We start from the raw sequence: 72,089 nt of genomic DNA, 5'->3' as shown, positions 1-72,089 counted from the left end.
TGGCCGTGGCCTGTGGTCATTGTCACTGAACGGGCTCTGTGGCCGTGGCCTGTGATCATCGTCACTGAACGGGCTCTGTGACTATGGCCTGTGGTCATCGTCACTGAACGGGCTCCGTGGCCGTGGCCTGTGGTCATCGGCACTCCCCTCAGCACTGAACGGGCTCCGTGGCCGTGGCCTGTGGTCATCGTCACTGAACGGGCTCCGTGGCCGTGGCCTGCGGTCACTGGGCTCCTCAATGGGGTTCACTTGCCTCATTGTTGAACTGGCTCTCTAGCTCTGAGCTCATGTCTGATTCTCTGCGGTTCAGGTTCTGTATGTTATTTGTTCACCTTTCAATTATTTGCACAATTAGCTCTCTTGTTTGCACATTGGATGTTTGTTTGTTGTTGTGTGGGTTTTTTAATGGCCTCTATTGTGTTTCTTTTTTTTGTGGCTGCCTGCAGGAAGACAACCTCAGGTTGTTTATAGTATGCATACTTCAAAGATAAATCTACTTTGAACTTTGAAGCAGAATGTAGTGCTACATTTGCAGAAAAGTACAGAGCAAATATTCAGTAAGGTGCAATCGGCCATGAGGTCAAGAGTTCATCTTCATTATACAAGACAGATCCTGTCCTTCGCCTCGGTGGTGTGAGTGTGTTTTTAAGGTATCATCTGCCCGGTGGTAGGGGGGAGAAAAGAGAATGTCCATGCTGGGAGAGGACTGTGATTATCTGCTTTCCCGAGTCGGCAGGAAGTGTAGACAGAGCCCATTACTGTCCCGTAAACTGGAATAGACCCGGTTTGCTTTTCAATGCTATTAATGCAATATGCTTTAGAAGGTCCTGAGGTCACAAGAGACTGGGTATCAATGAAGTATTGAGGAACTTGAAGGATGAGAAAGCTAGAGGTCATTGAGATAAGATCATTGAGCTGAAGTTCTCCGGGGAGCTGTGAAGACCATTTTTCCACAAACTGATAAAATGTTAAAATGAAGAAAATGTTTTGTTACAGTTACTCTGGCAAGACTACATCTGGGTTACTGTGTACAGTTTTGGGCTTTAAAAGCTTGGCAAGAAAGATGGAGCAGTGGGGGTTCACCAGGCTGATTCCAGGGATAAGAGATTTGCCTGTGGAAATGTACTCCACAATGTTTCTAGGAATGACGAGTGATTTCACCGAAGCGTAGAAGATCAGGAATGGTCTTGATGGCACTGATGATAAAGTGAGGATGTTTCCCTGATGGAAGGTGTCTAGAATTTGGGTCATAGTTTACAAAAAGTGGCTGGCCATCTGAGACCGAGGTGAAGAGAACCTTATTGAGAAGGTTGTGAACCTTCAGAGATCTTTACATTGAAAGCATATTTAATAAATGGTTAAAGATCTTTAAAGATTAGCTTTATTTGTCATGTGTAAGTTGAAACATATAGTGAAACGTGCTGTTTACAACAACTGACACAGTCCGGGAGCAACCCACAAGTGTCACCACACTTCCAGCATCAACATAGCTCCACTAACCCTAACCATACGGCTTTGGAATGTGAGTAGAAACAGGAATACCTGGAGGTAACCCACACGGTCATACAAAATGCATACAAACTCCTTGTAGACAACTGCGAAAATCGAGCCCTGATCACTGATCGCCGGTGCAGTAAAGCGAATCGCACTATTGGCTACGCTATCGGCCACCCTACTGGAATAGATACATTATTAGACTATCAGAGAAATTGAGTGGGAAAAGGGAATTATTAGATCCACCATAGTCTCGCTGAATGTTGTTCCTGGGGGCAGCACAGTTACTTCCACAAAAATAAAGAAGTAATGAAATTAAAAATCAGAAAAAGCTGGGAACATTCAGCAATCAGGCAGCATCTGTGAGAAGAGAAACAGTTTGGATTTCATATCTATGACCTTTTGCTGGAGTTTATCACACAGATGCTGCTAGATCTGTTGAGATATTCCAGCATATTCATGTGGCTCTTTTGTTTCACTAATGCAGAAATAATATTGAAAGTAACTCAGGCAGAAACACGAGAATGATCATGAATGAACAAACAAGGCTTAGAGACCAAGTTCTCTTCACATTTAGGCAAAAGTGGAAGCTGACATGGCCCTGCCCACGTACTGTGAATTTCAATATATACAAGACTTTTTTAAATTACAGAGTAAAACCTAATTTCAATCCCTGAGCCAAGTGCAAAGTTCTCAATTTTTGTACAAAATCCTTTGCAATTGAAATAATTTTCCAACATTTCAGAAATCAGAGGAGTTTCCTTTCAAAGATTCCAAATGGGAATAACTCAACAGAAGATAGTACTGCAACTCTTAAAAAGATCAGCATTGCATTAATACTCTGTGAAAGAATCAAAAGAACAATCAAAAGTTACAATAAACACAAGAGATTCTGCAGATGTAGGAAATCCAGAATAGCGTGCACACACATACACAAACCAAATGCTGGAGGAACTCAGCAGATCAGGTAGCGTCACTGGAGAAGAATAAACAGTCGACATTTCGCCATCGACCCTTCACCAGGACAATTAAAATTTGCTAATCCCAAGCATTACTTTAGCTAAACAATCATAATGGCTTTCAAGATTTAAATTCAGTTTTGTTTAATTCTTGATTAGATTGGATGTGCTAAAGACAAGCTCCAGTATATCATGTATCAAAATAAGAGATCATACACCCAGCTGACTTCCTCGATTTCTCATGATCAATGTTTGTTAGTGGAATATCACCTTTCAGTAGGATGCTTGCTTGATGCCTGGATGGTCAGGTTTAAATCAACTATGGAATAAATCTTCAGCTAGTTTATTCAGTTGATTCACCATTTGGACAATAGGCCAATTCTTGAAGGACAGAGACAAACTGTAGAAACTAATAGGCAACAATTAACACCAAGCACTTACCCACATGCCAACAAAGACATTAAGGATAAAATAAGCCACGATTACTATAACATCTGAGATGCTGAAGGTCTGGGCAGCAAGGTAGTAGCTGCTGGTCTCGTTCATTTCCATTGTTCCTCTTGAGTCTGAGAGGGATGAACCAAATCAATTCTCTATGAACTTTGATTGCCAATGATGTAACTGATTAACGTAGGAAATCTAACATTAATCAAATGTCTCATCTCAACCCAATGAACCAAATGTGGTAGCAGCTCGTTTGTCTCTTAAATTAAAAAAGCAAAGCTCTTAATCACCCTGTCAGGCATCCTAATACACGTACTGAAATGTACAGCACGCCATAACCATATGGTGTAAGATGTTGTTTTCATTACTTAATGCATCAGCTTTCATGGGGCTGGTATTAACGATTAACCAGAGAAGACTTTCTAAGTGTTATGTTCTTCTCCTTGGAACATTTTACAAGAAGAGGACATTTTCTTTTGCCAATTCAACAAAGGCTTTCGACATCAAGAAAGCTAAATCTGTTCAGGTGGGATCCATCTGTTGTGTGTTGTCAGTAGGTTTAGTCCTTAACTCAAATTTCTAGCGTTAGCAGTTTTCAATACTTGCAAGATAATTAGTTCAATTATTACTTTACTGTTTAACAGAAACATAACACATCACATTATAACCTGCCATTACGAGACAATTAGAGAATCCCTCATAGCATTCTACAATCTGTCCTTGTAAATGAAAACAAGGGTTTATTAAGACCATAAAACATAGGAGCAGAACTAGGCCATTCAGCCTAGTTTGCTCCACCATTCAATCATGGCTGATTCACAATCCTGCTCGGTCCTATTCTCCTGCCTTAATCTGTGACACACTAAGTGATCTCTCAAGCAGCTGGCAGGGCAAATAAAAAGAAGCAAGGCATAAGTAGAATGGACATTGTTGGAGCGGCTAGAGTTGGAGTGGTCAGTGTTGGAGAGAACAGACTTGGGCAAGAACAAGCATAGGCTAGAGCTTAAGTTTGAGAAGCTGGAGGCATGACAAGTGCAGGCAGGATGGTAGTTCAGGCTCCTCCTGTGAGATGTGGGATTTCAGGGCACCTGACAGCCTCCCTCATGACTACATACGCAGGAAGTGCACCTAATTTCAGCTACTGACTGACCAGGTACAGGAACTGAAGATAGAATTGGATCCACTCAGGACCTTTCCAGAGGATGAATTCTCTGAGGTGGTCACACCCAGAGTGCAGGCTTCAGCCAGTAGATGGTAACCACCACAAGGGGTAGGGGAGTAAGCGGTCAGTTCAGGGATCCCTTGAATCTATTCCCCTCGGCAACAAATATACCCCTTTAAATACTTCAGGGCAGTGGTGTTGAGCAATCAGGGCACAACAGAAGCAACCTGGCCAGTGGCACTGTGGCTGGCTCTGGGGCTCATCAGAGAAGGTTAAAGTCAGGCAGTCAGCAGGGTTTCAGATTTCTGGATCATTGGGATCTCTCCTAGTGAATGGTTGACCTGTCCAAAAAGGATGGGTTACACTTGAACCTGGAAGCGACTAATATCCCTGTAGGGAGGCTTGCTAGAGCTGTTGCAGAGGATTAAAACTAATCTGGCCTGGGGACATGAACCAGAGTGATAGGGCAGCTGAGGCTGAGGCAGATGGTATACAAGTCGATGCATTGTGCAGGGGGACTGTGAGCAAGGATAGGCAGATGATAGGGTAAAATTGGAGTCAGTGGGCTAAGCCGAGGTGTAGCATGGGGACAAAATCGAAAAGGGTGCTGAATACAGGACCGCAGTTAGAGATTGGCAGCTATGATGTTGTGGGCATCACTGAGTCATGGCTGAAAGAAGATCAGGGTTAACATTCAAGGATACACCTTGCATCAAAATGACAGGCAGGTAAACATAGGCGGTGGGTTGGCGCAGTTGTTAAAAAATGAATCAAATCCTCAGAAAGAGGTGACGTAAAATCAGAAGATACAGAATCCTTGTAGGTAAAGTTAAGAAGCTGCAAGATAAAAAGACCCAATGGATATTATATATAGACATTCAAACAATAGAAAGGATGTGGGCTAAACATTACAATAGGAGATAGAAAAGGCATGTCAAAAGGACAATGTTATGATAGTCATGGGGCATTTCAATATGCAGGTAGATTGGGAAAAGCAGATTGGTGCTGGATCCGAAGAGAGGGAATTTGCAGAATGGATATGAGATGGTGTTTTAGAGCAGCTTATGGTTGTGCCCGCTAGGGGATAGGCAATTCTGGATTGGGTACCGTGTAACAAACCAGATTTGATTAGGGAACTTAAGGTAAAGGAACCTTAGGAGGCAAGGATCATAATATGATAGAGTTCAGCCTGCAGTTTGAGAGAGAAAATAAAGCCAAATGCACTGTACAGTATAGTGTTATAGTGGAGTAAGGGGAATTACAGAGATATGAGAGAGGAGCTGGCCAAAGTTGATTGAAAAGGGGACACAAGCAGGGATGATGGCAGAACAGCAATGGCTGCAGTTCCTGGGGGCAATTCAGAAGATACAGGATAGATACATCCCAAAGATGAGGAAGTACTCTGAAGTATTCTAAAGGGAGGATGAGGCAACCATGGCTGACAAGAGAAGTCAAAGACAGCATAAGGGCAAACAATAGAGTAAAAGTTAGGGGGAAGTTAGAGGATAGGGAAGCTTTTAAAAACCAACATAAGGAAAATAAAGGAGAGAAAAGATGAAATATGAAGGTGTGGTAGCCAATGATATAAAAGAGGATACAAAAGTTTTACAGATGTACTGTATAAAGAGTATAAAAGAGGCTAAAATTGCTATCAGACTGCTGGAAAGTGATGCTGGAGAAGTAGAAATGGGGAACAAACAATGGCAGAAAAAAGTAATTTGTGTCAATCTTCACTGTGGAAGACACTAGCAGTACGCCAGAGATTTGAGAGTGTCAGGATGTGGAAGTGAGTGTTGTTGCTATTACTAAGGAAAAGGTGCTTGGGAAGCTGAAAGGTCTGAAGATAGATAAGTTACCTGGGTTAGATATACTAGACTCCAGGATTCTGAAAGAAGTGTCTAAAGAGATTGTGGAGGCATTAGTAATGATCTTTCAAGAATCACTAGATTCTGCAATGTTCCCAGAAGAATGCAAAACTGCAAAACTGCAAATGTCACTCCACTCTTCAAGAAGAGAGGGAGGCAGAAGAAAGGAAATTTTAGGATATTTGGCTGGACCTCAATGGTTGGGAAGATGTTGGAGTCCATAATTAAGTTAAAGATTTCGCAGTACTTGGAGGCACATGATAATGCAGGCCAAAATCATCATAGTTTCCTTAAGAGGAAATCTTGCCTAAGAAACCTGTTGGAATTCTTTGAAGAAATAACAGGCAGGATAGACAAAGGAGAGCCAATGGATGTTATTAACATGGATTTCCAGAAGGCCTTTGAGAAGGTGCCACCCATGAAGCTGATTAAGAAGATAAGAGCTCATGGTATTACAGGAGATATACCAGCATGGATACAAGATTGGCTAATTGGCAGGAGAAAAAGAATAAAAATAAAGGGGACCGATTCTGGTTGGCTGCCGATGACTAGGAGGTGTTTTGCAGGGGCTGTTATTGGGATTGCTTCTTTTTTGCAATAGATGTCAATGATTTGGATGACAGAATTGATAGCTTTGTGGGCAAGATTGTAGATGATACAAAGATAGGTGGAAGGCAGGTGGATGGTCATATGAGCAGCGGGTGCATATCACAGGTCCTGGTTCCATGCAGTCAATCTCCTAAGGTTCCAGGCAGGCAATCTCTGAAGAATATTGATTATGGCTAGGGTCACCTGTCTTTACACTGCCCAGAAGAAGGCAATGGCAAACCACTTCTGTAGAATTTGCCTAGAACTATCATGGTCATGAGACCATGATCATCCACAGCATACGGCATGGCTTGTAACGATGGTGATGATATTATAAGATGAGTGTAAATGGTGGTGATGGTCAGTGCAGAAATGATGGGCCAAGGAGCCTATTCCATGTTGTATGTGTCAATGATTTCATAACTTTAGATTGCAGGTGGAACTCACAGTTATAGACATTTAACATGGCATGATAGGCCATGGTATTAGAATGAGAATCAGGAAAGAAGACGGGGTCGCAGCCTGAAAGGTCGACTCTTTATTCACTAGAGGTAATTTACAGTGGCCAATTAACAAAATATCAACTGATTATTCCACTCCAAAGATGCTGCCTGACCTGCTGAGTTCCTCCAGCATTTTGTGTGTGTTACTAACAAAGCAGTGTTCGTTGTTAAAGATTCAGTTCACTAAACAAAAAAAAATCATTTTTTAATCCTTGTTTTTTTTGTTATCAAGCAGATGTTTAGACTAGGATCTAAAAGAGGACAACAGACCAATACACCTGTCAGTCGTCTAGGCTTCAATTTAGCGTAAATGGGATAACTAAGTGAGTGGGTCCATTTGCAAAACAGTTTGCCAGCTGGTGACTATGCAACATCAGCCAAGATTAATGAGACACAGATACTGAATTATGCTCAGCTAAGCTCAAAGACACTCTGTTGTGTTACATTTTTATCACTAAGATGTTCAAACACCAGCAAAGCACAACATAATAAATTTGTCAAATGAGAAAACAAGGACTTCTCATCTGTTATATTATGCTTTTGACCAAATGACATTAATTGGTAATTTTGAGGATTTCTCACAATTTCTCTCTAGGTTGGAGTTCATTCTAGGATTGCTGCTTGGAGTTAAGTAACAAATAACATTTTGTTATTTACCTAGAACCTGTTTTCTCATACTTCGTAGATTTTTTTGAGTTTTACCTCAACAAGTAATGCCTCATTGGAATGGAAGGTACTGCTTACAGATTGTCCATTTAGTTCAATGGCAGGTTATTCACTTCTAAATATGTCAGCGGGAATATAAAGTTAATCAAATAACAACATTATATTTAACTGGTGTTTAGTCCCTTGATTACCAGTTTCACTTGAGTTGACATTCTAGAGCAGGATTCCTCAACCTGGAGTCCATGGACCCCTCAGTTATTGGTAAAGCTGCAAGGTATTAAAAAGGGGTTGGGAACCCCTATTGTAGAGCAGCAAGGCACAGACACAGGCCCTTCAGCCCATCTAGTCCATGCAGAACTATAGTCATGGAGCACTACAGCGCAGAAACAGGATTCTTTTAATCTCACTGTTCTACTAATAGTGAGGTTGCAATACTGATTAAACGCTTCTCTTGGTCTTTGGCCCCATGTTGATGATCAAACACCCATTTCCACTAACCCTACACTAGTACTATTTTATTCACCACACATTCCCAAAATCACCCCTCCCACCACCCCATACTCCTCCTCCCCTATACACAGGGGGTAATTTACAGTGGCCAATTAACCTGCCAACCTGCAGGTCTTTGGGACATGGGAGGAAACTGGAGCACCCAAAGGAACCCATGCTGTCACAGGGGGAGCATGCAAATTCCACCTCGGCAGCCGCTGAGGTCAGGATTGAACCCAGGTTTCTAGAGGCGTGAGGCAGCCACTCTGCCGTGTCTCTGTGCTGCCGTTATCAACCTCGTTCATAAACACGTCTTTATTTCCAATTGTAATCATCGATTCCAGTCTGATGACGGAAATGAAAATTCACAATAAATTATCAGGACGCCCACCATCCAGGCCAAGTTCTCTTCTCGCTGCTACCATCAGGAAAGAGGTACAGGAGCCTCAGGACCCACGTCAGGTTCAGGAACAGCTATTACTCTTCAACCATCAAGTTCCTGAACCATCTCAACACTACTATTACACAGCTTATGGACTCATTTTCAAAGACTCATGTTCTCAATATTAGTTATTACTTATTTGTTTTTTTTCTGTATTTGCACAGTTTTCCTTCTTTACACTGTTGTGACTGTGGACACTGTCACTGGAGAGGCACTGAAGCTGGTGATATGAAGCTCTCTATTCAGTGCACTAACAGGCATCCTACTGGAGACAGTCTTGGAAGAAGAGGCTTCCTGTTCCAATATTACATCACATTTTATATGTTAAAGAACAAGGGGAACAACAGGACAATTTCTATGGTTACAGTACTTCCTTTGAGTTGCACATAATTTAAAAACAGTTCAACAAAGGGTCAAAGGTTCAAAGGTTCATTTATTATCAAAGGATGTATCCGTAAACAAGTCCAAAATATGTATTTCTCCTGACTGCCAAAAAACAAAGGAAGAACATGAAAGTCATTCAGAGAGAAACATCAACACCCCCATACAAAAAACTAACAGAATACTAATGGAACATCAACCCCCAAAACCCCCCTCCTCCCACACAACAAAATGGAAAAGGAATAGGCGATTAAAAAAGAGAATATTAAAACCATAAGTCTAAACAAGTCCACAGTCTGTAAACGCAATCGTCCAATTCATAAACTCAGAACCGCGATACCATCCTACGGCATCACCGACATTCATCGAAAGAGAGGGACACCACACGAGGCAGAGGGGCCTACCCGCCTGCCACAGCGATAATTCCTTCTCCGGCAGCAATCAAAAGGAAGGCAGTTGGTGCTAAAACTCTTGCTCGCCTTCTGCATTTGCCTCGATGTCTCAGTCTTACGCGACACTTTAATCCGTGATTAATGGACGCTTTAGGTGGCCAAGCAAAATCAAGCATCAGCTCACGCCCCATCTTGAAGTTCCTTCGCATCAAGGCCGTCTGAGAACGTGCTCTCTTCCCGGAATCTTCTCGGAGCCAGCAAGAGCTAGATCATTCAGATGATCTCCAAGCTGTAAATCATAGGCTCCAACAGTCCCAGAAACACGTTTAAGGTGAAAAACAGATGTAAAAAATCCATTTTCATTTGCTACCTGGAAGATGTCAACCGAGGGAACTTTGTATGCTGGTGCCATTTTGATTCTTCATCTCATGTTCCCGATAATTATTATTTTCTTTTCTTTTTTGTATTTGCATTAATTGTTGTCTTTTGCACTCTGGTTGTGAATTCAGTTAGCTCCATCATGGGTGCTAGCCTTGCCAGCATCCAGGACATCTTCAAGGAGCGATGCCTCAAAAAGGCGGCATCCATCAAAATGAAAATGCCCTATCTCGTCTGATCGCGGAATTTCAAACACCTAAATCTTCACACCAGCACACCCAGAGTGAGTGCTAATCACCTCTGTCTCTGTTGCTGGCATATGCAGACAGCTCAGATAAATGGATGTTTCCTGGTTTGCAATCAACCCCAGTCTACAGCTCTGAGCTGCATTTTAAACTCAATCTGCAATCCACATTCAGATCTGAAGACTGGTTGCTGTTGAAATCAGTATTTGCTATGTTCCATAACTCCAGAATACGGCCTAACATGCCCATTGGTTGTTCAGCCATCTTTGTTTCTGTGTATTTTTTTTTATTGATTCTATTGTGTTTCTTTGTGTCTACTGTGAATGCCCACAAGAAAATGAATCTCAGGGTAGTATATGGTGATATATACCTACTTAGATGACAAATTGCCTATGAATTTTCAACTCAAAGTTCAAAGTTAGGGGCAGGGAATCCCAGGCAATGTCCACTTAAAGGAGTGAGAAAATATCCAATTACTCTCCACCAAAAAGATCTATTGAGGCCCAGGTCAACAGAAAATGTCAAACCTTGAATGAGCTTTTGATAGAGAAAGTAGAGCTCAAAGTCAACATCAACCCTATTGTCATCTATGTATCTATGTCTATGTATTCACAGGTGCAATGAAAAAACTCACTTACAGCAGCATCACAGACATATTGCATCAGATCAGCAGCGCTCGCAAGCCATAGGTTAAACATACGGTATATTATATAAGTTTTTACAAGAAAGAAAACAATTCTTTCTTTCTTTTTAAATCTTTTTATTAATTTTAAGAAAAACATAAATGAAATATGAATACAAAATGTTTGAGAGTACATAATTAATAGTTTAAATAGACAATCAGATATGTAATAATCAATATATAAGGCCTCCCAAACTCATAGTATTAATGTAAAAGAATCAAAAAAGAGGGAAAAAAACCCCCAAAAGAAAACTAAAAGAAAACTTTTTAAAAAACTAACCAACATGGGCAATTGCATAATGTTAAATACATACAGTAATGCCGATAACTCCGAACCTCCATCCAAATAATTAAGGATAATAACAGTAAGGTTTAGGATCAGACCATTTAACTCATATGAAAATGTTGAATAAATGGTCTCCAAGTTTCCTCAAATTTAACTGAAAGATATTGGAAAGATATTTTTAATATTATTTCAAGAGCTTTAAATATCAATTTCCAATCGCATCCTTTTACTGCAATTTTTGGTTTACCAATGATAGATAATAATCGTCTATCCGCTTCATCTCAACGATTGATTGCATTTGTTACATTAATGGCTAGAAGATCTATTTTACTGAATTGGAAAGAAATTAACCCTCCAACTGTATTTCAGTGGTTTTCTCAAACTATTTCTTGTCTGAGTTTAGAAAAAATTAGAAGAAAGAAAACAATTAGAACAAAAAAAAATACAAAATTGCATTTTGTAGTGCAAAGCGATAACAGAGGACACGGTGTTACTATACCGAGGTAGTGATTTGGCTTATGCAGTTTGGTTCAAGAACCAAATAGTTGAAGAGAAGAATTCCTTTATTGTTGGCTCAGACGAGAAGAGTGTCAATGTCGGTGTCAGAGCACAACGGAAGTCAGGAGAGAGAGGATAAGAGGAGCAGATTCAGGCAAGGCTGGTCTTTTTGGGCTGTGCAGACGTGGAGCGTGTTGGTAACAGAGACCAACCGAAGATTGGAATGCGAGTTTAAAAAGAGCAGACTTGGGTAAAGCTGGTCGCTGTTCAGCGGCGCAGGTGACAGAAGCGTGTCGGTGTCAGAGCCCTGTGAAAGTCAGGAGAGAAGGGATAAGAGGAGCAGATTTGGGCAAGGCCAATCCTTTTGGGCTGAGCAGGCACAGAAGTATCAGAGGCCTAAACTCAGCTGCAGATTAAAGGAGGGTAGGCTCACTGATGGAGTGGTCATTGTTTGAGTGTATCTGTGCTAGAGTGTGATGGCTTTGACCTGAACAGGCGAAGGCACAATTAAGAGGAGGCAATCCTTTTTCTTTTTTAGGATAGAGCAATCAGGACAGAATGCTCTTTCTGCGGGATGTGGGAATTCAGGATACCTGACGGTTTCCCTGACGTCTGTATCTGCACCCAACTTCAACACCTGACTGACCAGGTCAAGGAGTTGGAGCTGGAGTTAGACATACTCCATAGAACCATAGAACATTACAGCACGGAAACAGGCCCTTTGGCCCTTCTTGGCTGTGCTGAACCATTTTTCTGCCTCGTCCCACTGACCTGCACCTGGACCATATCCCTCCATACACCTCTCATCCATGTACCTGTCCAAGTTTTTCTTAAATGTTAAAAGTGAGCCTGAATTCACCACTTCATCTGGCAGCTCATTCCACACTCCCACCACTCTCTGCGTGAAGAAGCCCCCCAACTAATGTTCCCTTTAAACATTTCCCCCTTCACCCTTAACCCATGTCCTCTGTTTTTTTTTCTCCCCTAGCCTCAGTGAAAAAAGCCTGCTTGCATTCACTCTGTGTATACCCATCATAATTCTATGTATCTCTATCAAATCTCCCCTCATTCTTCTACGTTCCAGGGAATAAAGTCCTAACCTCAGGGTCATTCAGGCAAGGAGGACGGGTTGCACCTGAATTGCAGGGGAAATCAATATCCTGGCTGGGAGGTTTGCTGATGCTACTCAGGAGAGTTTAAACTAGTTTTGCAGGGGGCTGGGAACCGAGGTGCTAGGTCAGCAAGTGAAGGATCAGACTGGAAAGTAGTTGTCAGGGAAAGTATTGAAAGGCAAAATCAGAATGAAAGGTATGACGGGTCAGATAAATTGAAGTGTGTATATTTTATTGGAGTATTATCAGTAAGGGTGATGAACTTAGAGCATGGGTCAGTACATGGAACTATGATGTTGTAGCCATCACTGAAACTTGGTTAAGAGAGGGGCAGGAACGGATGATTAACGTACCAGGTTTTCGAAGTTTTGTGGAAGAGTATTAAACTGGAGTAGGGCAAATTACGAGGGCATTTGGCAGGAGCTAAGAAATATTAATTTGGAACACCTTTCCTTTGGCAAGTCCACATCAGACCTGTGGAAGGTGCTTAAAGATCAATTGCGCAGTTTGCAGGAAAGGTATGTTCCTGTTAGAAGGAAGGATGGGGATGGAAAGATAGAAGAACCTTGGATGCCCAGAGAGGTGATGAATTTAGTCAAGAGGAAAAAGGAAAAGTATGTAAAGCTTCAGAAGTTAAGATCAAATGAGGCACATGAGGAGTATAAAGAAGCCAGAAAAGAACTGAAGAAGGGAATTAAGAAAGCCCGGAGGGGCTATGAGAAGTCCTTGGGAAGTAGGATTAAGGTGAATCCCAAGGCATCCTATACATACATCAAAAACAAGAGAATAACAAGGGAGAGGGTGGGATCACTCAAGGATAAAGGGGGGTGGGGGGGAAACGGACATTTGCTTGGATGCAGAGAATGTGAGTGAGGTATTTAATGAATACAGTGCTTCAGTATTTACCAAGGAAAAGGACATGCAGGACCAGAAGATCAGTGCTGAGCATTTAAATACATTAGGGTGTTTAGAGGTCAAAGAGGAGGAAATGTTGGGTTTCCTAATGTGTGTTAAGGTGGTTAAGTCCGCAGGGCCTGATAGGACTTACCCCAAGTTATAGGAGGAGGCAAGAGACGAGATTGCTGGGCCCTTGACCAATATCTTTGTGTCCACTCTAGCTTCAGGCAAGGTCCCAAAGGACTGCCAAGTGGCTAATGTTGTAACTCTATTTAAGGCAGGAACAGGGAAAAGGCCTGGGAACTACAGACAGGTGAGTCTCACATCAGTTGTAGGGAAATTGCTGAAGAAAATTCAAAGGGATAGGATACATGAGCATTAGGAAACCCATGGCATAATTAGAGAGAGCCAGCAAGGCTTTATGTGTGGCAGGTCGTGATTGAGTTTTTCGACAAGGAGACAAGAGAGATGGATGAGTGCAGGACAGTGGATGTTGTCTACATGGATTTTCGTAAGGTGCTGGACGAAGTCCCTCATGGGAGGCTAATACAGAAGATTTCAATGCATGGGGTCCACAGCAAATTGGCTGTTTGCATTAAGAACTGGTTTGTGCATTGAAGACAGGGGAGTAGTTCAAGGGACTTATTTGAGCTGGAGTTCCACAGGGATCTGTGGTGGGACCTCTGCTGTTTGTGATCAATATAAAGGACCTGGATGAAAATATAGATGGGCAGGTTAGCAAATTTGCAGATTGTACAAAGACTGATGGAGTTGTGCATAGTGTAGAAGACTGGCAGAGAGTACAGCGTGATATAGGTCAGTTACAGATATGGGCTGAGCAATCAAAATGGAGTTTAACCCAGATGAATGTGAGGTGTTGCACCTCAATAGGGCAAATGCAAAGGGACAGTACTTGTTAAGGGCAAGATTTTTAACAATGTTGCTGAGCAGAGAGATCTTGGGAACCAAATTTCTAGCTCCTTGAAACTGGCTGCACAGGTCAATAATGTGATTAAAAAGGCTCATGGAATGCTTGCTTTTATTAGTCGAGGCATTGAGTTCAAAAGTCAGGAGGTTATGTTGTAACTTTATAAAATTCTGGTTAGGCCACATCTGGACTATTGCATAGAGATCTGGTCACTTCACTATAGGAAGGAAGTTGAGGCTTTGGAGTGGGTGCGGGAGAGGTTTACCAGGATGCTGCCTGGTTTAGAGGGCACGTGCTATCACGAGAGGCCTGATAAACTTGGGTTGTCTTCTCTGGAAAGCCAGAGGCTGAGGGGAGATCTGATAGACGTTTACAAGTTTATGAGAGGCATAGATAGAGGAGATAGGGAGTATCTGTTTCCCAGGTTGAAATGTCTAACACCAGAGGGTATGCATCTAAGGTGAGAGGGGTAGATTCAAGGGGGATGTGAAGGTGACTTTTTTACTCAGAGTGGTGATGCCTGGGATGTGCTGCCTGTTAAGGTGGTAGAGGCAAACACATTAGAGGCTTTTGAGAGACATTTGGATAGGCACATGGGTGTAAATCAGATGGAGGGATATTGATATAGCGTAGGCCGAATAGCCTGTTCCTGTGCTGTACTGGTCAATGTTCTAGAAGGCACTGATTTTGAACCTTGTGGTGTGGGACTTTGGGCTTCTGTACCCTTCTGCTCAATAGTAGTTGTGAGAAGGTGGCATGATGGGGATCTTTGATGATGGGCGTTGCCTTCTTGAGGCAGTGGCCCATGTGGATACCACCCATGGTGGCGAGGGATGTGACAATGATGTAGTGGGCAGAATTCACTGCTCTCTGCTGCCTCTTTTCATCATGCACATTCAAGTTGCTGTACCAGACCATGCCACCATGAGTCAGTATCACACTCCTAATAATATATTCCTGCCTAGGAAAAATCCTAGCACCATTCTGAAACCCTTTGCAAAACTGACCAGGAATTGGAGCTGAGACCTTAATCATCAGTTAGCTCAGTATCACAGATTAAGTTGCTGATCAGCTCTCATGCTATGAATATCATTAGATGATTGAGAATTAATTCCTAAACTAGGCAGAACAACCTTCTTTCATTTTTCTTCATTAATTTTAGGATCTAGACCAGGGGTCGCTAACCTAGGGCCCTTGGATAATGGTATGAAAAATGTTGGGAATCCCTGATCTGGTCATATTCAAGGCCAGCATTTATCGCTCATACCTAATTACTCTTGCAGAGGTGGCAAACCTTCTTCTCACTAGTATGCAGTCCTTTCAGTGATAGGATAGGATTTGTTGGATAGGGGCTCCCAGGGTTTAGGCCCTGTGACAGTGAACAATGCATTCGACAAAGGCGTGCAACAAGTTTGCATCTGCTGACCTTGTCTTTCAGAAGTTTGTGGGTTTGGGAGATACCACTGGACTAAACTGAATGAATCACCACAGTACGGTTTGTAAAACTTTGCAAGACTGCGGTGATATGAACGATTTGGACAAATGAAGAAAATTAAACTGTCACTTCCATGCATTTAAAAAAATTTTTGATTATTTATTAACTTACACTAATTGTCTTCTGCACATTGGTTGTTTGTCAGTCTTTATGTATAGTTTTTCATAAATTCTATTGTATTTATTTTATTTTCCAATAAATACCTGCAAGAAAATGCATTTCACAGTGGTATATGGTGATAAATATGTACTTTGATTAAACAGAGGTTGATAGGTTCTCAATTAGTAAGAATATCAAAGGTTACAGGGAGGAAGGAGGCTGCAGAATGGGGTTGAGAGGGATAATAAACCAGCCGTGGTGGAATGGAGGAGGCTTGATGTGTTGAATGGCCTAATTCTGCTCCATTGTCTTGTGGTCTTATTCTGAATATTCAGCTCGGTTCTTGTTATCATACTCTCGGAAAGATTAAGTTAAATCACATGCAGAACTGATTTACAAGAATGTTACTGGGACTGAAGGACTTGAATTGTAAGGAGAGACTGCATAAGCTGGGACTGCTTTCTCCAGATCAAACAAAGCTGAGGCATGACCTGATAAGAGTTTATAATCATGAAGGGCGTAGATAAGATTACAGTCTATTTTCCCAGGCTATGAGAGTGGAAAATTAGAAAGGGTAAGTTTAAGGAAGCAGGGAATGGTTTAAAATGGTCCTGAGGTGTACATTTTTCACTCAGAGGGTAGTGAGTATGTGGAACAAGCTACCAGAAGAAGTGGTAGAGGTGGGTACATTTCCAACATTTACAAGACACTTGGACGTTTTCATGGTTTGGAGGGGTATGGGCTAAATGAGACTTGGTCAGCATTGTCGAGATGGGCCAAAGGGCATATAACTCCAGGAATTTATGACACTAAATCCCACTGCTTATGCTTGTTGGAACCAGAGGACAAAAGCTGGCGGTCTAACACTGCAATATCTAGCCCCCTCTCTGTTTTGGTTCTTATCTATATGCAGTTACCAGTCTCAGTTAAACTGAGAACCAAGCTTCCCTCTGTCACTCTCTGAATAGGCAGGTTTATTATTGACCTCTCCCCTGTCTTATGACCCTAATACCAGAGGAAACTGGAAAGGGAATCCTCCATTTAAATTAACACACACAAAATGCTGGAGGAGCTCAGCAGGTCAGGCAGCATCTATGGAAAAGAGTAAACTGTCGGCGTTTCAGGCCGCGGCCCTTCTTCAGGATTGAGAGGGAAGGGGAAGAGAAGATGCCTGAATCAAACGGTGGGTGGAGGGGAAAAGGCTAGCTGGAGGGTGATAGGTGAAGCCAAGTGGGCGGGAAAGGTCAAGGGCTAGAGAAGAAGAAATCTGATAGGAGAGGAGAGTGCACCAGAGGAGAAAGGGAAGGAGGAGGGGATCCAGGGGAAGCAATGGGCAGTTGAGAAGAAGCGAAAGATCAGAGTGGGGAATAGAGGAAGGGAAGCACTATGAAACATTGTTAAGTTTGGCATGAATATCAATTTCTCCTACAGCTGAACAAATACCTCAAACCCCTTTACACTTTTCCATAGATGCTGCAAGACCTGCTGAGTTCATCCAGCATTTTGTGTGTTGCTTTGGATTTCCAGCATCTGCATCCTTCCTCATGTTTCTATTCTAATTCTAGTTTCACCCAACTTCAGTGTAAAAAGCCTGCTTTCATTTACCCTATCGATATCCCTTATAATTTTGTATACCTCTATTAAATCTCCCTTCAATCTTCTATATTCTAGGGAATTAAGTCTAACTTATTCAGCCTTTCCTTATAACTCAGGTCCTCCAGTCCCGGTATCATCCTTATCAATGTTCTCTGTATTCCTTCAAACTTATTTCCATCTTTCCTGTAAGTAGGTGATGAAAACTGCACACGATACTCCAAATTGGGCCCTAACAGTGTCTTATGCACCATCATTCACTACAATTCTTTCATTTTATTGAATATATATCCCAGCACCACCTGTAATTAAAATGGTGGCATAGCAACATAGGGTAGCACTGTAGTGTAGTGGTTAGCATAACACAATTACAGTGCCAGCAAATCTTGTCCAGAGTTCAATTCCCACAGCTCTCTGTAAGGTGTTTGTATGCTCTCCCCGTGACTCTATGTTTCCTTCCATATTCAAAGGTTTTACAGGTTAGTGTTAATAAGTTATGCTATGTTGGTGTTAAAGGCTTGTAGGGCTGGCCCAGCACATATTTGGACTGCGTTGGCCGTTGACATAAATGACGCATTTCACTGTATGTTTTGAAGTACATTAGTGACAAAGCAAGCTAATATTTACATACAATGTATACTGTATCCAGTCACGAATGAAACCATTAAATATTTTATTATTACTAGCTTGATAAATGTCTTCAAAAATGTACAGGACAATTGGCTGTGGTTCCAGAGGCTCCTGTACCTTCTTCCTGATGGCAGCGGTGAGAAGAGAGTCTGTCATGGATGGTGGGGATTGTAGATGATGGATGCTGCTTTCCTACAACTTCACTCTGTGTAGATGTGCTCAATGGTGGGAAGGCTTCATTCATGGTGGACTGGGCTGTATCTACTACTTTTGGTAGGATTGTCCACTCAAGGGCACTGGTGCTTCCATATCAGGCTGTGATGCATTCAGTCAGGATACTCTCCACTACACATCTATAGAAGCTTGTCAAGGTTTTAGATGACATACCAAATCTTCCCAAACTTCTAAAAAGAGGAAAGCCATTTCTTCATAATGGTTCTTATGTTCTGGACACAGACAGGTCCTCTGAAATGATAACACTGAGGAATTTAAAGTTGCTGACCCTCTCCACTTCTGATCCCCCAAGCGAGGAGAGGAGGGGACTAAGCTTCCAGCCTTGTTGTGCACTTACACTGTTGGAGATTGTGGAGGTGATGTTGTTGCCAATCTGGACTGGGGTCTGCAAGTGAGGAAATCCAGGATCCAATTGTACAGGGATACCCTTCAAGGATACAAGAATTGAGGCCAGTATCTTCAAGCTTATTAGTTTTGAGGGGATGGTAATATTGAATGCCGAGCCATAGTCAATATGCATCTTTGCTGTCCAGATGTCCTAGGGTTAAGTGAAGAGCCAATGAGATGGCATCTGCTGTGGACCTGTTGCATCAGTAAGCAAACTGGAGCTGATCCAAATGACTTCTCATGCAGCTATTAGTATGCTTCATCATCAACCTCTCAAAACACCACTCTGGGCAATAGTTATTGAGGCAAGTTACCACATTCTCCTTAGGCACCAGTATAAGTGAAGCCTGCTTGAAGCAGCTGGGTATTTCAGACTGCCAAAGTGAGAGGTTAAAGATCTCAGTGAACACTGTGGCCAGTTGATCAGTGCAGGTCTTTAATACTTGGCCAGGTACCCATCTGTGCTGTTCGCTTTTCACCCTCCTGAAGGATGCTTACACATTGGCCTCACAGACTGAAATCACAGGATCATCAGGGCTGTAATAGTTCATGATAGTTTCTGCATATTTTGACAGTTAACGTGACCGTAGAAGGCATTGAGCTCATCTGGAAGCAAAGCCCTGTTGTTGCCCATATCACTTGATTTTACTTTCTATGTGGTGATAGCATTCAAGCCCTGTCACAACTGCCCAGCATCCTTCATTGATTCAAGTTTAGTCTGGAATTGCTACTGCCTGTGAGATGGCTGTATAATTTTCTTAGTCACCAGACTTGAATGCCTATGATCTGGACCTCAGAAGATTGCAGATCTCATGGCTCATCCAGGCTGCTGTTTGTGGAAGAATCTGAATGATTTTGTAGTGACACATTCATCTACAATTGTTATGATAATAGAGTTTTGCAGGACAAGTTTTATTCACCCCCCCCCCCACCCCTATACAGAATGGTGTGTGCCTGGAATGTTTTACATGTGGTGGGGTGGAAGTTTCTTATCAAGTGCTCTCAATTCAATTGCATGCAACCCCCAAACCCCAATTTTTTTTTCATAAATGAACGATATAAACTCCTCCCCTTTTTATTGTCCAAGTGCCTAGATTATTCTGTAAGTCTAGTTCATTATACACCATACTTTTCACTAAATGTTGCTTGGAGAACAGTAGAGGATCAGCCTCCAGGGAAAGAAATTTTGGACAATGCTGGCTCACCAGGAAACAGGTTTTGACAAATGCATGCTTAACTTACTATAAACATTACTTCATCAGTTATCCTTAAGTTTCCATTTGTCATAAACCATAAATTCTAATGCTGACTTCCTTCCTAACTCATACACAGTTCTATTCTCCATGACTTTTTTCAGTGACGTAAATTGTCTCCAAGTTTCTCATCTAAGCTTTGACCGTCTCCATTACATTGCATTGTGTCATGTCTCTAATCTTCTCTGGGTTTATTTCATTGAGGTAGCTACATGCTCCAGTTCTAGTTCCAAGTGCATCTACAATTTTGAATTCTTCTTACATGGGGGAATAGTTCCACACTCCAGATTTATATCTAGGAATGGGAAGCACATCATACATCCAGAAGAGGTGCTCCTATCAACCAAGGTCCAGTACTGGTGTTTGTGGCTGTATGGGGTTCTGGTTTCCTCCCACATCATGAAGATGTGTGGCGCTGGAAGGCTAATTACTTACTTAAGTCCATCCATCGCCCCTACAGGACCATAAATCACTGACAGCAGCTCGCTAGGGTCCCCTGTCCAAGGTCAGTCTTTCAAGTTGTTCCCAGGTGTCATCTATCTTTTTGGTACATTCTTCCCTTTTCAGGGATGAGGTCTGGGGAGCTTCTGTAGCTCCAGGATTTTACAGGATGGGGTTGCTAGCCCTATAACCAACCCATCTTTTGTAGCTGGGCTTGGGATCATCCATCGATAAATAGATAAATACTTCGGTGATTCCAAAGGAAACTAGTGTCACAGTAGTATTACAAGTGCACAGATATACAAATATTCAAAGAGAAGTAGAAAGAGTAAAAAATAAATTACCTCAAGCAGCCTAACAGGGGGGGGGGGGGGGTGTGTCATCACTTCCCCAGCTATAGGTTAACTCATTATATGGCTGAGGGTAAGGAAGACCTCATATAGCACTCTTTGGAGCAGTGCAGTTTTCTTAGTCTATTACTAAGAGTGCTCCTCTCTTCAGCCAAGGTGGTATGCAGAGGGTGAGAACCATCGTCCAGAATTGCCAGGAATTTTCGTAGGGTCGTTTGTTCTACCACAGCCTCCAGTGTGTCCAGTTTGACTCCATAACCAGGCCAGCTTCTCCAATTATGTTATTGATCCTGTTGGCATCACCCATGTTGATGCCATTGCTCCAGCACACCACTGCATAAAGATTGTACTGATGACAATAGACTGGCAGAACATGTGAAGAACGAGTCCTGCATACTCCAAATGACCTCAGTCTCTTCGGGAGGTAGATGACGACTCTGGCTCTTCTTGTGCATAGCCTCTGTGTTGGTTCTCCGCTCGTCTGTCATCCAGGTGCACTCCCAGGTACTTGTAGGTCCTCACCGTTAATAGTAAAAGGGAACAGTTCAGGTTTAGTCTTCCTAAAGTCCACCACTATCTCCTTTGTCTTACTGATTCTGAGCTGCAGATGATTCAGCTTGCACCATTTGATAAAGTCCTCCACCAGGGCCCTGTGTTCATCCAGCTGTCCTCCTTTTATACACCCAGCTATTGCTGAGTCGTCAGAATTTCTACAGATGACATGACTTAGTGTTGTTGTATCTAAAGTCTGAAGCATACAGGGTACACAGGAAAGGGAGCCAATACAGTCCCCTGTGGGGCCTCAGTGCTGCTTATAGCCATGTCTGACACACAGCTCTGAAGCTGCACAAACTGGTCTGCTACTCAAGTAGTCCATTATCCACAATAGAAGTGCCAGCCTCCATGCCAGAGTTGGTAAGTTAATTGGCCACTGTAAGCTGTGTCAAATGTACAGCCATGGAGGTTACTGGTACTATCTACTGGGGAATACAGAGAATAAAGTAATAAATTGGGAAAAGTTTAGAATAAGTGTAAATGACTGCTTGGTCAGTGCTACAATGGTGCTAGGAAGTTTGAGAACCCTGTAGAATTTGCAGTTATTTGATATTAGGACGTAATATGAAGCACTTTCTGCATTGAGATGCACAATTTGTCCTTTAATAAAGGAATTCAATTTACAGTCTCAATTGTGCCTTCAATCTTCCTTTCCAGAAAGGGCAATTACATTCATTTCAATGGACAATTGATGAAGTGAAGGGCCAACATGCAGACTGATGGAAATTAGGTCAATCTGCACCTGATAAACATGATGCCTGAAGACTGACAAATCACTGATTGCTGGAGAGAGGAAAATGCTTTTGCTATGTTCTACTGGAAAACCTTTTGTCTTTAACTGTTTGAGGGCTTTGGAGAATGCAACCATATTTTTGGCCCCATCTACGTTTCAATAACGAGGAAATGGATTCTTGGTGGACATTCCTTTTACAGCAATGAAGAGTATACTAGAAAGTTTGTGAACCCTGTAGAATTTTCTCTGTCAAGACCTTCATGCAAATCCTAAACCTAGATAAAGAGAACCCAATTAAATAACACAAAAACATTATACATGTTCATTTATTTACTGAAAAAAATGATTCATTACATGTATTTGTTGGAAAAAGTATGCGAGCCTCTGGGGTAATGCTATTTAGAGTCAGATGCTCAAATCAACAAATGAGATTGGAGGTGTGGGTTGTAGAGGTGCCCTGCCCTATAAAAGACACACAAAGTTAGATTACTGACTGAGCCTGCTCTTCTCAAGTTCTGTTTGTGTGCACCGTGCCTTTCAGACCTTAGAAGAATCATAGAGATGCTTGAAGCTGGAAAAGGCTACAATAACATTTCTAAAGACCCGGGTGTTCATCAGTCCACAGTAAGAGATACTGTCTACAAATGGAGGAAACTCAGTTGCTACTCTCCCTAGGAGTGGGCACCCTGCAAAGATCACACCAAGAGCACAATGTGCGCTGTTGAAGGAGGTGGAAAAAGAACCCAAGGTTAACAGTAAAAGACCTGCAGAGATCTTGCTAAAGTCTCTGCTCATATGTCCACTATCAGAAAAACATGAACAACAATAGTACTCATGGAAGGACACCACGGAGGAAACCACTGCTCTCCAACAAAACAAAAATGCTGCACTTTTCAAGTTTGCAAAAGACCACCTTTTGGTTTTACAATGCTTCTGGAACAATGATCTGTGGACAGATTTACCAGAAGTTGAACTTTTTAAACATAAATACACAATGCTATGTTTGGAGGCAAAAAGGTACTGCAAACCAAAACCTCATCCCAACACTGAAGCATAGTGGAAAGAGCATCATGATTTGGGGCTGCTTTGCCAACTCAGAGCCTGGACAGCTCGCAATCATTGAAGGAATAATGAATTCAAAATTATATCACAACATTTTTCAGGAGAATACCAGAGCAGCAGTCTGTCACTTGAAGCTTAATAGAAATTGGATAATGCATCAAGACAATGAAATGAAAGACTTAAGTAAATCAGCAGTAGAATGATTTAAAAAGAAGAAAATCTGTGCTTTGGAATGGCTGAGTCAAAGTCCCGACTTTAATACTATAGGAGTGTTGTGGAAGGACCTGAAGTAAGTAGTTTTGTAAGGAGGAATGGCCTAAAATTCCTCCAAGCTGATGTGCAGAACGGATCAACAGATACTGGAAATGTTTAGTTGACGTTATTGCTCTGCAAGGGGGTCACACCAGTTACTGAAAGCAAACGTTCACATTCTTTTTCCAACACATACATGTAATATTGGAACAATTTTCTCAATAAATAAATTAACAAGTATAATGTTTTTGTGTTATTTAATTGGGTTATCCTTATTTAGTTTTAGGACTTAAGCAAAGATCTGATCATATTTTAGGCCATAATTATGCAGAAATAGATTAAATTCTACAGGGTTCACAAAATTTCTAGCACCACGGTAAGTCGATGCCTGCTCCAATGCTGTCTGAGTACAAGCATGCTTTCGCCCTCTCCATCCTCCTTTAACACCTTCAAAGCTACCTTTAAGCACACATTTGGTTATCCTAATGTCTGCATCATGGGGCCAAATCTCATCTTATGTCAACATTGTTTGAATTCAAGTTCTTTTGCCAATGTTACCTCTAGCTTAATTGAGATAACAAGAAACCAGTTTCTCTTGGTGACTGAAGTTACTACAGCAAGTATCTTCCTTTCAAGAGAATCAAATGAAGTTTTATTTTGAATGGATGAGGGCTCCATGTCCTCAACCTAACTGGACTCTTAGGAGAGAACTGCCAATTTGACACAGACTATTAGCAATATAGAATAGTTAGAAACATAGTAAACCTACAGCACAATACAGGCCTTTCGGCCCACAAAGTCATGCCGAACATGTCCCTACCTTATAAATTACTAGGTTTACCTATAGCCCTCTATTATACTAAGCTCCACGTACCTATCTAAAAGCCTCTTAAAATACCCCATCATATCCGCCTCCACCACCGTTGCTGGCAGCCCACTCCACTCACCACACTGAGTGAAAAAAACTTAACCCTAACATTTCTGTACCTACTCCCCAGCACCTTAAACCTATGTCCTCTTGTGGCAACCATTTCAGCCCAGGAAAAAGCCTCTATCCACACAATCAATGCCTCTCATCATCTTGTACACCTTTATCATGTCACCTCTCATCCTCCGTCATTCCAAGGAGAAAAGGCCGAGTTCACTCAACCAATTCTTATAAGGCATGCTCCCCAATCCAGGCAACATCCTTATAAATCTCCTCTGCATCCTTTCTATGGCTTCCACATCTTTCCTGTAGTGAGGCGACCAAAACTGAGCACAGTACTCCAAGTGAAGTCTGACCAGGGCCCTGTATAGCTGCAACATTACCTCTCAGCTCCTAAATTCAATTCCACGACTGATGAAGGCCAATACACCATACACCTTCCTAACCAGTCAACCTGCGCAGCTGCTTTGAGCAGCCTATGGACTCGAACCCCAAGATCCCTCTGATCCTCCACACTGCCAAGAGTCTTACCATTAATACTATATTCTGCCATCATATTTGACCTACCAAAATGAACCACTTCACACTTAACTGGGTTGAACTCCATCTGCCACTTCACAGCCCAGTTTTGCATCCTATCAATGTCCCGCTGTAACCTCTCACAGCCCTCCATACTATCCACAACATGTCCAACCTTTGTGTCATCAGCAAACTTACTAACCCATCCCTCCACTTCCTCATCTGGGTCATTTATAAAAATCATGAAGAGTAAGGGTCCCAGAACAGATCCCTGAGGCACTCCACTAGTCACTGACCTCCATGCAGAATATGACCCATCTACAACCACTCTTTGCCTTCTGTGGGCAAGCCACTTCTGGATCCACAAAGCAATGTCCCCTTGGATCCCATGCCTCCTTACTTTCTCAATAAGCCTTGCATGGGGTGCCTTATCAAATGCCTTGCTGAAATCCACATACACTACATCTACTGCTCTTCCTTCGTCAATGTGTTTAGACACATCCTCAAATAAATTCAATCAGGCTTGTAAAGGCACAACCTGCCTTTTACAAAGCCATGCTGACTACTCCTGATCATATTATACCTCTCCAAACGCTCATAAATCCTGCCTTTCAGGATCTTCTCCATCAACTTACCAACCACTGAGGTCAGACTCACTGGTCTATAATTTCCTGGGCTATCTCTACTCCCTTTCTTGAATAAAGGAACAACATCCACAACCTTCCAATCCTCTGGAACCCATCCTATCCCCATTGATGATGCAAAGATCATCACCAGAGGCTCAGCAATCTCCTCCCTCACCTCCCACAGTAGCCTGGGGTACATCTCATCTGGTCCTGGTGACTTATCCAACTTGATGCTTTCCAAAAGCTCCAGCACATCATCACTACAATCACTAAGGTCCTTTTCCATAGTGAATACTGAAGTATTCTTTAAGTACCTCTGCTATTTCCTCTGGTTCAACACACACTTCCCCACTGTCACACTTGATAGGTTCTATTCTTTCATGTCTTATCCTCTTGCTCTTCACATACTTGTAGAATGCCTTGGGGTTTTCCTTAATTCTGCCCGCCAAGGCCTTCTCATGACCCCTTCAGGCTCTCCTAACTTCCTTAAGCTCTGTCCTAGTAGCCTTATAATCTTCTAGATCTCTAACATTACCTAGCTCTCTAATCCTTTTATAAGCTTTTCTTTTCTTCTTGACTACATTTATTATAGCCTTTGTACACCACGGTTCCTGTACCCTACCATAACTTCCTTGTCTCATTGGAACATACCTATACAGAGCTCTACACAAATATCCCCTGAATATTTGCCACATTTCTTCCATACTTTTCCGTGAGAACATCTGTTTCCAATTTCCTGCCTGATAGTTTCCTAATTCCCATTACTCCAATTAAATGCCTTTATTACTTGTTTTCCTTTAAGAAGCATCTTTATTGGAAGAAATTCGTGTGTGAATGCATTATCAATTAACTCAAGCAGCATAACTTCAGGATACAGTTCTCAAACAATATACAGGGCAAAGGAATTGGAAAGAAATGTATTTACTTTCATACGATGAAGAAATGAAATCATGGAACTGCAAGTTACAATGAGATTCATTACATTGTGGATACACAATTCTGATGCAGAATATGACAATTTTACAATTTGTCATGATGTCTAAGGCAACTGAATTATTCTAAAAATTGAAAATTAATGCCAGAGTTCTCACTCAGCCAATTGTTTTGGTGACAATTGTATTTAAACAAACTAACTTGCAATTCTAGCCATTAAGGCTTTCAAAATAAAAAAAATATATAGTTCTAAAGGAAACAAAAGGACATTGCAATTTAGCAATTTTAAACATTTAATTATTTTAAATTCAGAAAAAGAACAAAACTCAGTACCTTTCGTGAAGCAACAGATTGACAAGTCCACAAAGCCTTTCGCAGCTATCTCAAATGGCACTACAATCACTTATGATGCTAAGTATTTGTTTATAAATATACAAACATTGTTTGTGAACACACATCAAAATCTAAAAAAATAAATTACAGCACACATATTTTTGGATTTTGTCATAATGTTTTGGCGAGAGACGGAGGATTATGTATGTTAGATCACCGTCCTTATACATCTGGAACCATGGCGATGATTTTGCACAAAGGCAAAATCTCTCTTCAGGCGGATCTTATCAGTCCTAATAAAAAGAATATGAAGAACCTCAATTTGTTTTTCAGCAGAGTCCCATTGCAAATTGTCATTGAAAATAAAACATTCAACAAGTCATTTCTCAAATCTTATATTTTGATTTTTAACATTAAAAAACCTGTAGCAATTACATTGGCGAAATTGTCTGGGAATGCATAAAGTTAGTTTGTGCAGTTAAAATGAAACTTCAAAACCCTTGAATTCACCAATGGTATTACTGCAGTAATGGTTCTGGATGAACAGTACTAACATAATTCAAACTTGCTCAAGGTTAAAGAAAGTGAAATGAAAACTAGTTCAATGTTGACACATTTTGATCCAATCTGATAATAAATTTAAACATTGAATAAAAAAACCCACTTTGGCCCTAGAACATCATGCCTCCCAATTATTAATTAAAACAGTTCAATTAAAAATGTGGTGTCAAATGTGGAGAGTGTGGAGGGTCAGCAGTTAGTGCTGCTGTCCATTGAGCAAAGACCTGGGCTCGATCCTGACTTCAGACACTTCTTATATGGATTGTTCATTCTCCATAGGGTAGTAAGTTTTCTCCCACATTCCAACAGCATGCTGGTAAGTGAAATGGTTAAATATTACACCTTTGGCTAGGTTAATGGCAAAATGAATCGAGGGGAATTGATGGACATACCTGAGAGAAAATAAATTGTAGGGGTACAGTGAAATGAGGGGGCAAATGGGAAGCTGGTACAGACATCATGAACTTAATCTTTGTCATATGATAAAGTTCTAGGAATGCTTCCCAAGTGTATTGTGTACAATTATATTAAAAAAATTCAAGTTTCCTCAGATTCAATATATCAACTACTGTCCAGTATTTCTAAGGATCACAACAATATAATCACAAGACAGTTCTCTCAAGAATGCTTGATAAGCATCTGACATACAGCCATCTGAAGCTGGTCAACACAAACAGGATAGATATAGAACTGGATCAGGACACAGCTGATGGTATTCTTATTCAATTGAAGGCCCAAAGGAGATATCTGGGTTTGGGATTCTCCAGTGAACAGTAGAGGCAGCTTTGGCACAATGACTGGAGTCCACTCTTCAGCACTGTTAGAAGATGTGTACACTAAAAGTTTACCTGCCTTAATGGTCACTTGACCATTCATCCGGAAACCATGCGGTTTATATAATAAATTACAATTTCAAATGATAGCAGATCAATTATTGTTTAACCATTGTTACATTACCCGTTGCACTAACATGTAAAATTGAACCTCTTAACATTTACTTTAATGCAGTACATGCAGCCCAGTTTCTTGAAACTTGAAAATTTCCTATGCTGATGCAAATTTGGGCTGCATCCAGAATTCTCAAAACCTAAAAACACAAATAAATTAAACAACCTTGCTACTCATGGTATAGACTGAAACAAAGACGAAGTATTTCAAGGGAAAACTAATTTACAAATAAAACATCTTTTCAGTGACTAACACCTAATATTAAGGTAATCTCCTCCAAATACAAGGCAAACTGGAAAATAATTCTTCCAGTTTTAAGTTATAAAACGTTGCAGTAATTATTGGGTTTAATATTCTTTTCAATATTAATGAACTCTATGTGCACCAATATGTCTCTTAAGAGTAAGAGACCTATACATTTTTACCTTTACATGAAGAAACAGATTTTTATTCCAAAATAAAACTCTTATCAGGCAAGAAACCTGATAAACAACAGAAAGTAAATGCAAGAACAAATGCTACAAAACTGAATGACCAAAGTAGTCGGTATTCCCCGCTTTAAAAGTCAGAGGCTTAAATTCGAAGTACCAGCTAAAGCAACATTTTGATTTTGATATAAATGACAATTTTATTAATTTGCATTATGAATAAAGATACAAAATTTTAAAGTACAATTTAATTAAAATGTATTTCCTTAGCTTTTGACTCTGGAAACTAGACCAGTGTGTTAACCACTGTTTAACCAAACCCTCATAACACCGATCAAGATGAGAGAGAATGGCTTGAACACTTTCTCATTCAAGAGAAAGTTCCACTTGAAAGGCAGAAATTTTCATCGAGGTTAATTCCTCTTGAGAATATCTTGAAGTCAAACCAGAGGGTTAAACCTTTTGTTTAAACTTAAGGATGCAGCTGGATGAAAGTTGTTAGCTTCTTCCATGGCCAGCAATTCCCATAAGACACTACCTTTTTTGTTTGGTTCTTTAATTTCGTTTTTAAGACATTTTTTGGGTAGTCCCTCAGGTTCGAGGATGACTTTGATTCCACTCCAGTTGAGAGGTAGAAGCTGTGTGTGTGCAAATTCTTTAACTTTCAGTTGACATGGCACAAGATACTACATAGATGTACAGCAAGATCATAGTTCTGAGACAAGGCAAATGAGACACACATTTATCACAAACGTTTCCTTGCAATTTGGAACCATAACTGCTAATGTTAAGTTCTACAAATGATGGTGCTGTTACCTCATTAACAATGGAACAAGAATTCCAAACAACTATCTTCTTCCAGAAATTGTGTGTAATCTCTCAGCCTTTGACAGCAGGGCCACAAGAGAATTCTTTTAAAAAAGTATGGATGTATCTACTCACTGAAAGAACATATCTTTGATTTCAAATTTCATGTCTTCCATCCTAAAATTAACTCAGGAGAATGTCAGAACATTCTAGGACTTCTCAGCTTTAAATGACAGCAGGAGTTAGTAAGAACTCATTCAGTAAATGAGTATACCTTAAGCGAATCCTTTGTTTTTCTTTCTAGGACACGTGCCTTTTAGCAACAATATGTAATGCTGTGGCATATCATGTGATGAGGTTCGATGGACAGTATTTTACCTTTGATAAAATCTCTCTGTAATACAAATCGCACAAGAAAGCAGCATCCAAGAACCACTCCATTCCTGTTTTGGGGGTTCTCATCTTCCAGCTGCCATCGGGAAGGTGGTACAGGAGCCCTAGGTCCCACACCAAAGTTCAGGAGTAGTTATTATCCCTTAACCATCAGGCTCCTTAACTAGAATGAACAACTTCACTCACCTCAACACTGAATTGACTCCACTCTCAAGGTTTCTACAACCCATGTCCTCAATATTACTTATTACTTGTTATTATGTTTGTACTTGCGGTTTGTTTTCTTTTGCACATTTTCTGTTTGCCCAATCTGTTTGTGTAGGTTTTCATTAATTACATATTTCTTTGTATCTACTGTGAAAACCCACAAAAAAATGAATCTCAGGGTTATATGGTGACATATACGTGTTTTGATAAGAAATTTTCTTTGAATTTTGAACACCAGTCCTTACTACGGTCTAAACAGCAACATTCTTTCCAAACGAAACAGTTAACAGTTAAATCCTAATAAATTGAAATGTAGATTGTGGAAACTAGGGTAGCACTCCATGGAATTTGAATGACTCTGATTAGATTGAGGGCTATAGTGAAGTGATAGAAGAGACAAATTATTTTCATCAACTGGAATGTCCAGCACACATATATGTGCATGCAGTCCACATGAAGAGGGTGATGACAATTTGGAATTCCACAGGCTATTATGGATATTGGGTCAATTGTTAATTTTAAACCCAAGTTTGCTAAGTTGCTAGCCAAAAGATATCATGATAATCTGGAATTAGGTCATAGATCAAACATGAGATTATTGGTGGTACAAGCTTACGGTCATAATGACCTTCTGCCTGCCCATCGCCTTGTCCAAAGGCAATATCATTTAAGTATTTTTTTTAAAACTGGAGGCTGGTAAGTTCTTGATTGGTAAGGGCTAGGAAGGTTACGGAGAAGGCAAGAGAATGGAATTGAAAAGGAAAAATAAATCAGCCATGATCAAACAGCGGAGCAGATTTGAGAAGCTAAAAGACCTAATTCTGCTCCCGTGTCATATTATGTAAACATGTACTTTATACAATGGCATTTAGACAAGGTTTTTCAATTTAAACAAAAAATCCAGGCTATTGGTTAAATATATGACCATATACAAAGCTGTAACTAGGCTCCTCATAAAAGTAAAGTTAAGCATTTATGTGAATTTAATTAATATATGCAAATTACTATCTATTAATACCACTCATAAAAGCTGTGATTTTTTTTAAAGTTAGCATCCACACGTCAGGCACCAGTTGCTACTTGACACTGAGATATTCCAATGAAGAGTGAACTGTAAATTTGTACCAATAGATTTCAGTTACTCGATCTCTCAATCAAGTATAGCCAAGGATAAATCAAAATTCTCAACTGTAGAGTAAGCATGCCTTTAATTAAACACGTGGCATTAATATCCTGCTTTGACTGATTTAATTAGTAAATGGTGCCCCAATGCAGCACACAAACATTGGCTCAATATCAAACCAGCAGAGGATCCACAGTACCTAGTCTCTTCTCATGAAGTACCAATTCTTCTCTCTACTGAGGCTTAGACAATGAATACAACCTGCATTACTATTATGAATTTGGGATGGTTGATTCAGGAAAGGCAAGGGTGAGGGTGTTGCAAAAGAGAAAGAAACAATCCCCTCTGGTACTATTGTGGACAGTCCACTGAAGTTGACTTTTAAACTTGGCTTGCAAGCTGTCATTAAACAATCAGACTACATTGCAGAAAACCACAAACACTCTTTTGTTGCAACTTTACTAATGATTGCTCCTTTAAAGTTACGAAAATTTTGAAACTTACTTTTCATCCTACAAGGTTACATACAGTATGTTAAGGCATTACTGTACCCTGGTGCTCAGGCAAATCAAAGGCATTTTTGTACACCATGAATGACAGCAGGAGTTACAGCTTGAATCACAGTGCATATAGAAGTTCCTTTCCAACATATGATCTTCAAAAACATGCCACCATGACCAAAGTACAGTCAGTGGCCACTTTACTTAGAACATCTGTACACCTGCTCATTAATGCTAATATCTAATCAGCCAATCATGTGGCAGCAGCTCAATGCATTAAAGCATACAGGCATGGTCAAGAGATTCAGTTGTTGTTTAGACCAAATATCAGAATGGGGAAGAAATGTGATCTAAGTGACTTTGATCGTGGAGTGATTTGCTAGTGCCTGATAGGGTGATTTGAGCATCTCTGAAAATTAACTGGACTTTCACACACAACAATCTGTAATTTACAGAGAATGGCGCAAAAAGCACCCAGCGGCTGTTCTGTGGGCAAAAATGTCTTGCTACTGAGAGATCAGAGGAGAATGGCCAGACTGGTTCAAGGGTGTCAAAATCACTCAAATAACCACATGTTTAAACAGTGGTGTGCAGAAGAGCATCTTTGAATGCACAACACATTGAACCTTGAAGCAGATGGGCTACAGCAGCAGAAGACCACATACACACTCAGTGGCTACTTTATTAAATACAGGAGGTACCCAATAAAGTGGCTACTGAGTGTATTCTTTTAATGCTGACAGTATATTCAGCACCTTCTTCTATAATTAATAGCATTGGATGGACAACGAATTTGACTGGTAACCATTCACCAAAACTGTCCAGCTCAAATCACAATTGTAACAAACTACCTTTCTTATTTTGTCACCCTTGCTTGCATCCTCACAGAGAAGGTTGGCCAATTAATCATAGAGCTGTCATGAAGCAAAGAAACAGTAATCCAATATCAAAAAGAATCAAACACATGCTATTATTGTCTTTGCTCCCAAGATAAGATGCGAATTAGGGCTTTTAATTAAAAAGAAAGAGAAAATTCATAGCTTGGGGTGGTTTCTTGTTTGTAGGGTTTGGCAAGCCTAGAGGTTAAGTCGCAAACATTTTATTGACAGTCTAGGTGACATCATCAGTGCGCAATTGCATGTTGTTTCTGCCGAGTGCTTTCATTTATATCGGTCTGATTCATTGTTCTGATTGGTTGGCTGTCGAGCTGGTCGCTAGTCTCTGTTGGGTCCCAGCCAACCAGATAGCTGAGTGATCTCCAACTGGTCTGTATCCCTGGTTATCAGCCCTTATGAGCATTGGTTCCTCGGTTTCTGCAGCTCACCCTTCGGCCCCAATCCCACAGACTCATAGGTTTGTAAATTGCGTCCACTTCAATACGAGACCTTAAGATATAGGTGTAGAATCAGGCTATTCGGGCCATCAATTTGCTCCACTATTTCATTATGGCTGATCCAATTTTCCTCTCATTCCCAGTCTTTTGTCTTCTCCTTGTATCCCTTCATGCCCTGACCAATCAAGAATCTGCTTGCTAATAAGTCTTCCACTGAGAAACAAGCTTCCAAGAATTCTCTTGATTTCTTGTTTTGTGCTTCTGTCAGGATTTGTAGTTTCCCAGATGAACCTGTGTCCTTCTTGGTGTTCATGTACTGAGATGAGCAACAGAAGATCATGTCTGGCCGTAAGAAGACATGATCCTCTTTTGCTCATCTCAGTACGGGGAGCACTCAATTGTGCAGTGATGATGTCACCTCAACTGGTGACGAAATGGTTGCCATCTATCCTTCAGGCTTGGCGAAGCCTACAAACAAGGATGGATGGAGGGAGGGAGGGAGGAAGGGAGGGAGGGAGGAAGGGAGGGAGGGAGGAAGGGAGGAAGGGAGGAAGGAAGGAAGGAAGGAGCACACACACAAAAAAGTTTTCTCAGGTCTCAATCACAACCCAGGTTGCTCTTACTTGATGGCCTTACAGATCTTACACACTGAGAAATCCTAAAGTACACCACTGATGCTGCCTTTTCTATGTATCACTTGCATTGGATTCTTCACCAACTCCAGTTTGAATTTCCATTTTTTTTTGCTTTTCCATAAGCAAAACTTCTGTTAGAACAAAAATGAAAGAGCTTTCAAAGTTACCAAGTAATGCCCAAAGATGTTGTGGATTTCTACAATGCCAATCAATAAGCATGCAGTTTTATCACATTAGTATGAATAACACATTATGATCTTTCTCAGTGTTCTTGGACTATGCAAGGGAAGCTGAAATTACAAGTCTGTTTCTCAGTGGTTACTATTCAATGTATTTACAATGTATGGTAACCAAATGATCACAGGATCTGAAACTGATGCTGTCCAAGCCTGAACAATTAGTGGCAGGAGGATAATGCTCCTTCACAATAAACACAATGGGAATTACAAATCAACAATCTCAGGGGAATGTTTTATTAAAATAGCCTTTAAATTAGATTTTTTAAATGGGGTAAAAGCCACATGGAACATTCCAATTTTATTCCTTGTACAGAAAATAAATACCAAATGATTCAAATGATTCAACTACTTCACTTTGTAACAGTGATATGTTAACTTAAATTCAGCTTTTAAACATTAGAAAGAACTTGCATTCATTCATATAACATCTCCGAATATCTCAAGATATTCCAAAGCACTTTAAAGCCAAAGAACTTTCAAAGTGTAGACACTAAAGCATAGTAGGAAACCAGCACAATTCAGGTTGGCCATTTCAGATGCTTTTGTTTGATATTCTTTACTGAGCTGCCATGTTAGCTTGGAGAGGATTATCTTCAAGAGAAAATTTAAGACTGATATGAAAATCATAGTACAATACTCCTAAACACAAAAGCAACTAAAACAATGAGAGAATTTGATCATACTTAGCATTTACAAAACAATGTATTTCAGTATCTCTTTGCTAAGTAGTCTCTATGTTCAGCTTAATTTCCTAAAAATTCACTTTACAAAGTTGACCTCTTTTGGTAGAAAATTAAGATTTTGTACCAGTGAATCACGATACTTTTCCAGCAAGTAAAAGGACACCAAGTTGCCCTTCATTCAATCATCCATACCAATATTTCGGAATAGATAAGACATTGATTCACCATTGTGGATCCTTCGAATGGCCTCAGACAAGATCATGCTGATATCAACCGTCTTTATTTTATGGCACTGAAGTTTTTGTATTTCATGTGGGATTGTATTGGTTACTACCACCTGTGGAAGAGGAATGTCCATGATCAATAGGAAAACACAAGTACCAGATTTCTGTCAATAATTCACAAGTCAACATTAAAAATTACCAGTTAGGAATGGCTTTTATTCTCCTCCAAGCAAATAGAATTACTATAGTACTTAAATATTTATAAATAATTAAGTTGACATAGTGAATTACTAAACAGGTTACCTCATCAATTGATGATTCTTCTATTAACCTAGGTGCATCTGAAGACAAAAGACCATGGGTTGCCATCACATAGATTTTGTAAGCTCCCCTTTCCTTCAATGTATCAGCAGCCGCTAAAAAGCTGTCAACGTCATCAATTATGTCATCCTGTTAAACAGAAGACAATTCCTTTAGATTCCTTGACAATTAAATTTTTATAAAAATATCTAACCTTAGGAGATATGGAAATAAGTCAGCTTTATGGTGCAGAACAATGACTTTGGAAGCGCAGCACCACGACAACATCAGCAACCTGGGTTCAATTCCTGCTGCTGTATGTGAGGAGTTTGCACGTGCTCTCCATGACTGTATGGGTTTTCTCCCAGTGCTCTGGTTTCCTCCCATATTCCAAAGACAGACAGGTCTGTAGGTTAAGTGGTCACAAGGGTGTAACTGGGCAACACAGACTTGTTGAGTCAGAACAGCTTGTTACCGTACAGTATATCTAAATTAAAAATTCATTTAAAGTCCTGCATCTGGAGAAGGAGCAAAGCAACAGGAGTTATGTAAGATAGTTTGCATTTCCAATGACCCAGTAAACAAACCTAATAAAGATCCAGTTTACTGCAACTTTCTGTCTCTTATTCAATATTAAAATGACAAGACACCACTAAAGCTACCTGGTTCAAAGATCTGAAAACTGGAAGTGAACAACTTCACCTAAACACATGCCAGAAACATTTCAGTATGCACAATCATTCATTGTTCTGAGTTTCCAAATAAACAGTGGGTATATCACACTAAAATTGAGGCTAATAGGAAGTACTCTTCCAAATGAAATTAAACTATGAATTTGAGTTTCTAACCTGATAATGATCCAGCACATCTTTGCTCTAGATTTAAGTACAAACTGAATATAAGATTACTGTATTATTGTTCAGAAGTACCAATGGCTGGGCATCTGACTTCTTGAGCCCTGGTTTCTGCAACCTTTAAACTTAGTACGTGCAATAAAAATTTATTACACAAGAATCAGCCTAAATGGTCCATGGCAATTCCATTATCCAATCTCATTATCTGTCTGGCTCGTAACTTCCAAGCTCCCTCCCACTTCCATGTACTTACCCAAATGCCTCATGTAACATAGATAGATTCCATTCATTTTGAAAGTGTTAATTTATAAGATTTAGGATTAGAAATATAATTAAGACCAAATGCACATAAAAGTTAGTTTGTTTTCTGGAAGGCAATTTATTAAAAAACTGGCAAAGTAGATAAAGGCTTAAAAAGACCCAATTTATCAATTTTATCCTGTCAGTGCAATTATATGCAAGTTTTTCTATCCCATTATTTAACTCTCAAAGGCATCACTAAAAAAAGTTAAAACATTAGAATTTGCAATGTACGTGTTGTTAAGAATGGGCTTTAGAAGGAATTAATAACTGATTTGTTAATATTAATTTATATCACTGAACATTATTCATCATTTATACCAGTCTTAAATTTTGTATGTTGAGAAACACTCTACAAATGTTTTTTAAAAAATGCACCTTGTTTAGAAATTCCAATTCTTATTCCAGAAATTTATACTGTCTGCATTACATCCAAATAATTCCCAAATTAAATTACAGGCAGTATACAGGCAGTCCCTGGGTTACGAACAAGCTCCGTTCCTGAGTCCGTCTTTAAGGCGGATTTGTACGCAAGTCGGAACAAGTACATCCGGTATTATTTAGCGTCAGTTAGTCAAATGTTGTCTTAGTATATAGTATATATTTTACCTTTCTATGTATATAAAACACTTAAGAAACATATGTATTCCAATAATTAAACCACTGCTTTGCTTAGTAATAATCGTAGCTTTCATCGGGGCAGGGCATTTCACATGCTCCATTATTCTCACTTTATCCTTTAAAATTGTTCCGATCATTGACCGACTGTAGCCTAACGCTTTTTCAATGACTGATGGTGTTTCACCTCTTTCCAAACACTTTATTATTTCCACTTTATTTTCAATCGCAATCGCTTCCCATCAACGGAACAGAAACACTGCGGGTAGTGGGTCCCGATCTCTGCCGGGTCCTAAGGACCACTGCACTGAATTCCCGGGTCCTAAAGTCCACCGCACTGCAACAGGTTAAATGGGACAAGTGGGGACTGTGCTGGGTTTGGGTATTTGATCCTCCACAATATTCCACGTGGGAATTTAAACTGGAGGTGGCAGTGTTTTTTTTACGAGGTCGAGTTGTGAGCTTGACATCAACCCGGCACGGGAGCAGTCTGTCACTGGATAGAACTTGGGAACCTCCGTTCTTGAGCCCGACGCTGATCTCACTGCGCCACAAGCTGACCGGAACAGTGGGGGGTGGGTCAGGGTAAATCTTGCTAAGAAAAATTTAAGCCAAATACAAAGTTACACACTCAACACAGTGTCATCGGTAATGACTTAAAATGACAGACAGCGTCGCGATCTGACTTAAAATGGCGGATGGCGTTCTCCTTCCTCGGTTCGTAAGTACAAGTTGTCCCTAAGTTGGACGTTCGTAATTCGGGGACTACCTGTATTTTCATTACTTATTTTATGTGTATGTAAAAATTACAAGTATTGAGGTTGTTTTAACTACAATAAAGCTCTGATAATCTGCTACCCTAGTTGCAATCATTCAGCATTTGGCTTAGCAGGAGGTGGCACAGTAGTGCGGTGGTTAGCACAATGCTTTACAGTACAGGCAACTTGCATACAATTCCCACTGCTGCCTGTAAGGAGTTTACATGTTCTCCCTGTGGGTTTCCTCCCACAGTCCAAAGACATACCGGTTGGTAGGTTAACATGCCATTGTAAACTGTCTCATGTTAGGCAGGATTAAATCATGGTATTGCTGGACAATGTGGCTCAAAGGGCCTATTCCACGCTGTATCTTAAATAAAAGAGGCCTGGCTCCTCAGCTCCCTTAGAGTCAACAAGTTCAGTGAAAAATTTATTATACTACTGTGCAACACATTAAAAAAAAGTACAGTATAGTGTGGGGGACAAGCAAAGCATCAGGAATGATGCAAGATGCATTTCTGGTGACCCCGTAAACAGATTTACAAACCTAATACTGATCCAGTTTACTGTATCCAAAATCCAATAGTCTAGAAAATCAACTGGAACTTCACATCCAAAATCAGAACGTACTGGATTATCTGCGTTTTACTATATACAGTTTATTCATTTGTACTACTTTGCAGTTCCAGCAACGGAGAATAGCTTGTGAAAAACTGAAATAAAATTTTCTTTACCAGTATTGCCCAGAACATTGTAGAAATGCAACCCACAGAGATACTCTTGAAAGATGTAGGAAGAAGCAACTTACCACAATAATAGCTATTCTTCCTCCTACATCTCCAACAACTGTGATTGGGGGTTTTTCCTTTGGAATTGACACTGAAAGGGATAAAGTCAATAATTATGAGCACTCTAGTATATGAGCTAGCTCCACAAACATGTGTAGTCTTTTCATACTAAAGGAACTCTCATTGCCAGTGACTGGAAAGATCTGCATTTAAAATGAAGACGCCTTCTTATGTGCAATTATAAGTAAGAACACAAAAACTATTCATTGCCCTTGTTACATCCAATGAGCTCCACTGTACAGTAGAAAATTAGAACAGGGACTCCTACAAAATTTTAAAAGTCCAATTTAGAACAATCATGAAAACAGAACATTATTTACATTAGATATTGGCTTAATTTAGATAAATATCTCCCCTGAATATGCCTTAACCAAAGAATCCAGTAAACCTACTAGGAATCTCCAGACTGGGATGTATGGCTGCTGCATTTTTCACTGTTGGCGGTGAATGCCGGCCATCTACCAAATCCGATTCTGCATCTTGCACTTCACCATGTATCACTGCGATCCCTAGACGCAACCGCTCAGCAAAAGACTGAGCTCTGAAACAATGCAAAAGAGTATTAAAAGGACAGAATTACAATATATCTTTTGTAATGTTACACTGCCTTAAGCACAATACAGTGGATTCTGATTAACTGGGACACATCCGAACAATTACACTTTGGCTCAATTAAACAGTTCTTCCAATTAACTGAAATTTCATGGAAATAGTAAATAAAAAGGTATAAAAGAGACAAATTACTGTTTACCTGATTAACAAATTATTAAATTAAATATAGAACAAATTACAACACTACTGATACTACTAGTTATATGAAACTATCTATTGATTCCTAACAGTTAATGGAGGAATTTATCCAGAGTACGCTGCAATGTTCTTTTAACTGACTGTAAATTAACAAAATCAGTGCAGACACCTAGTGCAGATAATGGACTGCTTTCATATAATGCGTTCAATGACTGCATCCTCCAAAGCTTCATTTTCATTGTACCATTCAAAATGACTGCTGATACCTTCAAATGCTTCATAATTCCCAACTTGAAGTAGTCCACTTATTTTCACTCCTGGCCATTTCTGGCATCTTCAAGAATGAATGCTTGAAACCACGGTGAGCAAAATATTCTAAATGTCTTACTGCTTATTTCTCGCCAACTAACAGTGACAAAAATTATTGCTTTTTGAACACAAACACATGCAACCATCGCTATTTAAAAACTGCTCACTTTAAGAACGGTGTAGCATCTAACGGTCACAAAAGTGTGCGTAACTGAGGCGAGTTAGAAACTGTTCGGTAACAATCTCCTGTCCCAATTAAACGAAGGGAATCCCAGCTATTTTTTCAATTTAATTTTTATCCTTTTAGAGTTATCCCAAATAAGTTGCACCCATGAACTGAAATCCACTGCATATGGAAGATCAAAAGATAATCCAAGCAGACCTTTTGGCAGATGCTGGTGACTTTGCAACAATCACTGCATTCCTGTAGTCAGGGATCTGCATAAAAAAGTGGAGAGAATAATCAGATACATATTCCTCAACAATCCCTAATGCATAGTATTTGATGCACTTTTACCAAACTACGATTGCTTACAATCAGCAACTCTTAAAAATACTTTTCACCTTCTTGCATGTGCAATTATCAAAAATGAAACCTTATCTGTTAATGTCTAAAATAAGCACATTAATTCTTTATATTTCTATTGTACTATGTCAATTTGAAATGGAGCAGCATTCTGTTATTAAGCAATACCAATATGAAGCTTTAGCACTCAAATTATTGCTCTGCATGACAGATTTCTAAATTCACACTATAATCCAATAATGTTAATTGGTTTCATACCAAAAATTATTTCATAAATCACACTGTTTTTGTAGTTGGATCACCTTACCAGGAAGCTCTCTCATTCCCACTAAGTCAAAATGCCAAAACTTGTCAGTCTGAGTTAAACATATCTCAGTATTAAATTTTACTGGATACAAGTACACACAAATATAACCCACCCCAACTCTTATTTTAAATTAGTGGTTAGAACAATAGTGAGTCTTAGAAATAAGTTCAAAAGTTGTAGTAGTCTCCGAGCAATAAGTTATAACCGAACAATGCTACAAACTAAACAAAAAAACTTTAAAATCAGCACCATTCCTGAAATAACTTCAGTCATCACTCTAGAGTGATTTGATACATTACAGATTAACTCATATTCCATTCCCTTAAGTTCTTATCAGTAAGCAACGTTGAAGAACAATAATGCATAAAGTTAAAACAAATTAGGATGCCTCCACATTTTTTGATGAATCAAAAATTGAGGCAAATAAAGGAAATCCAGTACTGATATATAGATATTTTTGTCGGCAGCTAATAGTGGTTGTTTCTTGTCCCTGTAAACAGTGCATTATGAGTCAGTAACTCCATTAACCTCACCTCTTCCTGAATGTATTGTAACAGGAATGGGGACGCTCGCAGATTATCAACTGGAATATTGAAAAATCCCTGGATTTCTTTCTGATGCAAATCCATTGTAATCAGGTGAGTCAAGCCTGAGGAGAGTGTGGAAATGAATACAAATCTGCAACAGCAGCTTAAGTATTTATGCACTTAGTGACCTAGCAGCAGCAATCAAACCACACAAGGAAATGAAAGATACTAAACCAGGACATTCACACATTTTTTTCCATATGCCTTTGCTTTCTGAATGCATTTCATTCTTTAAGGCATAATGAATCCTTCATGAAGAATAGAAAACGCCTGTGCATTATTGCACTCATAATGAGTTTAGATTATTAAGGTTATTAATGAATTTAAATGATTCAAAGATCACTGGTAACATCAAACAGACTTCACTCAGCACCAAAAAGACATGGGGTATCCAAGCAAGTGTTTGTAGAATAATTGAGCTATGATCACAAAGTCTGCAAAACCCCAATCTACTGGCATTCCACAAATTATATGTTAAAAGCCACCTAGAAAGTATCACCACCATAATGCAAACCCTATGAAGATTTGTTAAGGTGGAAACTCTCAAAAATTTGATTTGATAACACTCATACAAATTAGGCATTTGCTTGTTCAGGCTCCAGATTTTAATCATATTACTTTGGAAAAGGTGCTATCATGTTTCATATTACTGGACTGTACATTTCCAAGGACTGAATTCCAGATCTGAAAACAAGAGCTCAATACTACCCAAAGCACATGCACTTGATTCACTGAGGTCTGGGATTTAAAAAAAATCTTGTGATAGTGATCATGAAAACAAACAGTCCCTCTTAAAAACCCATGTAATTCACTGACACCCTCAGGGGAGGAATCTTACTGGCTGACCTATTTATGACTTCAGCCACACATCAGTAGAATCACTCAGTTCCAGTGCAATCAATATTGCTCCTACCAACATGCAGGGAAAAATACATTTTTCCTAACTGCTGAACTATAATCAAACACAAATGTCAAATGTAGGCAAAGAAATCTCTGTACTGGAAGAGATGGTACCAGATGTTTAATTATGAGGTTTTATTTCTGCAAAGGTGTCAGCCTTTCTTCAATTTACAATATTCCATAGCTAATCTGATGAAAGTTCACATGCACAGCAATCTTCATCCAGTTCACTTCTGTTAACATTGCTCTTTTAATTGAGCTGGAACATCAATCATATTGCTACTCTTCCCTTTTACACCACATTCTGACATTTGCAAGTCCAACAGCCCTCACAGAACTGAACACATAATAAAAATATTTGTAAATTTTGCACTTAAAGCAATTTACATTGAAGATGTTCCTTGAGCATTTCACACTTTGAAATGCAAGCTGCACTTTGACTAGCCTAGAAAGGCTAGGAATAAGATGCAGAAAAATGAAACGCTGCATATTTCTTCAACCTGCAGAAATTTGCTCAAAGAATAATTTCTATACCCATTCCTGCCTTCTCCCCATATCCCTTGACTCCGCTATCTTTAAGAGCTCTATCACAAAAAAAAATTTAAAATTTAAAAAAAGTTTTTAAAAAAAGAAAAAAAAAGAATAATTTCTAAGCAGGGTATGTGGGAGAGTGAGACCCTCAAGAATGTCCTACAAGATATATTTTATATAGTAAAAACATGTGTCAGAAACTTCAAGGTTAAAATAAAGGCTTGAAAGTTGCTCACATGACTACATTGTCTATGCAGCTTACAATCAAGAGTGGAGAAGCTCACGTGGTAAATCGGTAAACTGGTTTCGTACTGGGGTACGGGGAAAAACTTGTTTTGCAGGCCAACCATACATCAGCACATTGAAGAATAAAGCGTTACGAATTTAACTGCCAGTATTAGACTAATATATTGTCGATTATAGTTTTAAGTAAAGCATTATGGCCCCATAAATAAATTCTAGTGCCTATACCAGGAAAAATTCACACAAGTTTGGAACCTTTAATCAACACACGATCTGCAAGAAATATTAGATCAGTTTAGGGCAAAGACAAAAAACACACTCAAGTATAATGAGAACACTTAATATAATGTCGAAGGTTCTACCAGTGACTAAAATGCAACCAATCACGAATTATTTGAGTTTATCTAAATTACGAGATGACAGAGCAATAAAGTGGGCACAACTATTCATTTGCAAACTGGGAGACATGACCCAAGGCATTTCCAATTTTCCATGTGCTGCAAACAAACCCAGTAGAGGGGTAAAGAACATCTCAGAGGATTCTAAAGGGCACCCAGTCAAAAATTGTGATACACATTAGCTTGACAGAAAGGGCAAGAACGAGGCTCTACAGTCAAACTTTCAGAAGCTGGAAAGAAAAGCGAAAGTAGTAAAAGATACTACTGGAAGAGTTCAAGCGGCCTCTGTGGAGGCAAAGGGAAAGTTGATGACTGAGGTGGACACACAATATCAGGAATGAGATTGAGAAGGTATGATGGCCACTATAAGTGAGAGAGTGAGTCCCACACAATAGGCTGGTTAATAACGTTTGAGTGTGTAGAATTAAAAGGTGAATGGCATACCCAGTTAACAGAATCATTGTAAAAGGAGGCTTCCCAGAAAGTAGGTTGGTAGACTGTGATTCTCCCTGGTACCGAGATCATTTTAATTTACTATATTATTGACCAACATGACTGCACAGAATAAATATTTCAAATATCTCGATGACAGAATGCTGAAGATGTTCTATAGGTCAGTTGTGGAGAGCGCCCTCTTCTTTGTGGTGGCGTGTTGGGGAGGAAGCATTAAGAAGAGGGATGCCTCACGTCTTAATAAGCTGGTAAGGAAGGCGGGCTCTGTCGTGGGCAAAGTACTGGAGAGTTTAACATCGGTAGCTGAGCGAAGGGCGCTGAGTAAGCTACGGTCAATTATGGATAACTCTGAACATCCTCTACATAGCACCATCCTGAGACAGAGAAGCAGTTTCAGCGACAGGTTACTATCGATGCAATGCTCCTCAGACAGGATGAAGAGGTCAATACTCCCCAATGCCATTAGGCTTTACAATTCTACCGCCAGGACTTAAGAACTTTTTAAAAGCTATTATTAATGCTTTTTGAGATAGTGATTTAGATGCATATCATATTTTTTTTTACTGAGTTAAGTATTGTATGTAATTAGTTTTGCTACAACAAGTGTATGGGACATTGGAAAAAAGTTGAATTTCCCCATGGGGATGAATAAAGTATCTATCTATCAGTGCTTGTGATTGTGGGAATCAGCCAAGAGGATGGTACAGACTGCAAGATGACAAAGATGAATTAATAGGTTAAGAGTGAAAGGTAAAATATTTGAGAAGAAACTTCTTCACTTAAAGGGCAGTTAGAGTGTTGAATAAGTTCCCAACTGAAGAGGCACATGCAGTTTCAAATTCAACATTTAAGGGAAATTTTGATAAATACATGGATGGGAAGGGCATGGAGGGCTATGGTCTAGGTGCAGGTCAATGGGACTACGCAGAGTATCAGTTCTGCATGGACTAGATGGGCTGAAGGATCTGTTTGTGTTGTAGTGCTTTAGGTCTGAAGGGGTAGACAAGCACGTAAAATTTAATTCAGCAGCAAAGTAGTCTTTTAGAAAGAACACAGATTGAGAATACAGGTGAACTGGCACAGTTCTAGAAGATAGTGATGAAGTAACCTGGTTTGTACTGGAACCTGACCTAACATGGAGTAATCCCATACACAGATACTTGCAAACACTAGGATGTTGCAACCAGCAGGATCTGTGTATAGAGAGAGTGTTAACTTTTCAGGTCAATACCTTATGATCAAAAATGGGAAAGTTAAGAAATAAAACAAGCTTTTGTAAACAAGGACAGGAGGAGATAAACCAGAGAAAAGCAAAGTTCTGTGACAGCACAAATAATAAATCACATGGTGGAATAACTAGTGTGACATTCAGAAAAATTAAAAGCTTAATCAGTCTTTCAACTTGGCTCTCTTCAATTCTTTCTATGTAATTTAAAAAAATTCATTTCTAAATTTACTAAACAAAGGTCACTGAGATCAAATATCAGGAAGTTATGCTATAACTTTATAAAACACTAGCTAGGCCGCATTTGGAGTATCGCATACAGTTCTGTTCACCCCATTATAGGAAGGATGTTGAGGCTTTGTAGAGGGGGCAGAAGGTGTTTACCAGGATGCTGCTTGGATTATGTGTTTTAACGAGAAGTTGGACAAACTTTTTTTCCTCTAAATTGGCAGAGGATGAGGGGAGATCTTACAGAGGTTTATAAGATTATGAGAGGCATAGAATAGATGGACAATATCTTTTCCACAGATGTAAAATACCTAATTCCAGAGGACGTGCACTTAAGGTGAGGGGAAATTTTCAAAAGGAGATCTGCTGTTGTTTTTTTAAAAAACACACAGAGTGGTGGGGGTACAGGGGGCTCTGGACAGAGGTAGTACCTTTGATGTCTGCCATGCTGCTCCCTACCAGACAGGGTGATTGGGCATCACTGGTCCTCATCCATCTCCTGAACAGAAACATAGAAAACCTACAGCACAAGACAGGCCCTTCGGCCCACAAAGTTGTGCCGAGCATGTCCCTACCTTAGAAATTACTAGGCTTACCTATACCCCTCTATTTTTCTAAGCTCCATGTAACTATCCAAAAGTCTCTTAAAAGACCCTATCGTATCCACCTCCACCACCGTTGCCGGCAGCCCATTCCACGCATTCAACACTCTCTGAGTAAAAACCTTACCCCTGACATCTCCACTGTACCTACTCCCCAGCACCTTAAACCTGTGGCAACCATTTCAGCCCAGGAAAAAACCTCTGACTATCCACACAATCAATGCCTCTCATCATCTTATACACCTCTATCAGGTCACCTCTCATCCTCCGTCGCTCCAAGGAGAAAAGGCCGAGTTCACTCAACCTATTCTCATAAGGCATGCTCCCCAATCCAGGCAATATCCTTGTAAATCTCCTCTGCATCCTTTCTATGGCTTCCACATCCTTCCTGCAGTGAGGCGACCAGAACTGAGCACAGTACTCCAAGTGGGGTCTGACCAGGGTCCTAAATAGCCGCAACATTACCTCACAGCTCCTAAATTCAATTCCACGATTGATGAAGGCCAATACACCATACGCCTTCTTAACCACAGAGTCAACGTGCTTCCATACTTTTCCCCAAGAACTTCTGTTTCCAATTGAAGCTTCCAATTTCCTGCCTGATAGACTCATAATTCCCCTTACTCCAATTAAACACTTTTCTAACTTGTCTGTTCACATCTCTGTCCAATGTTATTGTAAAGGAGATAGAATTATGATCACTATCTCCAAAATGCTCTCCCACTGAGAGATCTGACACCTGACCAGGTTTATTTCCCAATACCAAATCAAGTACAGCCTCTCCTCTTGTAGGCTTATCTACATATTGTATCAAGAAACCCTCCTGAGCACACCAAACAAACTCCACCCCATCTAAACCCCTTGCTCTAGGGAGATGCCAATCGATATTTGGGAAATTAAAATCTCCCATCATGCCAACTCTGTTATTATTACACCTTTCCAGGATCTGTTTCCCGATCTGCTTCTTGATATTCCTGTTACTATTAGATGGCCTATAAAAACACCCAGTAAAGTTATTGACCCCTTCCTGTTTCTAACCTCCACCCACAGAGACTCCGTAGATAATCCCTCCATGACATCCACCTTTTCTGCAGCCATGACACTATCTCTGATCAACAGTGCCATGCCCCCACCTCTTTTGCCTCCCTCCCTGTCCTTTCTGAAACATCTAAAACCCGGCACTTGAAGTAACCATTCCTGTCCCTGAGCCATCCAAGTCTCTGTAATGGCCACCAGGTCATAGCTCCAAGTACTGATCCAGGTTCTAAGCTCATCCACTTTGTTCACAATACTCCTTGCATTAAAATAAACACATCTCAAACCTTCGGTCTGAGTGTGTCCCTTCTCTATCACCTGCCGATCCTCCCTCTCACACTGTCTACAAGTTTTCTCTATTTGTGAGCCAACCTCCTCTTCCCCATTCTCTGCAGTTTGGTTCCCACTCCCCAACAATTCAAGTTTAAACTCTCCCCAGCAGCCTTAGCAAACCTCCCCACCAGGATATTGGTCCCCTTGGGATTCAAGTGCAACCCATCCTTTTTGTACAGATCACACCTGCCCCAAAGAGGTCCCAATGATCCAGAAATCTGAATTGCTGCCCCCATTCCAATCCCTCAGCCAAGCATTTATCCTCCACCTCATCCTATTCCTATTCTCACTGTCGCGTGGCACAGGCAGTAATCCCGAGATTATTACCTTTGTGGTCCTGCTTCTCAACTTCATTCCTAACTCCCTGTAGTCCTTTTTCAGGACCTCTTCCCCTTTTCCTACATATGTCATTGTTACCAATACATACCATGACCTCTGGCTGTTCTCCCTCCCACTGCAGGATATCTTGGACGCGATCTGAAACATCCCAGACTCTGGCACCTGGGAGGCAAACTACCATCCGAGTTTCTTTCCTGCGTCCACAGAATTGCCTGTCTGAGCCCCTATCTATAGAGTCCCCTATCACTATTGGCTTCCTCTTCCTTTCCCTACCCTTCTGAGCCACAGGGCCAGACTCTGTGCCAGAGGCACGGCCACTATCGTTTCCCCCAGATAGGCTGTCCCCCCCAACAGTACTCAAACAGGAGTATGTATTGTCAAGGGATACAGCCACAGGGGTACTCTCTAGTACCTGACTCTTCCCCTTCCCCCTCCTGACTGTGACCCACTTGACTGTTTGCTGTGGCCCTGGTGTGACCACTTGCCTATAACTCCTTGCTATCACCTCCTCACTCTCCCTGACCAGTCAAAGTTCATCAAGCTGCATCTCCAGTTCCCTAACTCGGTCCCTTAGGAGCTGCAGTTAGACACACCTGGTGCAGATATGGCCTTCCGGGAGGCTGGGAGACTCCAGGACCTCCCACATCGGACACCGAGCACAGAACACCGGCCTCACACACATATTACTTCCTTTCCACAAATTACACAGATAGACATACCTCGCCTCGTCCCATTACTGCCTAAGCCCATTGAGCCAAAGCCCTATCACTCTGCTGCCTTTCACTCCGCAGCCCGCTCTGAACATCTGCTGGATGTGGCTGTCTTCTTTTTAAACATTTCGCGCTCTGCTGGCTGACGTCACGCGCCTGCACAGTCTTGCCTCTCTTTTACCCCGAGTAGTAAAACTGCCTTCGCTCCTGAAATCAGCGTTCACTCGCAGCCCTTTTGCTCCGAATCTCTAACGTGTTAGCTCCAAGCGCCATAGCCTGGTAAACGGCTTCAGCTGGCGGGCTAAACCACGTGAGGGAGTGGTGTTAACACGGCACCACTGGGCGAATGACTTCCATGATGAAGTCACCAGCCGGGGCAGAAAGGTTCACAGATGAACTATAATGCCACGTGTTCACGACCAAGGCGAGCCGCCTAGTTGGAGGAAATTGGCTGTGGTCAAACCTGGAGAGGGATGGGCTCTTCCAGGTTTCAGATGCCCAAGACACGCTGCATGATGAGCACACCAAACTGGTGCAAAGCTTGTCATGACAGCGCCCCGACAACTCCACCAGGAGATAAGGGTGCAAGAAGTAGTAGTAGTAGTAGTAGTAGTGGTGGGTGCTTGGAATGCATTTACTAGAGTGGTGATAGAGACAGATACATTAGTGACTTTTAAGAGAAGTGATTGTGAGGAGAATAGAAGGACATGGACATTATGTAGGCAGAAGGGATTATTTTAGTTGGCCATCTGATTACTAATTTAATTAGTCTGGCACAACATTGTGGGCAAAGGGCCTGTTCCTGTGCTGTACCGTCATGTGTTCGTCTCTCCACAGATGTTGCCAAACATGTTATTCAGCATTTTTGGTTACTATTTTAGTTTTCTATTAAACACAGTACTTTGCTTTTGGAAGGCAACTTAACCCTATACAAATCAGATTATATCTTTATTGGTTTATATCCAATGCTGTTTAGCAAACTTCAGATGGACATGAAGGTGCTAGTGTGTAGAAAAGATTGAACAGAATGGTTTGAGGGAAGAAGGATCTGCTACAAAATTAGAAAAGAAAGATTATGTGATCCATAGTCAAGGAGGTTGATCAAAAGATTTGAGAACTGTACACAACATTAAGATTTTGAGTTGTATAAATAGAAATAATTTGCCCCATCGATGAACAAATAGCCCAGACCATTAATTCACTGTTTGGAACAAGTATTGGGAATTTAATTAACGTTGTTAGAAGAGAATTAAGAAGATGAGAAGGAATAATCTGAAGGAAGAGCAATGGGATTTAGATCATAACTAATTTTATAAATAAGGTTTTAAAAAGGTCAACCACATACAGCATATACAAAACTAATTAACCACATTACTGCCCACTGCAAGCCAACTACTGTATATAGAGATTTTGTAATTTTCAATACTTGTTCATAAAGAGATTAAACATAAGAAATTACGAGGGACAACTTTAGTGTTTCTGATCTTCCACTGTAAGCCTTGCATTTCCAGAACCTATGTTGCAAGCGCAACAGTAATTAAACTATCAAGTGTAAATACGAAGTAGCTATTATAAAATATTTAAAGAAACCAACTAAAGGAAAGAAATAAATCTGCAGATGCTGGAGTCAGAAATAGAAATGCTGGACGAACTCATCCAGTCAAGTGGTATCTGTGGAAAGAGAAAGCAGTCAACATTTCAGGTCAACACCCTTCTGAAATAGGGCAGGGGAGAATGGAGGATTTACAGCTTTCAAAGGAGAACTTGGGTGAAGGCAGATGCCAGGGCAAGGTTTAACACAATAACTTATTTGGTGATAGGCTAGGACAGATCAGGTGATTAAACCAGTGAAAATATTATTTTGGATCTTGTCTAGTGCAAAGAGAGTTAATGGACAAACTAATTTGACCTTATTGGAAAACCACTTTTCCTTAAAGAATTTTTTTTCCAGCATGAACTCGGTGGGCCTGCTTCTGTGATGTACTTCTCTATGAGTTTAAATAGATTAGCCAAACAAGTAGAAAAATGGGTAACATATAGATTCTTGGTAAGAGTGTACCTGAACTACACTCTTAACTTCTTCTTGGGTTAGGACTACAGTGTTTTGCTCTCTTAACCCAAGAAATGATTTGCTTGCCATAAAGGGAGAGTAGTTAAGATTCAGACTAGTTCCAGGTAAGGCAGGTTTGCCATATGAAGGAAATTTGTGTTTGGAAATATATACACTGGAAAAAGGTTCTAATGTTTTCCCGTACATGACAAATAAACACTTCTGAGTTTCCAGCCGGATGCAAGTATTGATTATAATCCATGTTCTGATGACAAACTGCTATCTTCATCAGGGATGATGCTTGGGCATGTCTAGTACCAATAGGTGCAATTAGGATTTTTACCAAAGCTAGCATGGGGAATAAAGTTTCAGAACAAGGATGATTCAAAAAGATAACTTGATTGGGCATGAAGGAAATCAAGGAATATGGGGACGATGCCAAAATAAAAGCATTGACATAGCTGATCTTAATGAATGCAGTGCAGGCACGAAGGGCCAGCTGACTACTTCTGTTCCTATTTATAACATTCATATGTTCAAAATAGATTCACACTGCAGAATAAAGTGGCTTGACTCAGCCCACTGATTCTACTTGCTTCTTGCAACTGGTCATCCAGACTCAACACATAGCCTTTAATACTTCGTTCAAGCAACAATTGAAGAATTTACCGCTGCAAAAACTCATGGCACCAAATTCTAATATATACCACTAACCAAACTCCTCTAGTCTTTAAAATTGCCAAGAAGGCCCAGTCTTAAAAGCAGCCTCCATTTAAAAAAAATAGAAATTTTTAGAATTAGAAAAAGGCAGCAATTATTTGTGACTCCCTTTCCTCCCAAAGCACATTGTTTTTAACTGGGCGGGCCTGACAACAGAATTCCCCAAGTGGGGAGCTACAGACAACTTCATCCCATGGGATAAACACTGCTACCGAAGGATAGAATTCATCACAACAGGTGATTCACAAGGGAAAACAATTAAAGGTTGGAACAAAGATTATTTCAATGTAGATGTGTCTTACACAGGAACTCCAATGCATATCCAACATCAGCTGCTTCAGGTCAGTGCTAGTTTCCACAATTAGAAATGTGGGCAGTCATGCACCTTCTTATGATGTGAACACAATCTTGACTTACACAAAGAGAACTATCTTGTGAGAGGTGCCATTAGGTAGATCTGAATCCATACCCAGTCTACAGGCTTCAATTGAGGGAAGAGGCCCCACAAAAATATCTGAATTGGTATTTTGCTCAACTTTCATTTCTCAATCACTGCTATGGATTTCCTCTTATTTGCCTACCTAACAGTCACTATCCTTCAGTAGCAATTTGTTGGTTATTAATTAGTATGGGATCTCACGAGGATGTGAAAAGTGGTGGGGATAGCCAGGTTAATTCCGAAATAAATATCTTCTCCGCAAAACACCAGAGACAGATTTGATAAAAAGGACAGAAACGAATGGTTCAAGCACAACTCACCAGCTTTACACATCATTGATGCCAGAAGTTTGGACACAATAGAACCTCGTTTCCTCATCTTACATTGCTTGCTGTATGGAAAGTAAGGGATTACACCAATGATGTTCTTGGCACAAGAGGTCTTAGAGGCATAGATCATAATAAGGAGCTCCATAATGGTGGTGTTGACATCCCTGTTGTACAAGAATAAAAACATTCTTAAACATAAGGACAAGATTAAGCACTGACATTTTCAAGTCCCTAGCTTTCAGCTTTCAAATCACACGCTCCTTTAAAAATAAAAACAAACTCAACTAAAGTGACTACCTACACATAACAACTTTCTTTGATAAACATGAGGAAATGCAATAGCCCATTTAGCAGTACTGAATTAAAAACAAGTTTAATATTATTCATTATCAATGAATATCAAAAATATATGTGGCTTAAAATTAGGACACAAACTCTTATTCAGTGAAGCAACAAAATTCCCTACTATAACAACTAGGAATTTTATGGCAAGATTACATTCTCTACAAGGCCCAGGTAAAACAAAAGCAAAAAAAAACTATCACCTGATAAGTTAGCTTCATTTACTAAGGGACTGTCTTTAAATCACTGCTGGAAATAGTTTTATGCAGCACCTGGAACTTTGTTTAATGCAGCTGGTTTAAACCAGATCATTCCTAAACAAACACTAATATTTGCAAATTTATCAACAAAGTTAATACATCATTACTTCTTAAAAATGGTATCGGATTTCAGCACATACTGTAACTGTGGACAGATATCAGAACAGATGCAATAACCTGGCTAGTACCTTTTGGCAAAAAAAAACATCAACACAGGGAAAATAATCACTAAATCATAACTGCTTTATGTGTTAACATTTTCCCCCTGGTGATTTTATTCTAAATAGAATATTTAGATACTGCTTAAGAGTTTTGACTTTTAAATGCATGTGCAATACCTGCAAAAGAAATGAACATCACTTTTATGGTCTACAATCAAACTGGACAAATTTACTCCTTCAGAGGTATACAATTCAGCAAATCAGCTTCATCATGAAATCAAGAAAGGCTGAAGTTCCTCTTGATATCCTAATTTAAAATCTAAGCATGAAGATTTCACTACACCACAAACTTACTTTGAAACAGTCTGAATAATAAACACATCTTTTCCTCTGACAGATTCTTGAATTTGTACTCTTGTTTCTATCAAAAAACAGAAAAAACACCATAAAATGTACTTCAGTTCAAACTACATTGCTAATCTGTAATTTATCATCAATCTAAACAAGTTACACACGAAAAGCAAAAGTGTTGATACAGAACAATGAAAAAGTTACCTAGAAAAGATTTTCCATATGATTAGAAAGTACAGATTTTTATTCTGAGCAGATTTCCAAATGGATTATTTGAATTAAAACAGAATGAAGAATAAAAATTACCAGAAAACAATAGCCAGCTGTTCCAAAGAGCTTACTAAAACCAGCAATAGCCCAGTTTCAGCTGGAGACATTTGTCTAACACTAGCATTTCCCATCCTTGCTCAGACAATATTGCAACAAGTCTCTCAAAAAAAGGCTTGAAGCCACACTAATTCAACCTAATTCACCAGTTATTCCAGTGACCCAGACACACTGCAATTATTGTATCAAAGCCTTTATCATTTGTTCTGCCTTCCTTGTTTGGGCACTGGCTGTAGGCTCAAGAAACTCTTAAGAGACCACAAAAACACCACAAAGATGGGCAGGAGCAGCAATGCAAAGAACTTCAAGCATGGGTTACAGGTGAACAGTAAGCTCAACATTGAAAGGGGAGAAGTCAGCAGAGAAAGAGGCAGGAAGACGAGGACAGACAACTGCAACAAGGGATGCAAATTAAACACCTAGATTTGACTTCCTTGAGTGAAAGCTCAAGGGTGGGAAGAATTCTATGGTTTGCTTCACTGTCTACTCTCCTACCTCTTGTCTGGGCAGCACTGGGTTAGGGACAGTTACCCCAGCACCAGAAAAGTTGCATTTTAATTTCATATGCACAGACCTGCATCCAATCTGGTATTGATTGAGGCAGTGCAGTATAGTTCAACTACATGTGAAATGGGAGGGAGGGGTGATTGGTTGATTGGCAAGAAATAGTTGAATAATACTTGCAATTCTTAATCAGAAAAATATCTATTCTTAGTCTTCAAACTTCACCACAAATGTAATAAAAATCTATCTGATAATAGCCTACTCAGGCAACTTCAACGGGGCATTAAAAATCTAGGGTTGTCTGAGACCAAGTTGGAGAATCATACATTGGAGGATTGCAATAATATGGTTACGAAATAGCCTAAGCCCAGAAAGGTATGAATAAAAATTTAAGTTAAGGTTCAAGGACAGGCCATTGACATTGGAAATGTAAAAATAACATTTATGTTGAGTTATATTTGGATATGTAAATAGAGCACTAAAAATATATATTCTAACCTTCAAAGATTAAACTCAGAAAAAGTGAAGAAAAGCAGAAAATCATCTTTTGATTTAAATATTCCATTGCTAAAGGGATATGAGGCTAGAACCAACTTCAATATATGAATGATCTATTACTTTACCAAATAAGGTGACAAGCATTTAATAGTGTCATAAAAATCATCAAAAGTGAAAATAGGCTTCTATAGCCTTAAATGTCTCAGTCTCAGAACAGAATACACAAAGATTCATAACGCCTCATCTGAATTCAAAATGACTCACTTATCTCAAAAGTTTATAGCTTATAGATTCCCCAACCAAGGCAAATGGCAGCACATGGTAGAAATACATAATGCCGTGTCTCTAGTTTTACTTTGCTCTCGCACTAAACACTACAGTAAACTTGCCATGGTAGATTTTACAGCAAGCTTTCACTCATACTAATGCCCATTACACACCATATTTGTGTTCTCAATGGTTGGCAAAACAGTAAATTTCTTGAACTGCTCATTCAGTATTCACTGTGCATTCCAATTTAGAACAGGATGAAGGTCAAAAGGGAACAAGTTAAACTTGTTTTGCCCAGAAAAATACCCTGGAGCAGAAATAAGTGACTGTATATGTTAGTTGCACAACAATGGCAGTCTCACAGAAGCATTTATTCTGAAGGTGTTTAAAAGCAGATACAGTCGGCCCTCCTTATCCGCGGGGGATTGGTTCCAGGACCCCCTGCGGATACCAAAACACACGGATGCTCAAGTCCCTTATTTAACCTGTTTCAATGCAGTGGACTTTAGGACCCAACGGAACCCCAGACCTTATTTAACCTGTCTTAGTGCAGTGGTCTTTAGGACCCGGTGCAGCTCTAAATCCGCAGTGTTTCTGTTCACGAAAATAATCATGATCAAGATTGAAAATAAAGTGGAAGTAATAAAGCGTTTGGAAAGAGGTGAAATGTCATTAGTCATTGGAAAAGCGTTAGGCTACAGTCGGTCAACGATCGGAACAATTTTAATGGATAATGTGAAAGGCCCTGCCCCGATGAAAGCTACAATTATTACTAAGCAACGCAGTGGTTTGATTATTGAATATTGAAATACATACGTTCCTTAAGTGTTTTATATGCATAGAAAGGTAAAATATATACTATATACTAAGACAAACGTTTGACTAACTGACACTAAATAATACCGATGTACCTGTTCCGACTTCAAATCCGTTTTAAAGACGAACTCAGGAATGGAACTACTTCATAACCCGGGGACTGCCTGTACTTTTAAATCATCTCTAGATTACTTATAATACCTAATACAATGTAAATGCTATGTAAATAGTTGTTATACTGTATTGCTTAGGGAATAATGACAAGAAAAAAATCCGTACATGCTAAAACGAGTGCTGGAGAGAGAACTTCCAGGTTTTCCTGATCCGCGGTTGGTTGAATCCGTGCATGGATAAGGAGGGCCGACTATATACTGATTACCAATGCAGTCTGAAAGAAAAACTATTGGTTCAGTTCTTACAGAATATTATTATGCCTGTGAAGAATTGCACAGCTATGCAATTCTTAAAAGGCATAATAATCAAGTGAAATTTGATGACAGAATATGACCAACTCAATCAACAGGCATCCAACCTTTTGCAACTTAATAATATTGAACAGGGGCTCCCTGGTTTATGAATGAAATGACTTACTAAAATCTGACTTTATACAAATTCTCCCTCACATTAAAACATTTCTCTAGCTGGTAATAATGCTTCTCAAAATTCATTGATAACTGGATAATTAATCATTTTAGTTATAGATGGTACTAGGGCAAGTGAAATTAAATTATAGCTAGAATATATAAAACAGATTTTATAGATAGCTAGAGAAAATAGATGTTTAGAGAAATTATCTTATAGACTGTTCTCAGGAATTAAACTCTATAGAATCCACAGGCTGTATGTACTTGAAAAGCACACACACACCTGGAAATACTTTCACTTTAATTATTTAGAAATATAGCATGGAATGTGCCCTTTTGGCCCTTTGAGTCATGTAACAGCAACCCCGATTGAACCTAACCTAATCACCGGACAATTTACAGTGACCAATACATCTTTGGACTGGGAGGATATGGGAACACCCAAGGAAAACCCTCACATTCCACAGGGAGCATGTACAGAGACTCCACTCTGGAATACTCCAAACTGTAATAGCATCTTCTGTAATTCCCCCAAGTTTCAATTTTTCCTATTACAATAAGCAATGAATAACTGCATTTGTCTCAATGCAGTACTATGAAAATCAGTGGGCAAAAAAAAATCCCAAAACAGGTTCTCCTTGCCAGAACTGTAAACTAATGAATAATCACACGGAGCTTTGCCAGCATATCTAGATAACCATCTACACTAGCTTTACAGTCACATGCTGCTATTACAAGTCTTTGAAAATACAGGAATCTGTGAGTGTTACAAGATCTACTGTAAACAGACATGGAAATAGTTGAAAAAAATACTGTTTAAAAATGACACAATTTAAGAGTAAATAAATTAATGACATTTTAACTTCAAAATAGCAACCCCATTCAAACAAAGGGGACTACTTTAAATGAAAAGGATGGATTCAATTTTCAGACTCCACTGACTTAGTTCATTGAAGTGATTATACACAACCACAACTGGCTTTAGCAACCCTGGCCAATGGGGAAGAAAGGGAAAACAACAACAGAACAACAAAACTATGTAATCAATGCGATAGGTGAAAACTGCACTGTGACTCAGCTGAATATTCTCTTGATGTTTTGGTGCGAAAGCACCCAAAAATGAACTTTAAACTACAGCTCCTCTTCAGATTTTAGAAGTATTAAATTCAGAACACAAAAGAATAAACTTGTAGATTATTAGTCAGTGGCAAAGTTGGAATTAAATCAGTTTATTCATCAAACACTGGTGGAAGCACAAAAGAGCTCAAGTACTTAGGCATAAAAGGATACCATTGCTATTGAAAGGTATTTAACAATCCTTATGTTTGCCAAACACCAATCTTCACACAAAGTACATCCTATTCTCAAAAGCAGCTGCCTGCTTCTTTGGGCAAGAACAGTATTTCCTTCAGAAACTATGAAATGCAACCACATTACTGCCAACAAACTACACATTCCAAGAAAAACATCTGCCCAAATTTGTTCAAAGGAACTTAAAGCAAACAACATCAAATCCTTCTGAATTAACTTAGCTCACAGCTTTTTTTAAAGTTTGAAGAGTCTTAACGTGGAGCCAAAGGAATTTATCCTATCAATTAGTTTACAATTAATGATTACCAAGCACACAAAATAAGATTCACGGCTTCACATTCTGATCCAAAGCACACCAGCCTTTGCTATATAGAATATCATTGTACTGATCATTTAATATCAAGACAGACAGGAAAACTTTTAATTATATTACCATTGAAGATGATATCCCAGATGTTAACAAAAACAGATCAAACAAGAATTGCAGATTTAACTGTTTTAAATTAAGAATAAAAAATAGTTTGGTTAGAGGATGTCCATCTCACAATATTTGTATCTTTATGAAGCACAGGCCAATTTAGTGCTATAAACATATGCAATGTTTGATTTTTTTTGTTTTAAAAATGAATTTCCATACATCATGCAAAATTCTTTTTCCATTAAAAAATCTGTTCTGTCATATTTAATTTTGACAAAATAATATAAAAGAACCAAGAACCACGCTCACACTTGAACAACAATTATCATTGCTGGATTCAAATCAGAACAGTGTAGGATAAGAACGGGACTTTAGCCCTCCATGTCTGCACTGATGGTGATACCAAAATAAACTACGTATCTCCCTACATATAGTCTAAATCCATCTCTTCCCTGCCTTTTCACATGCCCAATTGAAGGGAGAGACAAAAGAACTAAGATGTCGTTGCATTGTGGTCGTCTAATTTCATACTCATAGATAAGAAAATTTCCCAAGTTGTAGATATGAGTCAACCAATGAATAAGCTCTCATTCAAATAAAGCAGAATCAAGAAAAGCTTCCAGAATCATGAAAATATACACTCTAGGGGACACATTGATCAATTGCATATAAACACTGTGACCACTAGGAAGCATAGTAAATTGTTACATGAATTTAAGAACTAATCAAAATACAAGCAGTTAAATAATTGTTAAAATGCAAAATAACAAACACCTAATCTAAGAATTAAACAGTTGGATCCAACACATTTTCCTCCTTGACGTCATCTCAAACCTCCCTATCAGATAAAACATCAAATGGAATTTTAACCAAAGGGGAAAGAAGTCAAAGACTTGCAGATAAAGCTCAAGCCGCTTTAAGTGTTGCTGAGAAACATTTGAAAACTAGTACATGTATTTTAGAATCATAGAAGCATACAGGAAGAGGAGGAGGAATTTGCAAAAATGTAACTCGTAATTGCTCTTCTATTTTGATATGCCAGTAACAATCTACAGCTTTTTCATAATTCAATTTTATGATAAACAAGAGTTTAATAAAACTAGAAAACTTAGCATTAAAACATTTTATTGTGTATAAGTATTTAAGACATTTTAACATATTGTCACATGTACGTTGAAACATACAGTGAAATTCATTGTTTGTGTTAAAACTAATCAGTGAGGGCAGCCAACCAGGATCACCATGGCTGTGACGCCAATATAGCATACCCATATCTTACCATTGAACAATGATACATGTACAAATGCAAATACTGTTTTTTAAAAAAAAGAATCCCTTCTTTACTCATGGTCCACCATGAGTAAAGACCTCAAAAATTCCCAAGGCAGGATTTGATTTCATTAGACAATAGCTTTGGTAATCCTGGATACACTGAACACTAGATTAAAGAAGTTGACAACAATCTGACCAAGTTTGATTCAGAAAATGGTATTACTCTTTCTCATAGCTGTTAAGAAATCACATAAATCAGTTTAAAATTGTGCTGGTATATTGTAGTTTTATTTTCTTTATTTAGATACAGTGTGCAATAGGCCCCTTCAGTCCAATGAGCTATGCTGCCCAGAAACCTATTTAACACTAGCCTAATCACAGGCCAATTTACAATGACCAACCCATACATTTTTGGAATGTGGAACACTTGGAGGAAATCCCTGAGATGACACTCTCAACTCTGATGCCCCAAACTGTAATAGCACCGTGCTTAGTGCTATACCATTGTGGTGCTCCAGAGCAGTGTGATTTCAACATTCCTATTCCAGTTGGTGAGGCATTATAACTTTGCGTATTGTAACTACAAGCTAAATTCGTTCTTGGAAACTTCAACCCAGCTCATAATAAGCAAGTGTTGATCAAACATGTCAACCCACATAAAAAAAGTGTGAAGCAATCTAATTTTTATCAGAAGCCATGAGAGCTGAACAAGAGAACACTTCATCTTTATTCAAATCATTTGGTGTAACAAATACAATTGACATTATAAATGGTCTAAAAGAGTTTGATATCAGCATAAAATTAAATGTTTCAGTCTCTCTAAAGCATAAATGCTTTGTTTACTGATAACAGATGCTTACATTAAAAATAATGCCTTTTGTACTTATGGAAGTAGGTTGGTTCTGTGGGCTGCTGCCTACTGGAATACTAAGTTAAGGTGCCCAAACATTTCCATAAATCTTCAGTCAAGATTGATCTGACAAATTATACATTTTCTGGTTTAGGATTGTAAATGGCAAATCACCGAGTAGACTAAAGGAACATTCTGCAGGCTATGAGCACAAAACAGAAATAATCTATTTTGGAAAAACCACTCCTATGAACCGAGTTAGCAAGATACAATGGCTATATGAATGTCTTTGACTGTACTTTCTTTAAAGACTTCTCTTGAACGAAACTCCTGCATAGCTCTAATTTTAATACTCCTACAAAGTTGTCAGTGCTCACAATGGCATATATTTGTTTTGCTGAGTCTATCAGACAAGGGAGTCCCATAAACAAATTAAAGATTAATAATAGTGGTTATTTAAATATCCACTGTAAATAAAAATCTTCTTCCTGTAAAAGTTTATGGTTTGGAATCATTAAAGGCTTTGATTTGTAACAGTTTGGGTCTTATAGGTTCTTAACCATCACTCTTATCCATGATACACAGACCCCTCTCCTGGTTTCACTTATCACCTTGCACTTCTCGCTCCTCTCTGCTACCTCCTTACTCTGACTTCTCATCTCTTTTTACAGTCCTGGTGAAGGGCTTTGTCCCAAAATATCGACTGTCTACTCTTTTCCATAGATGCTACCTGGCCTGCTGAGTTCCTCCAACATTCTGTGTGTAATACAAAGAACAATTTTGGTTTTGCTTTACATATTCCCTGAAGCGTACAAATGTGCAAAAATACACTGGTGGATCTAAAAACTGGAACAAAGACACTGTATTTTTACAGATTACTGTAATTAATTACCAGAACAATTATAGTTGAAGCAAGTTGTGAAGTTAGAAAAAAAAATCCTTCTTTCTACTAAGTGGAAGATAATCAAGTTTATTATCAGAATTTATTATCAGTTAATTATCAAAATGCATACATGAAACCAAATACAACCCTGAGATCTGACATAATACACTAAATGTACCTCTTTTTTCAAAAGCTCAAGAAACAAGGCTGTCTAATTGCTCTAATCATATTTTTTTTTAGCGTGTCGCACCAGACATTCAGCCATTCTTGTCTGGTGTGTGGTGTCTGGACTGGTCTCCTTTCGGATTAACCGGGTGACGATATGAATGTTTCTGACTTGACCCTTTTTTCTTACAAGGCTGAGTGGCTAGCTCAATGCTCAACCCAGCACGGATGGAAAGCATGCTTCGGGGGTGGCCTGACCTGGATTCGAACTCGGGAGCCTTTGCTCCGGAGTTCGGTGCTGATGCCATTGCGCCACCAGCCGGTCCTTCTAATGAGATGAAAACACAGGAGTGCTGCTGTGAGTAGGTGGAGATAGATAGGAGAATATAAAGACCTTACCCTTTATTCCTTTACACTTGACTGAAGAAGGATTATCATGGTAAAGCCTTGGTATTTAACAGAATAGTTAAAAACAAAACAATTAAAGCCACAAGGATGCCCTAGTTGCTCCACCTGATCAAAAATCCCCAATGTAGAATAACTAAAGGTGTACCTTTCTAATGCCCCTGAAGCTTTATTCATTCTTTGTAAAGATCATGCCAATCACAAAACATTCAATAACAGCTAGGTAAAACTGTTTTCATGGAAATGCACCATGTTTTTGCTCATTTTCTTTTATTGCAGTTTCATTGGTATTGGGAACAAGCTTTTATTTTCAAATTCAAAATGCCTTAAATAAGTTTGCTCTTTTGCCACATCCTACAATATCTCAAACACTAAAGTGATGTATATTTTATACCACAAAACCTTCAAAGGTTGTATCTCTTGCATAAGCAGATAACTACCCCATTCAAGATCTATTTATGTAAAAGCAAGATGTCCATGGCCTCTCCTACTACTGTATTGAGGCCAATCGCATATTGGAGGAGCAATACTTCATAATCTGCCTGTGTAGGCACCAACCTGATGGCATTGAACATCAATTTCTCTAACTTCCAGTAATTTCCTGTTATTTTTTCTTCTTCCATTCCCCACTCTGCCCTCCCCTTACCTCTTCTCACCCATGACTTCCCCCCTCCCTTGCTTGCACCATCCACTCTCCTCTCAGACTCTTTCTTCTCCAGCACTTTAACTATTACGCTAATTACCTCCCTGATTATTACATCCTTCCTTCCCACCTCCTTATTCTGGCTTCTTCCCCCTTCCTTTCCAGTCCTAATGAAGGATCTCAACCCGAAACATTGACTGTTTATTCATTTCCATAGATGCTGCCTGACCTGCCTTTTGTGTGTGTTGCTATTTGTGCAAGAGCTATTCCATGTGAAGCTCAACCAATGAAAATCCTGAATGTGATCAAAATCCTCAGGTCTTTTACAATGAGAATCTTTTTTTTACCTTATGCACTTACCTCTGTTAGCTTCTTGGTAGACTTGAACTTTACCAGGTTCTACGCCAAGTCGCCTAAAATTGAAGATGAGGAATAGCCCTCAAAAAAATCGTTCCTTAAAACCTTATCGCTGACTTACACAAAATTTTAACATATAGTAGAAACATCTAGAACTGAATAACTGAAAGTAAATAAACATATATTACACAATGATGGAAACCTCCAAATAATTTTGCATCATGATGTTCCAATTGGTATATCAGTAGCCAATACATAATTAAATTAGTACTATTAGTAATTCAATGCCTTCTAAAAGACAAATTACAACACAGATCAGTGATTTAATGGATTGGTGGTGCAAAATATTGATCCAACTGACCCAAGGATGACTGCTTGTCTAATAAATTGCTTAGTTTTAGTGGTGTGAATATGGTTTTCCAAAGTTTCTTTTTTGGAGACAGAGAAGACAACAGAAAATCCATTGCCATTCCTAATCTCTGTCATCATTTCCCTTGATGGAAACCAATAGCAGGAAAAGAGCATGCCTGTCTTATGCCACATGGTAGTTGAAAACTAATTTAAAACACATGGATATGGGAATAGAGAGCTTTATTATAGAATTATGACACACTAGGAAATATGTTGTTCAAAATAAGAAAGCATTGTTCTAATTGTCAAGGATGCAAGTGGGAAGGCACCAGAATCTCTGTAATCCTTCCCACACAAAGCTGCAGAATATAAAGCAGAAACCATGATGACAGACCTGGAGCATACTAAGAAAGTAATTTTGATGGGTTCAATTACTGAACAAATTGAATCATTAAAGAAAATTAGGAAATGAAGTTCCCTATGCAGCAAGATTATTGGAGGTTTAGTTACAGGGGGATTAACATTTTCTTTAAGCAGAAGTCACAGATTTACAATTAACACAAATTTGGACTTCAAAGAAACATGCTGATCAACACCATCACATTCTCACTTAAAAGGTCAACAATCAAAGAAATCTGGGTACTACTCGGACTTAAAAAATGCTCAAGAATCTCAAACTGCTATAGTATTTCCACAAGGCCGTATCAGTAAGGAAATGAGCAAATATAATTTTATTTAAATCAGGAAGATAACAGAAACTGGAAAAATCATCTAAAAATAGATTCACGGCTGGAAGGCACACTTAAAGTTCAAGGAATAGTTATTTGTTTACACATGATGAATCAATTAGTAGAAACACTAACAGCAAAAATTTCCAAAAGGTCTTTTATGACAATAATATCACTATGGTTTAGGATTTTACACAATTCATTAATAGCAAAATAGTTTTACTAATATTCAGTCTAGGTAAACAAACTGAAGACCCTTCAGACCAAAGTCATTTTTAAATCCTGCAATTTAACTAAGTTCAAACCTTTCAAGCCAGTTACGTGGACCTTCATTCTCTCTGCTTTAATCTTGCCTTTTCTTTCCTAAAAGACACTATCACCTATTTGAGGCTGTGGTACTTGATCTAATGCTTTCTTGGTGTACATGACGAATAAACTCTTCTTGAATGTCTTGCTCCAAAAGTAAGAACTGGATCTCGATTGTAAACCTGATTGGATAAGGACAAACTAATCAGAAGGGATGGAATACGGGGGTATAAACACCACCGGACTAGACATGCCCAGGCATGAAGATGGCAGAGTTTGTCATCAAAATTTATGGAAACGTTGGTTATAATCGATACCTGAAACCAGCTTGAAGCCCAAGAAGATCTTATTCGTTATCTAATTATTGATTACTGTTGAAGAGTGGGTTCCACAGGCATTAGGCATTGACAGAAACAACCCTCTATGCTATCTGCACAGGCACAATTTTCAATCCTCACTGGATGGTGAGCAGGGCTGGAAACTCTATTCACTTCATTAACTCTACCAAAAATCAAGGGACAGGAAGCCATTTATAGCACACTTGCTGCTGGTCAACCGATATAACAGAAACCTGATCGAAAAGGCAAAAGTTTTGTTTACTGAGGCACCAGCATCAGTAAGACACCAGAGTACAGAAAACAAACAGGTACTGCAGATTATTCCCAAAATCAATCCAAGAAACAGGTTGCATGACCCAACAAAACACTACTACTCAATGGGTAAAAGCCTAAAAGTTAAAAGAAAAGCAGAAAATAGCGGTGTGTATTTATGAACTGCAGAGAATAAACTTCAAAGTAATCTACGAATGTGTCCAACAGACACAATAAACTCAAAACATTACTAATTAATTATTTTACCAAAATACTAGATCTACAGAATTTTGACATTTCAAACTTGCTCTTGTAAAATCTATGATGTGATTAATTTCATATTGTTAAAAAGTGTGCAGAGAAACAAAATTCTACATGATTCTGAATAAATGCATATCATCCAATATCATAATTTAAATAGCAAAAGGGCAATAAAGTGAATACAAATTACACTCCACAATGTTAATCGATTCCCCACACCCAGTTAAATAATCACCCATTTCACAGCCACCAGAAAACCACATATAAAACTCGGCCAACAATGAAGATGGCAGGAAGCAGCAGCTTTCAATGCACGTCACCAAGACGAGGAATAATATGCTGTAACGGTATAAAAATAACTATATGCACATACTCTGAAATCTTCCTGGCTAACTCTGTGTAGGCTGTATTTGAATTGGCACTGAACAGCACAAGGCCACCTTTGGTTATATTCATGGCGAAAGGATCAAGAAGTCTTCCAAATGCCTGCAACATAACCATACATGAGATGATTTAGAGCTCAAATCCAATGTTTCGAAATGCACATGGGCTTCATCATTAATAAATGTGCAGTCACTAGACTCATTTTTAATGCAAAAAAACTGTTTGGTGCTGCCCGCGATCCAGCTCAGCTCTGCCAAGCCCCTGTAGCCGGGGGGATGACTGGGACCGCCGCTACAACCCACGATCTGTTGCAAAGTGTCGTTGGGCCCCCGGATGGAATCGGCTTCCAGCCCCGATGATCGGACGAGGCCTGGAGGCCACCGGCCGTTTTCGGATCCTCAGACCATCGGAGCTCGGCCCCCAGGGGATTTCCCCTCACAACTGCCACCCATCAACCCTTCCCCCCCCCCATCGTAACACCGGCGGCTCCCCAATACCGAGGGCTCCCCTCCACCACCTCACCTGCCGTTACCTCCCCACTACCAAGCGCCTCGATGGCTCCGCACGAGCGCGCCTGCGCGGATCTCGCTCCTCGCGGAATCGGCGCAAATCCTGAGCACCCCCCACCCTCCGGGGGCGCGCGGACGCGTGCGCGCGCCGATAAACGAAACCGCGCACTTGCCATGCTCGGCCACGAGCGGAGGGGCGAAGAGGGCGGGGCTTTCCCCGGCCAACCCCACTTCCCCCTCCCCGAGGCTGCGCCCTCTTTGGCTGGACGGGTGATTGACGTCTGCAGCCTTCACCTACATCATCCCCGGAGAGGTACCGGAGTATGGGAGGACAGGCAGTGTTGTTCTGCTATTTTAAAAACAAAGGCTCTAAAAATAAACTAAGAAAGAATAAGCTGGTGAGGCAGACATCTGCAGGTGGAAAGTTATTAGAAGGTATCTAGGGACCGGATATATAAGTATTTGGATAAACATGGACGGATTAGGGATGGTCAGCATGGTCATGCCTACCCAATCTTCTTAAGAGTTTTTCGAGGAAGTTACCAAGAAAGTGGATGAAGGCAAGGCAGTGGATTATTTCTACATGCACTTTAACAAGGCATTTGACAAGGACCCGCATGGGAGGTTGGTCAAGAAGGTCCAGTCGTTTGGCGTTCAGGATGAGGTAGCAAATTGAAGTAGACCATTGGCTTTGCGGGAGAAGCCAAAGAGTGCAGTAGATGGATGCCTGTGACTAGCGGTGTGCCGCAGGGATCGGTGCTTGGCCCATTATTGTTTGTCTGGTTGATAATGTGATTAACTGGATCAGGAAGTTTACAGATGACACCAAGATTGGGAGTGTTGTGGATGGAGAGAAAGACTATCATGGCTTTCAGAGGGATCTGGACAGCTGGGGAAATGGGCAGATAGAATTTAATGCAGACAAGTGTGAGATGAACTTTGGTAGGACCAAGTAGGGCAGGTCTTACACAGTGAATGGTAGGCGACCCAGGAGTGTTATAGAACAAAGGGATCTGGGAATACAGGCCCATATATAATTCATTGAAAGTGGTCCTGCAGGTAGATGGGGTCATAAAGAAAGCATTTGATACATTAGCCTTAATAAATGAAAGTATTGAATACAGGACATGGGATGTTATGTTGAAGTTGTGTAAGATGTTAGTAGGTTCTAATTTGGAGTATTGTGTGCAGTTTTGGTCACCTACCTACAGAAAATATATAAATAAGTTTGAAAGAGTAAAGAGAAAATTTATTAAGGATGTTGCTGGGACAGGATGACCTAAGTTACAGGGAAAGATTGAATAAGTTAGATCTTTATTCGTTAGGTCATAGAAGATTGAGAGTATAAATAGGGTAAATGGAAGCAGGCTTTTCCCACTGAGGTTGGGTGGAACTTCAACTAGAGGTCATGGGTTAAGGGTGAAAAGTTTAAGGGGAACATGAGAGGAAGCTTTTTCACTGAGAGTGTTGTGAGAGTGTAGACTGAGCTACCAGCACAGATGATGTATGCAAGCCCAATTTCAGCATTTAAGGGAAGTTTGGTGAGGTACATAGATGGTAGGGGTATGGAGGGACATGGTCCAAGTGTAGGTTTATGGCAGTAGTCAGTTTAAATGGTGCAACGTGGACTAGATGGACTGGTGGGCCTGTTTAAATGCAGTACTTTCCTATAATTCTCTGATTCTAAATCACTGTTGATTGTTAGATCACAGGTTTTGGAGGGGTTTGGACTGATAATGTTCAAAAAATTTTCAGATGACAAAGAGCTGGTGCATTGAAGATGATGGTACATTTTCATCATCAATTTCTCCCTTAATTGAGAAGTGATGGTTTCTGTGAGAAGGGAAAGATCTCCTAGTGGAACTTTATTGTTGGTGGGCAGTGTTGCAAAGTGGAGCAGGTTGGCTTTTTTCTGTCTGAAACTTGTTGGTCTTTCCTTACAACGAGATGTCCATCAGGGAATGTCGATTGGAGGTGTTGCTCTTATCAGTGTGGCAATAGGGAGAGGAATTAAAATATTTGGGCACTGGGAGATCCAAGCAGTTTTCATTTGCCTTTCCACTTCCACACTGATGTATCTATCCATGGCCTTCTCTGCTGCCCCAGTGAGGCCAGATGCAGAGTGGAGGAACAACAGCTCAGTTGGTCTTGATAGTATCCAACCTGAATATATGGACATTGATTTCTCTAACTTCCAGTAACCACTTGCCTCGGTTCACAGACCCCCCCCCCCACCATGTTTTCCCATCTGCCTGTGGCTCAGTTACTCCTCTTTCTCCTTCCCTGCCCTTATGACCTGCTCATCACCTTCACCTCCTTCCCCCTACTGATAGTCTGCTGTCCTCTCCCTTTGCCTTCCTCCTTCAGCCCTTTGCCTTTCCTACCTCTCACCACCCAGCTTCTCATATTGTTCCTTACTGTCCCATTCTCCTATCTTTCCCTCTCACGTGCCAACTCCTCCGCCCTCTCCCCTGGGTTCACCTATCACTTGCCTGCGCCTCACTCTCCCCCTAATCTTTTATTCTGGCTTCTGCCCCTCCTTATCCTTTTCAGTCCCAATGAAGGGTCTCAACCCTTCATCATTCTTTCCAGTTGCGATGAAGGATCAGCCTCCAAAGCTGCTGCCTGACCTGATGAGTTCTTCCAGTGTTTAACACGTATTGTCAGGTACAATATACAGTAAGTAAAGTAGAGGGATAGGAACCAAACACAGGCAATGGGACTAGCTCAACTAGATATCTTTCTTGGTGTGGATGGGTTGGATCAAAGGTTCTGTTTACACCCAGTCTAACATTGACTGTAATTTAATTCCAGTGTTTGTTTTTCTCGCTTCAAGAGGACCACAACCTTGCCATGGTTTGGAGGATTACATGCTTCAATGACCCAGAGAGCTATGCTGACCAGAGTCACCCATGCCAAGCAGGTCAAAGGGTTGAGGCCAGACTAACAGTGGTCCACCAGTCCTCCTGGTTCAGGGGTTCAGCTCAGGGCTAACAACTCTGACTAGTAAAACTAAATTGTTATGGAAACAGCTTCTACATCTGAGTGTGTCGGTATTCCTGAGTCTCCAGCCAGGACTTGTATGACTGACAGTAGTGAAAACCAAGTGGAAGCTACTGACATAAGAAGGTAAAGCAAAGAGGTCCTGAAAAGAGAATTTAGGGAGCTAGGTAGAAAGCTGAGAAGTCGGACCTCCAGGGTAATAACAAAAGTGGCGGGTTGCACCTAAACCCAAGGGGGACCAATATTCTTGCAGTTTATTGGAGTTGTTGGGGAGGGTTTAACTAATTTGGCAGTGGGGTGGGTGGGAACCAGAGAGAAGGGACTCAAGGTAGCATGTATGGTAACGATAACATGCAGTCAGTCTGTCAGGAAGGGCAGGCAGATGATAGGACAAAATTGCAGCCAGCAGGGTGAGTACCATTGCATTAGGGATACAGAATTAAAAAGGATAGCAAATACAGTACAGTACTCAAAAGTCTTATATCTCAATGCAAATAAGGTGAATGATCTTGTTGCAATATTGCAGATTGTCGGGTATGATGTCGTGGTCATCATCTGAATCGTGGCTGAAGGATGGTTGTAGTTGGGAGCTGATGTCTAAGGTTACATGTTGTATCAGAGGGGTAGGAAGGTAGGTAGAAGGGGTGGTGTGGCTCTGCTGGTAAAGAGTGGCATCAAACCAATTGAAAGATGTGACCAAGGATCGGAAGACGTGGGTTGAGTTAAGAAACTGCAAGAGTAAAAGGGCCCTGATGGCAGTTATATACAGGCTTCCCAACAGTAGCTGAGATGTGGACCATAGACTACAATGGGAAATAGAAAAGGCGTGTCAAAAGGGCAATGTGATGATAGTCATGGGAGATTTCAACATGCACGTGGTTGGTAATGGATCTCAAGAGAGTGAGTTTGTTGAATGCCTACAAAATGGCTTTTTAGAGCAGCTTGTTGTTGAGCCTGCTTGAGGATCAGCTATACTGGATTGGAATTTATGTAATGAACCAGAGATGATTAGGGAGCTTAGGTAAAAGAACCCTTAGGCAGTGATCACAATATGATTGAGTTCAGCTTGAAATTTGATAGGGAGAAAGTAAAGTCTGATGTAGCAGTATTTCAGTGGAGTAAGGGAAATTACAGTGATATGAGAGAGGAGCTGGCCAAAGTAAATGGGAAGGAGCTGCTGGCCGGGATGACAGCAGAGCAACAATGGTGTACGTTTCTGGGGGAAATGAGGAAGGTGTGGGATAGATGCATTCCAAAAACAAAAAAATACTCAAATGGCAAAATAATACAACTGTGACTGACAAGGGAAGTCAAAGCTAATGTAAAAGCAAAAGAGAGGGCATACAATAAAGCAAAAATTAGCAGGAAGATAAAAGATTGGGAAGCTTTTAAAAACCTACAGAGAGCAACTAAAAGAATCATTAGGAGGAAAAAACTGAAATGGAAAAGCAAGCTAGTAAACAATATCAAAGTGGATAGTAAATACTTTTCAAGTGTATAAGAAAAAGAGATGAGAGTGGATATAGGATTGCAAGAAAATGATGCCGGAGAAATAATAACAGGGCACAAGGAAATGGCAGATGAACTAAATGAGTAGTTTGCATCAGTCTTCACTGTGGAAGACACTAGCAGTGTGCCAGATGTTGAAGGGTGTGAGGGAAGTGTAGTGAGTGCAGCTGATTGTGGACTACAGGAGGAATGGAGATAGGCTAATCCCTGCTGACATCAATGGATCGGGGATTGAGAGAGAGGACAGTGCTTTAACTTCTTCGGTATACACATCACCGAGGATCTCACATGGTCTACATTCCGGCTGTGTGGTGAAAAAGCACAATGGAACCTCTTTCACCTCAGACGGTTGAGGAAGTTTGGTATGGGCCCCCAAATCCTAAGAGCTTTTACAGGGGCACAAATGAGAGCATCCTGACTGGCTGCATCACTGCCTGGTACGGGAACTGTATTTCCCTCAATCACTTGACCCTGCAGAGGGTGGTGTGGACAGCCCAGCGCATCTGTAGATGTGAACATCAGGACGTTTACAAAGACAGGTGTGTAAAAAGGGCCCGAAGATTCATTGGGGACCTGAGTCATCCCAACCACAGAATGTTCCAGTTCCTACCATCCAGGATACAGTACAGCAGCATAAAAGCCAGGACCAACGGGCTCCGGGACAGCTTCTTCCACCAGACCATCAGACCGACTAATTGCCTTTCTATGTTATATTGACTGTCCTGTTGTACATACTGTTTATTACAAATTACTATTGCACATTTAGATGGAGACGTAACATGAAGATTTTTACTCCTCATGTATGTGAAGGATGTAAGTAATAAAGTCAATTTAAGGGAGAAGGTGCTCAAAAAGCTGAAAGACCTAAAGGTACATAAGTCACCCCGACCAGATGAACTGCGCCCTAGGTCTCTGAAAGAGGGAGCTGCAGAGATTGCGGAGACTTTAGAAATGATCTTTCTAAAGTCATAGGACTCTGGCTTAGTGCCAGAAAACTGGAAAATTGCAAATGTCACTCCACTCTTTAGGAAAGGAGGGAGGCAGCAGAATGGAAATGATAAACCAATTAGCCTGACCTCAGGCTGGGAAGATGTTGGAGTCTATTATTAAGGATGAGGAGTAGTTGGTGACACAGGACAAGATAGGACAAAGTCAGCATGGTTTCCTTAAGGGAAGATCCGGTCTGATGAACCTGTTGGAATTCTTTGAGGATACTACAAGTAGGATAGAATAAGGGGATGCAGTGGATGTTGTATATTTGGATTTTCAGAAGGCCTTTGATGAGGAGCCACACGTGAGGCTGCTAACCAAGTTTAGAGCCCATGGTATCACAGGAAATTTCCTGGCATGGTTAGAGCGTTGGCTGGATTGGTAGGAGGCAGCAAGTGGGAATAAAAGGATCCTCTTCTGGTTGGCTGCCAGTAACTAGTTGTGTTCCGTGTGGATTGGTGTTGGGACCACTTCTTTTTATGCTGAATATCAATGATTTGATGATGGAATAGATGGCTTGGTTGCCAAGTTTGCAGATGATACTGTTACGAAGGATGAACAACTCTGATGGGCAGAAGGGTGCAGAGTTGCCCATGTCCCCCCCCTTTTGGAGAATTGCAAACCGTTACTATTTCGATGCTGCTAACGAGAGAGTAAGAGAGACAAAAGAAAACATGCTGGGACATCTGTTACTGATAACAGCCTGAGAGAGAGTTATGTTTATCCACCATGTTATGACTCCCGAAAGACTTATGGCTGCGGAGAGGGCTGTTTACGTGGTACCATCCTGCTCATTAAGATTCCTCAGTGGACAGCCAGAGTGGGCTGGTTTGATGGGTTAAGTCATTCAAACCTGATTGACACCTGAGACCCCGTGAGTGGGGATAAAAGTGAGGTCTGGGGTGACACCCCTCAGACGCACCAGGAGACACGCTAGTGAGCATCAGAACCCCACGAGAAAGTGTGGGGCATCGGGGACCGAACGGATCGGTCAATTTCACTCACAGTGGTTATAGCAAGGCCGGTGGGGGCTTGTGTGTGTGTCCACCCTTGCCTGGGTGATGAGTCCACCATAGAAGAACGGTCTAGCTAAAGGACAGAGTGGTCATACCTGAATGGCCACAACAACACATCGACGGATCAAGAAAGTAAAGGAAGGTTTGCAAGACAGTAGCTGTTACTGTTTGCTCGCTCTCTCTCTCTCTCTCTCTCCCCCTCCAACGGTTACAACAAAAGAACCAACAACTACTTCAGCCTACATGAACTGAACTTTATACTTTCCCATGATAATTCCTTATCCCCTAGACAACGATAGAGCTTGTTTATTATTGATTATTATTATACCCACACTTTTAGGTTTAGTATTGCTAATGTGTATTATCTGTATATTTGCATTGTTGATATCGATTTGTATATTTTCACTAATAAACACTG

General features: G+C 40.1%; 2 protein-coding genes across 6 annotated transcripts in view; both read right to left on the bottom strand.

Moving 5' to 3' along the window:
- slc5a10 (solute carrier family 5 member 10) overlaps nucleotides 1-3,012 on the bottom strand; it is a 216,363-nt gene extending 213,351 nt beyond the window's left edge. For both annotated transcript variants that reach the window (XM_073060232.1, XM_073060233.1), the window contains exon 1: nucleotides 2,895-3,012. In XM_073060232.1, coding sequence (XP_072916333.1) covers nucleotides 2,895-3,005 — 111 coding nt within the window. In that variant the 5' untranslated portion in view covers nucleotides 3,006-3,012. The remainder of the gene's footprint in view (nucleotides 1-2,894) is intronic.
- A 23,461-nt stretch (nucleotides 3,013-26,473) lies between these two features.
- Nucleotides 26,474-65,410, bottom strand: prpsap2 (phosphoribosyl pyrophosphate synthetase-associated protein 2). 4 transcript variants are annotated; one of them, XM_073060229.1, is made up of 12 exons: nucleotides 65,327-65,410; nucleotides 64,634-64,746; nucleotides 62,028-62,080; nucleotides 52,725-52,791; nucleotides 51,599-51,771; nucleotides 41,019-41,134; nucleotides 40,035-40,090; nucleotides 38,986-39,134; nucleotides 38,554-38,624; nucleotides 35,219-35,365; nucleotides 34,917-35,028; nucleotides 26,474-27,127 (listed from the first exon to the last, which is right to left on the bottom strand). In XM_073060229.1, exons 1-12 carry the CDS (start codon nucleotides 65,327-65,329, stop codon nucleotides 27,108-27,110), a joined length of 1,080 nt encoding a protein of 359 aa, XP_072916330.1. In that variant the 5' UTR covers nucleotides 65,330-65,410; the 3' UTR covers nucleotides 26,474-27,107. The 4 variants fall into 4 exon arrangements, with proteins under 4 accessions (XP_072916330.1, XP_072916328.1, XP_072916331.1 ...); XM_073060227.1 differs by having other exon boundaries at nucleotides 26,474-35,028; XM_073060230.1 differs by lacking the exon at nucleotides 65,327-65,410 and adding an exon at nucleotides 65,167-65,297 and having other exon boundaries at nucleotides 26,474-35,028.
- Nucleotides 65,411-72,089: the final 6,679 nt, after the last annotated feature.

Source organism: Hemitrygon akajei, chromosome 11 (assembly GCF_048418815.1).
Source record: "Hemitrygon akajei chromosome 11, sHemAka1.3, whole genome shotgun sequence".
NCBI lineage: Eukaryota > Metazoa > Chordata > Chondrichthyes > Myliobatiformes > Dasyatidae > Hemitrygon > Hemitrygon akajei.
The sequence above is the reverse complement of the archived record's forward strand: the minus strand, read 5'-3'. Positions and strand labels throughout refer to the sequence as shown.

Bases quoted from the DNA above. Each gene is read 5' to 3' on its own strand.
- prpsap2 (XM_073060227.1), bottom strand. The intron at 41,135-51,598 runs GTGAGTTGTGCT...CACTCTCCTCAG, and splicing joins ATCAATGATGTGTAAAGCTG to GCTTGACTCACCTGATTACA. The intron at 39,135-40,034 runs GTCTGCTTGGAT...GCATTGTTTCAG, and splicing joins TCACCAGCATCTGCCAAAAG to AGCTCAGTCTTTTGCTGAGC.